Source organism: Centroberyx gerrardi, chromosome 8, assembly GCF_048128805.1.
Source record: "Centroberyx gerrardi isolate f3 chromosome 8, fCenGer3.hap1.cur.20231027, whole genome shotgun sequence".
Taxonomy (NCBI): Eukaryota; Metazoa; Chordata; class Actinopteri; order Beryciformes; family Berycidae; genus Centroberyx; species Centroberyx gerrardi.
Genome location: NC_136004.1, coordinates 14597661 through 14661443, shown reverse-complemented (window position 1 = coordinate 14661443; position 63783 = coordinate 14597661). Strand labels below are relative to the sequence as shown.

General features: G+C 41.3%; 6 protein-coding genes across 9 annotated transcripts in view; 3 read left to right on the top strand and 3 right to left on the bottom strand.

Moving 5' to 3' along the window:
- The window catches only part of wdr54 (WD repeat domain 54), a 6716-nt gene extending 4962 nt beyond the window's left edge, over nt 1-1754 (bottom strand). For all 3 annotated transcript variants that reach the window (XM_078285247.1, XM_078285248.1, XM_071900405.2), the window contains exons 1-4: nt 1723-1754; nt 1084-1389; nt 552-614; nt 395-461 (exon numbers count right to left, since the gene is read on the bottom strand). In XM_078285247.1, the coding sequence (XP_078141373.1) occupies nt 395-461; nt 552-614; nt 1084-1308 (355 nt within the window). In that variant the 5' untranslated portion in view covers nt 1309-1389; nt 1723-1754. The remainder of the gene's footprint in view (nt 1-394; nt 462-551; nt 615-1083; nt 1390-1722) is intronic.
- Nucleotides 1755-3101: 1347 nt separating this feature from the next.
- On the top strand, nt 3102-5410 carry c20h2orf81 (chromosome 20 C2orf81 homolog). The gene is made up of 4 exons (XM_071900402.2): nt 3102-3356; nt 3565-3771; nt 4559-4702; nt 4892-5410. The coding sequence occupies exons 1-4, from the start codon at nt 3102-3104 to the stop codon at nt 5408-5410; spliced, it is 1125 nt and encodes a 374-aa protein (XP_071756503.2).
- Nucleotides 5411-6139: 729 nt separating this feature from the next.
- Nucleotides 6140-21642, top strand: nol6 (nucleolar protein 6 (RNA-associated)). The gene is made up of 26 exons (XM_071900398.2): nt 6140-6261; nt 6784-6996; nt 7155-7271; nt 7402-7581; nt 7734-7902; nt 8005-8139; nt 8428-8591; nt 9404-9524; nt 9658-9716; nt 9843-9944; nt 10047-10162; nt 10482-10659; nt 11299-11421; nt 11949-12097; nt 14975-15050; nt 15198-15338; nt 15584-15701; nt 16313-16467; nt 16657-16820; nt 17073-17225; nt 17371-17468; nt 17644-17768; nt 19953-20042; nt 20203-20403; nt 20919-21020; nt 21241-21642. The coding sequence occupies exons 1-26, from the start codon at nt 6223-6225 to the stop codon at nt 21388-21390; spliced, it is 3438 nt and encodes a 1145-aa protein (XP_071756499.2). The 5' UTR covers nt 6140-6222; the 3' UTR covers nt 21391-21642.
- LOC139912565 (E3 SUMO-protein ligase ZBED1-like) lies at nt 12121-14964 on the bottom strand. Its single transcript, XM_071900399.2, has 2 exons — nt 13260-14964; nt 12121-13098 (listed from the first exon to the last, which is right to left on the bottom strand). The coding sequence occupies exons 1-2, from the start codon at nt 14742-14744 to the stop codon at nt 12550-12552; spliced, it is 2034 nt and encodes a 677-aa protein (XP_071756500.2). The 5' UTR covers nt 14745-14964; the 3' UTR covers nt 12121-12549.
- Nucleotides 21643-30129: 8487 nt separating the features above from the next.
- Nucleotides 30130-36917, top strand: aqp3a (aquaporin 3a). Its single transcript, XM_071900397.2, has 6 exons — nt 30130-30304; nt 34065-34191; nt 34483-34620; nt 34773-34888; nt 35067-35284; nt 35533-36917. The coding sequence occupies exons 1-6, from the start codon at nt 30197-30199 to the stop codon at nt 35738-35740; spliced, it is 915 nt and encodes a 304-aa protein (XP_071756498.1). The 5' UTR covers nt 30130-30196; the 3' UTR covers nt 35741-36917.
- A 6938-nt stretch (nt 36918-43855) lies between these two features.
- On the bottom strand, nt 43856-49630 carry LOC139912567 (uncharacterized). 2 transcript variants are annotated; one of them, XM_078285337.1, is made up of 6 exons: nt 49567-49630; nt 47830-48236; nt 47419-47581; nt 46420-46539; nt 45952-46042; nt 43856-45258 (listed from the first exon to the last, which is right to left on the bottom strand). In XM_078285337.1, exons 1-6 carry the CDS (start codon nt 49616-49618, stop codon nt 45060-45062), a joined length of 1032 nt encoding a protein of 343 aa, XP_078141463.1. In that variant the 5' UTR covers nt 49619-49630; the 3' UTR covers nt 43856-45059. The 2 variants fall into 2 exon arrangements, with proteins under 2 accessions (XP_078141463.1, XP_071756502.1); XM_071900401.2 differs by having other exon boundaries at nt 47419-47578.
- Between the last annotated feature and the right edge of the window lie 14153 nt (nt 49631-63783).

The window sequence follows — 63783 nt, the reverse complement described above, 5'->3', positions numbered from 1 at the left end:
ACACACATAAACTCTGTCAGTACAGTACATGTGGTATCAAACTGTACACATACACCAACAACAGGCACTGGCATGGGTATGGCCAAATGGGGGCAATCACATGAACACATTTCTCTCACACGCAAATGCAAACGACTGCACACAGATGTACGTGCAGGCAATGGTGAACACATATGCACATAAGAACACATGCATGCAGGTGCACGCATACACTGAGCTAATAGGATTTGTGAGTGAACCTGACGAAGCAGCAATGCGAAAAAAAATGTTCATTCCAATGCTTTCAGTTAAATTATTGAGACAAGTCAGTCTTTGAGTGATTAACTATGCGGCAAATCTACAGTTTATATGGGATTTATGTCAGGGTTTGACAAGTTTAAGCTTAAGGGTTTACCTGTAGGGGTTTCCGGGGTATCCAATGCATGCCAGTACACCATGATGGAGCCGTCAGACTCATACATCTGAAGCAAGAGTGTTACATGAAGAAGAGGCTGCACACACACACACACACACACACACACACACACACACACACACACAAACAAACTCACCTGGATGCCCTTCTGAGAGGTCAGCACCAAGAGATCACGAGAGGGCAGAACACACCAGGCTGCCTGTTAGAAGAAACCAAAGGATTTCTTGATGCTTATGATTTAGCCAACTGCATACATGTCAGAGCATTAGACACACTAAAATAATGAAACAACCAAGAAATCACCCTTTCTATCAGAGAATAACCTATTGAAAACTCTAGTTCCCAAACTTTTTCAAAAAGATATGCATTAGACATATTTTGTAGATTTGTGTTGTTCGATTTGACTGATTTGACATAATTGTAAACTCATCTATACTGTAGGTGGGGAGGTAATAATGGGAATAGTATACATTTTCTAATTGTGTTAACTTCTATTGATTTAATAAATATGAAATTAAACTGTAATTTTGTAGCAACCCCAGGTCCCTTGGTGGGCCACACTTGGGAGCCACAGCTCTAGTGATCTTGTTCCATCTGCTCTCCAGGTAATACAGCTAAAACACATACAAACACATCGCAAATAGCATGAAGTTGCACTGTGGTCTGACCTGCATGATGAGTGAGGTGCTAGTGGCGACGTTAGGCTCCTTGGACTGCAGCTGGCGGTGGGAGTAGTTGAGGCCGTCCCAGGACGCGCTGACCATGTTGACTACATTAGCATGGACCACCGTGAAGTAGGTGAGGCTTCGCGGGGCGATGCGCAGCACGCTGAGGTTGTTGTACAGGGCCGACGCGCTGTTTTTGATCTGGATGCTCTTTTCTTTGTGATACATCGTGCAATCCTCTCTTATCACTTCAGTTTATTGAAAATGGGAAGGGTGACCTGATGTCAGTCTGGAGGGGAAGTAAAGACACTGAGACAGACAGACAACAACCATAGCGGTGAGACAGTGCCACAATTTATGGCGTTACGTTAGCATTTTCACTGAAAACACAATTCAAGACCTATTTGGCAGCAACTGGTGGCAAGCACATAGCTACATTAGCGTTAAGCTAACCTAAAGATAACGCTGCCTAACGGAAGACAACAGCATTGTTGTTTAACACATTTTATATAATCTTTCTTCAGATTAACAAGTTACTATGTACGCATTAATTATATTAGCGTTATCATGTTCAGTCATGACAGAGAACGTTAACATTAACTAACTTCTTTTCTAGATATCATTAGCAAGGAGATTAGCTACCTCCGCGTCCTCCGCAGCCATAGAGACAGCTCCACCTCTGCGTACTACGTCACGGATTCTTGCGTGCCCTAAAGGTTTGCGTATTCAGTTGCTTAGCAACCCCTCTACAGACAGAGGATGCAGAAAAGCGACAGCGATAAATATTGCTTAGGGCTCCTTTTCAGGTCTTATTCGTAAAAGGTAAGTCATAAACGGAAGAGTTGTTGTCGCATTGTGATATATTTAATCACTTTAGCCGTGTATATTTGGTTGGACCTTTAGCAATTATAAGATTGGTCTGCTCTCGTTGGGCGTTTTTCCTGGTTTTGCCTTACTTGGAGACTTAACGTAAAGTAACTTAGCGTGTTGCTGCCTGAACGTTAGTCATGTAGAATTATGCAGTAAGTTTCATTCTTTGTAGAGGGTGAAGCAGAAGTTGTCAGGTTGTAACGTAACGTTACATTATAAGTTACAACAAATTTCTCTGGTCATTTCATGAGTTCATTCCTCAGAAAATTCCCAACTGCATGAACCACCAGCACACTCGTTTTAGAATAGACGTGTACCAGTAACGTTACACGGGATCTGATGTTACCATGCCTTGTTTAACTAGGGTGGGCGCCTAAAGCGGGGTTATCAAGTAGACACCTTGCACCACAGATGTCTCATTGCATTATTTTTTACAGTTCATGCATTAGGTCCATGACAGCTCCACAAGGCTCAACAGTGAATTTTGTCATCCCAGAACCACCTCTCACTAAATCTCAGCACTGATCAGACCTACACTCACCTACTACACTGACACTAAACCTACATGTAGGCTTACACTTAGCCTGTAGTCATTTGCTCAATAATTTCAAACCTCATCATCAATCTCAACAACATATTAATTGCAGCTGCGGGACAGCTGACCACCAGGCTTGAAGTGGCCCTCATAGCAGTTGAGACACCGACCAGTGTACCAATAATCAGAGAATACACAACAGTAAACAATCATGAGCTAAAGGGACAGCTTGAAAAAGCCCAGTCAGGAGTTCAGTTCAGATCAGTTTTTGGCCCCTTTGCCTAGATGCCTTACCTTGTCCCTACTTAGTAATAATGAAGTTGTGAACTCTAATATGGAACTCTAACATGGAAATGGAATTCCTGTCATATTTAATTCAAAGTGCTATAATTTTATAGAAGATTTCCCATTAGGAGAAATGATAACTTTCTCCCTCAGCTTTGAACGCAACCACCAGAGTGTGCCATGTTGACCTTCACTCCCCATAGCAACAAGCCACAAGGGTAATGTCAGTAGAGTGGTGAACGATATATATAGTTCAGTGATAGGGACGGATAAAATGCTGTTTTTCTGTTCGAGCTCAGTTTCATATTTCACCACCAGCCTCTGAACCAAGATGTCCCGCTCTGCAGCCAAGTCCCGTGCTGACAAGGGTGGGCGCAGGCCATCTGCTCAAGCAATCACTCCTCAAGCAATCACTCCTCGACCTCAGGACCTGGATGTGGAGGAGATTATCCCCGGTCGCCTCACTCAGGCCCAGTGGATGGACATGTTGAGGGAGGAGGATGCAGAGGAGACAGTGGGAGAGATCATGGAGGAGCTGCTGAGCCAGGTCATGGAGGGATGTTTCAAGGCGTACATTCAGAGACAGGTGAAACTGAGAAGGAAAACACACTCTTCATTTTAATTTTACTGTTCACATTACTGATTGACACTCATTGTGTATTACAATCATTTAGAGGGCAAATGGAGAGAACATTATCATTTATGTTGCACTGTTTTCACTTGAGAAGAGTTTAAGTTCTACCACAGATGACATGTATATGACATCCCAGTTGTTGCCCATCTCTCTCCTGTAGCTGGTACCCTTCTCCACATCCTGGGCCAAGGACTGCCTGGTTCAGGTTCTGGAGTGGCAATTCCTCCACCGAGATGAAGGAGAAGGACCAGAGGAGGCCTCCAGAACAGAAGACTCAGAGCCTCTGCCAGCAACTGCAGACTCCTGGGCTCAAGGATGTGTGCCTGTTATAAACACTACACCTCCACCTCACCCCACTCCTCAACAGGTCCTTTTGTTATGTCTCTACTGCAACATGCAGAAAATACCACAACATGACCTACCAGTATTGGCTTGTACTAGAAGGAAAGCACCGGAGATTTTCATATACCGGTACACACATTCTAAACCTTTGATCTTTATGGGTTCTGCTCCCATTATAATAATCAGTCCTGCTTGGGAGTTAAAATTCTTCATTGCAAAAAACAGGCAGAGGATGAATGTACTAAATATTGCTTTAGAATGATAATATTAGCATGGCATATGGGGACTATTTTCAGCAACACATTGTTTTTTATGGTGGTATAAAACACCATAATAATGAGTAATGATTAATATATTCACCATTGTTTTTTTTTGTTTTTTTTACAATGATGGAATATGCCTTTCAACCAAGCAGTGTGTTGTTCCACGTTGTTGATCCCATTAGGAATGTAATAGAATCAAAGCAAGAAAATAGTGCCATAAACTATAAGTGTGTATATGAATGTCACTTGTGTTTTTTCTAGTAGTGCAAACTGATGTTGGCTAAGAGACAAAAATGAAATCATACCAGTGTTATGCTTTAAATCAAAATTTCAGAAATTCCAGTAGTACTCTGATCCCTGACTAGTACATTTCTGGACTGGGAAAACATTCCACTTGAGAAGCACTAGAAAATGTTTTTTTTTTAATCAAAAGTGTCTTCATTAGCCAGACTTTGAATGTGGTCTCAAGGTGGCATGATAGCAGCCAAATAGAATAGCCTTCTTGGGCTAATGGTGAAAAATCCTTCAACTCTCTTTTGTTTCTTACAGGGGGCTGCAGATGGCCAAGTAGCTGGACGAATGGAGCCAAGAGCCAACCAGCAGTGCCATGTGATGGCCCAAACAAGCAGCTCCACAAAGCAATCTGAAAAGGACAGAAGTCCCAGCGAGCCTGAAGATTACAGGAGCCACAGGGTACTAACCCCTCTCCCCCCACCCAAAAGTGATCGAAAGAAAAGAAGGCAGATTCGCTCACCTCCCAACACTGTGGCAGACAAATTACTGTGGTCGCTGTCCAGTTCAGCAGAAAAAAAGGACAAGGAGAAAGAAGGTGAAAATAGGGTACATTCTATTTGTACTCACAGGTTTGAACCATTATATCAGCATAAGGACTACCGACGCATACCCAGGCTCGATCATTCCTGCCTGCCTCGGCACGGCGTCTCACCTCAGTATGAGATCTTGGATACCAACCACACAAAACCCCACCCCAAGAGACCAAGTAGACTGTCCATACCAGAGCGGAGACTGGACAAACAGCAAACCGAATGGACGGGAAGCTCACTGAAGCCATTAACCAGCTGCGTGGATCAGCCAGCCAAGCTTCAAGGGAGAAATGGGGCTGATGTCTGGCTGTCCCTCAGGAAGAAGTCTACTCCCACTGGGCATAAAAGGGAAGGGATTATCCCTTTCTCTGGAAGTCTGAGGCTAGACACAATGGATTTGGTCCAGGGTGTTTCTCTTGTGGATCCCCAGGTTGTCCAACTTAACCCACTCAAATTGAACCGTCCGGCCCAGTCTACCAAGCTGAGGCCAATGCGAAGCGGTCCAGCTGTGCCGCTGTTCTCTGTGGAACAGCTTACTGCAGGTCCACCACCTCAGGTCACCCCACTAGAACTGTGACCACTGACTATACAATACTGTGATAAATACACTCCATCACTGTATTTAGAGTAGAATGAGCAATAAACTGAAGATGCTTGTACAAGGCTACATGAGATGGCGTACATTGTAAGATGTGAAAGAAGACCATACACATTTTATCATTCCTTTTGAAAGAGAATATTGTATATATACTGTATATGTATATAAATATATGTGATTTTCATTTTCTGTTCATTCGTTAGTCCATGCATTTGAAACGCAAAGCTGAGTTACACTGTACATCTATTAAATAAATTGTTAAACAATGCATTGCTATTTATTTGATCTTAGCGCTTTCAATACTATCCAGTGCTAATACAAAAAGGGAACCTGTGTTTCAATGCCTCCCACACAACTTAAGGTTGATGTTATATGTTTAGTGTGATTTTATACAGTTGTCTGATCAACTCCGGTTGTTTTTAAATGTATATTATGAATAAATTTGACTTCACTTTGACTTGACTTAGTTTACTGCATGGACTGAGTTGATGACATTGATTTAAAAAGCAAAACCACCAATGAAAAACCTCCTTGAGCACAACCATTCAAGTATTATACTATGGCCACGACTGGCAGACTGCTCATGCAACCTACCTTGCTAAAGTGGACAGGAAGCTCGAGGAGAAGAGAGCCAATCACCATTCATCGGCGCCGCGTCTACACCAATCAGAGAAATGTTTTGCACGGTAGTTTGTCTGACCCTTTGCACATGTGAGAACGCAATGATCGGGAATCAGAATTGATCAAAGTGACAAAATATCGACAAAAACCATCTAACGAACAGATTATATATGAAAATGAAAACGACACTTGCCGAGGACGCAGAGGAGGTAAGGACGGCAACATATAATATGACATTTGTGTCAGATTAACTGTTGCTTGCTAGCTAGCTAGCTAGCTGCTTAACACACGGACCAGTTTTTACTCCCTCCGAATAACCACATTTATGGGAGACTGATTGCTTGCTTTGCTCACAAGTTGCAATTTAAGTCGGTAACACTTTACGTGAAATGCATTGTGATTATTACAAGCAGATTATAAGATCATTAGAAGCATAGATACTTTTGTTACAATCATCAGACAAACATCAGAAAGTCATTTAATTTCACATGCCATTAGCTATGTAGTTAACCCCATAAAGTGTTCATCCCCCTAATTGTTTGCACATTGTGTTCATTCTATCCTGCTCTCATTATATTAACTGTCATGCACTCACACTGCATACAGTATAATGGGCTCATGATGCCTTATAATGCCTCATGAGCACAACTTCAAGTTAAATGTTAGAGTTAAATCTAACTAAGCTGTTGTTGCCAGTAGTTTTTACATGTGTTGGTGTTGTCATTGCACAGATGATGCCGTCAGACTCACCTCAGTATGAGGCGGAAAATGGGGCTCCTGTTAAAGGCAAAAGGAGCAAACCTGAGGAGGCTGGAGGGGAGGAGGAGGTGTTTCGCCCCGTGAAGCTGTCCCGCAGTGATCTGTACAGACCCCCTACAGCAGAGGAGCTCAACCAGCTGAAAGAGGCAGAGAACCTGTTCCACTGCAGCCTGCTCAAAATGCAGGTGAGACATCTGACTTATTAACACAAAACATACTAAATCTATTTTTGTATTCTCTCTCTTTGACTTATGGAATGGGAAGGTAAAGGAATGGGGTGAAGGAGTAACAATAACCACACAAACATTACTGTAACTGTCCCGTAATCCATCTCCAATAACAGATGGAAGAGTTGCTGAAAGAAGTTGCCCTGAGTGAACGTCGGAAAAAGCAAGTAGATTCCTTCATCCAGACAGTCACCAACCTGCTCCAGACTGTGCCACAATCCCCAGAAGTTGAGGTATGTAATACTTGGAGTGTCAAAAGTGCTCTAGGGACTATCTAGGACTATCCATTATGTGTTTAGTGAGTTACAAATAAAGCTCTAACCACTTGTTGATGTTATTTTTTCCATCTCTCCATGTTTCCAGCTAAGTGACTTGTCCTGGCTATCCGGTGCAGTCAAAGTTCCTTTCCTCCTGGTTCCCAAGGCATCCAAGGGCAAGTTCCACATGGCACCTCCCGCCTCTGTTAATCTGATCGGCAGCTTCCCTCTGGGCACCTGCACCAAGCCACGCATCACGGTGGACCTGGCTGTCACAATCCCTGCTGTAAGTCATCCATCCTTTTTCCTCATTTCTCTAATGTAATGTAAACAGCCCTTCAACAGCCTTGAAAGATAGGTGTTATTCTCATGTACGTTATTCATACAGAGTTCATATGAGACACTGATAATCTGTGTCTGCTCATGTTTCCCCATCAGGACGTCCTCCACCCTAAGGATGTTCTGAACCAGAGGTATCCCAGGAAAAGGGCTCTCTACCTGGCAGGCCTGGCTCAGCATCTCACTTCCTCCTCTGAAATTGGAGCCATGCGTTATTCCTGTCTCCATGGCAACCGACTCAGGCCCCTTCTGCTGCTGACCCCTCCAGGTATTTATCTGTTCTTTTACAGCGTTATTGTGAAATAACATTTAGTATTTTGCGTGGTTATGGGAGTGTTTACGAGATGAGTTGGCATATCCCCTCCTTCAGGTAAAGACTCCTCCAGCTTTACCGTACGTGTTCATGCCTGTCCCCCTCCTGGGTTCTTCAAGCCCAGCCGCTTCCACCCCCAGAGGAATAACATCCGGACAGAGTGGTACACGGGCCTGCAGGCCTCTCAGCCCGGTAAGAGCCGTAATTTGGCAAAGTTCAAAAGACTTCAAAAGGCTAGTTCTAATAAGGTATTATCTTATTTAGCAGTAGCAATTGTTTTAGCATCTATGAACAATCAGAAACCAGTTCACCCTTACTTTTCTCAGAAGGTGGGTGCTTGTATATTCAGGGCCACACTGTTGCTTTCTTGTCGGCAGTTGAATTGAAGTATCACTCATGATTGTCCCTTTGCTCAACATTTGTTTTGCAGGGGAATCAGTTTCTAACCAGACAGATTTGTGTCCCTGTTTGTTTTTGTAGAGAGCAGTGAACCTCCCACTCCCCACTACAACAGCTCTGTTCTTGGGGATCTGCTGCCCAGGGCTCACCTCCAGTTTCTATCTGCTGTCAGCTCCCAGTGCTCAGCCTTCGCTGACGGAGTGGCCTTGCTCAAAGTCTGGCTCCGACAAAGAGAGCTCGACCAGGTAAGACCATGTAATGGATCTCTCTCTTATCAATAATCTCCCTTTTCAACTGACAGAATGTAACATTATGGGTACATTCATTTCATTTGTTTGTTTCTTATGAAGTGAATGCAATTTGTGTTGTTTTTTGTTTGTTTTTTATCTTTTGTTTTTGATCTTCTATTTTGTATAAATTGTTTCATGCTTTAGTAACCTACATCATGTGATTGTGACTCCCCCTGCTGGGATAGACCTGTTGTGCCAGTTGTGGACATCTATAATTAACCTCACCTGTGTCTATGGATTGTGAAATTGCCAATACACACGCTGAAGAAGGGCGTCTTGCCCGAAACGTCCGTGTGGCAAATAAAAAGTCAATTTGGAGTGCTGTCCTAGTTTTCCTTTCTCATTATCAACATTATGGGTACAACATGGAGGCATGCATGGTGCCAAGCGTGTTACATGTTCTATGAACACTCCCAATAGGGTAGCACACCCTGAAAACAAAGATTGCTCTTCAAGTTAATTCATGTTTTTATAGAGCCAGCACAAAAACCTGTACAGACCTGACGTTTCAACCAAAGTCTTCCTCAGGGTTTTGTTCCCCAGCACATCGTGTGTGTACATGAAAGTATTATATTATTATCATTGGGTGTGGATTATCGGGTATTATTATCGGGTTATTATCTATTGGGAGTGTTCATTGCTACTGTTTGGTTTGTTTTTTCAAAAGGTTTTCTCTTGATTGCAAGGATCCTCTACATTATGTTATAGGTGTACTCTGGATAGTTTTTACAGTGTATTCAGTGTAACCCTTTCTCAATTTCCCGTAGGGCACTGGTTGTTTTAATGGCTTCCTGGCTTCAATGCTGTTGGCCTATCTCCTGACCACTCACAGAGTCAGTAACAGCATGACAGCCTATCAGTTGCTTCGAAACAGCCTGAACTTCCTGGGTGAGAAAACTGTCTTGTCGGTCCACAAAAGCATATAAAGGATTGATGCCATAGTTGTACTTAGCTTTGCTCATTGGCTTACAGTTGTTATCACTGTTTTGTGTTCTTATCCATCCCTCACTCAAACCCTCAGCCTCCACGGACCTGACAGTGAATGGGATTACCCTCGCCAAAGATCCTGACTCTACAGCTGTGAGTGCTATAGGTCCAGTCCAAAACAATAAACCTTTTGATATAGTTTGTCCACACCACCTCTTCCCTCCCAGAAACAAATGCATTGTTCTTGTCCCTCTTTCTCTAATCTTTTTCCCCCTGCAGCCCGCTCTTGCCGAGTTCCAGGGTGCTTTCCAGGTCGTGTTTGTTGACCCCTCTGGACACCTCAACATGTGTGCCGATATGACAGCTTGCACCTACAAACAGGTACACGCTGTAAAATGGTGTTCAAACGAGATCGATTTTCATTGGGGGTTGTTTCAGCGACAGGTCTTCTGATTGGTTGACAGTATTCAAATGGGTTCTCAGGTGCAGCATGAGGCGTCTCTGTCGATGCAGTTCTGGGACAACCCTACGGTGGATGGGTTCCACGCTCTCCTCATGACCCCCAAACCCATGATAAGGACAAGCGACCACGTCTTCCAGTATGGCTCTGTTTGATTATGTCTAATAGCTAACACCCCAAGTCACAATTAACTTCCATTGTTCTATTGTCACACTCAGCCTCAGCCCATGGCAGAGTTACCTTCTCCTTTCTGTGTCCAGTCCTAAAGATACACCAGTTCCATTCAAGACACCTTCTCATACATATTAGTCACACTCCTTCCATGTCAGTTGATGAAGAAGGAACAAGGAAATGTGTGTTGCTGCTGCGTTAGTTTTCCTTTCACGGTCTCTGCTTCCCTTTCCTGTCCTCTTGTGCTTTCCATCAATTCTGTTTTGCGCTCTTCGTCTCCCGCTCAGGCTATGCGAGCTGGTCAAGCTTCAGTCCAGCTGTAAGAAACTCAACCTCCTCAGTGAGCTGATGGACCACAGTGGAAACTACGTCCACACCGCGCTCCCTTTCATTCTGTCACTCCTTCAGCGAGGGCTCGGCGAAAGGATCCGCCTTCTCACCCACTCCCTCTCTCCTGACCCGGAGGTGAGTAACATTCTCCGTTCAGGTATTATTCTGACCCGTGTCTGACTTATTTAACCGGCAGGAAAAGTGCACTGCTTTTTGAGTGCTTCAGTTCGTAATTTATAGATTTCTATTTTTACTAGGTTCTGATTTGGAAAAAGCACTAATACTACTACTAATAATGATAATCTTTATTCGTATATCCAGGAGGAGTAAAAAGGAGTAAAAAACAACAGTAAAAAAAGCAATGAAAGCAAGGCACAAAACATAAAAGTGAGGACAAAAATACACAATTATTACATAAAAACAGGTCTATAAAGATTATTTCCAAGTAGTGTTTTAAAAGATGATAGATTTAGCCAGCCTAAGCTCCTCAGGTGTAGAGCTTCCAGTGTGCCAACCTAATTATTATAGACTAGTTCGGCTAATTATTATTGATTAGTAGAAACATAAAAAAAATTATAAAGTGATGAATGCATTTCACAATGAAATGATGCAATTTAAAAACTTTTTTAATGTATCTATTAATCATAATTAAACACTGAACTAGTCTATAATAATGAAGTTGGCACACGAGAAGCTCTACACTCATATAAATATTAATTACAGTCTCTATAAACGATTGAATTTGGTGAACTTGCATGTTTTGTGTCGTCACAGTGGTCGGTGGAGAGCGAAGCCCCAAAGCACAAAGCCCAACCTCCCCTCTCCTTCGGTCTGATCTTAAGGCCGGAGCTGGCAGCCTCTGTCCTGGAGAGAGGCCCACCTGCAGACAGCCCCAAGGTACCATCACCTGTCTCTCTCTCCTCCTGTGTGGGTGTGTGGGTGTGGGGATTCTTCTTTTTCCTATGGTGTCGTAGCCGCTGTCAGTGAGGTCAGTCAAGTGTCAAGACACTTCACTCTACTATACCAGTGCACTATCAAAGGACTAGAAAGCACTAGCACATTTGCTTTAGTATCTACTTAATAAAAGGACGTTTAAGTTTTGTTATTGTAAAAAGTAAACTCGAATATGAACCTTGAATTTTCATACATCTCACAGTCCTTTTCTTGCATTCAGAAAGAACTGCTCTGTGTACTCTGTTTTTGACTAGGCATATCAAGATATAAGGAAAAGTCTCCTTTTTCTGAATACTATTGAGAAAGCATTTCTACTTATACATTTTTTTTTCAAAAGTGCCATGGGACTATAGAATTTGTACTTGATTTTTAAACTGGTTTCTTTTTGTGTTGTTTCCTTATCAGTTACACGTATATTACCATGTGTAGACAGTGTGGCATTAATAATGATGGTATTATGCTTCTGCTAGGCAGCTGAGTTTCGCCAGCTGTGGGGCTCTCGCTCTGAGCTGCGTCGCTTCCAGGACGGGGCCATTACTGAGGCTGTGCTGTGGAACGGGGAGAGTACCTGCGAAAAACGCCTGGTGCCCAGAGAGATCATTACTCACCTGCTACAGCTGTATGTATTTTATCTGGGTGCACTATATTGAGAGAAGAAACAGGCATAATATGGATACTGGTATTTATATAATGGTTAGTTTTAGCCAAGCAATCTGATTGGTCAGTTGATTGATTCTATCCGTGTTGATAATACCCATATGTGAACTACAGTGGTAACAAAGGAGCAAGCCGGTGATCTTTCCTTTAGTTTTCTTTTTGTTTCCTCCTGGTTTTTATTCTCAGAAGTAGACTATTGTGAAGACATTTTTTCAGAAAGTGTTGGTAACAGCCATCAGCCATCCAATTAACCTATTTTTAATTAGACCATAGCTGAGGTTAGAAGTTACTGGGTGTAATGTTGTGAACTAGGTTTAGGTACTGTGTAGTAGTGTATACAAGTATAGCTCTGATCAGTACTGACAGCAGCTATAGGAAGGCTATTTACATCTGCCTCATGTAGGGCTGGGCAAGCTACACATTTTTGTTCAGAAAGATCATCATATCAGCATGCTCTGGGCTCAGTCTTGTACGCATTCTTGCAAATGTTTGTCCAGCTGCTGAGAATAAAGACGGCACTGATACCCCAGGTATGCATAGATAGTGCCTTGCCAAAGGTGCCAGACAGGGGAATCTCGGGCCGTTGACCCTCCACCAGTCAAGAGGGTTTATGTCCAATGAGGGAGAAATGTCTCTCAAATAGTAATCTACCTGAGCCTCAGAGTCAGTAGCATAGGAGGAACTGTAGTTGTCTCCGAGGAGTAACATCATGGTGTTTTTGGTGTCGCCTCCCTTTTGCGGTGGCATAGCCACCTGGCTAACAGCAGGCGTCACCAGTGTCTCCTCCTTTTCAACCTTAGCGCCCACAATAGTAGTAATCACATCTGTTTTTGAAACCATTTCATGCAGTTTCACTTTTGCAGCCAGTCTCCCCATTGGCGTCAGGAAGCTGAGATGTTTGTGACGAGGATCCAGCATAGAGGCAATCAGAGCCGGTTTGGAGGCTAGGTCATTTGAGTCGACCTGTGGACAGTAAATGAAATGACAGTTTAAGAGTTGAGCCTGTAGGTAGGATGCAGGATCATCAGCATGGATCCTCTTGTTTATCAACAGATACTCTACTAATATCATAGCCAAATATATTTCAGAGCCCAAATTGAAAGTCATCGTTAGTTTATACCTACCTCCATGCATTTCCGCAATGACTCCCGGACTTTGAACTTGAACTCGGAGACTTGTTCGACGTCATGCTCTTTTGCCACTAGGTGAGTCTGAAGAAGGCTGAATGTGATGGGGTAGATGTTTGAGATGGACACTTCTGTTTCAGCAGACATGACTGTTGTTGCCCATTTCAGAGTTGCCAGTACAGGTGTGAAGTTTTCTATTATTTGCCAATAATCATCTTCAATCTCAAGGGTCAGAGCTTCTTGTCGGTTGGTGACCATGCGGTCAGACAGTACAGCTTTAATTGCCCACCGTTGTTCCAGTAGCCGTTCAAACATGTCGCAGATAGTGTCCCATCTGGCTTTGCTCGACTGGATCAGCTTGTGCTGTGGCAGTAGCATTTGAGCTTGCTTGAGCTCCAGGGCCTTGCTCGCTAGTGAGTTGTGGTTGAAGTGCTTGACTAGTTTCCCAGCCGCAACGACAACACTGAGCAGATCATCACTCAGTCCATCATTGACAGCCAACTGCAGAGTACTGGCAAAGCAGTTAACAGAGTTCCAGGTGACACGGGAACATGCATGGACCGGCAAGATGCTCTGTGTGTTATTATGAACGCATGCAGTCACTTTCCCGGCGATTCCCCAGGTCTCCACTGTGTCCAGCAGTCTTTCTGTGAAGCTGTCTGTAGTAGTGTGACCATCGGATATCCTGTGTGTCTGCAGTACAGCTGACTCCCCCTGCCAGTCCTCGGTTATGAAGGAACAGGACACTGTAAGGTACCTCTCAGCAGGGAGTGCGGTCCAGCAGTCAGTGGTGAGAGCCACCATCTCCACTGAGCCCAGCCGCGCTCTGAGCGCATCCACCTTGTCTTGAAAATGGGCTTCAATACTGTGTGTAATATCGGCCGCTGATGGCGTTTTATAATTACGCACAATGTAACTTAGTAGTTCACGGAAGCCATCACCATCAACCATGCTGATGGGAAGCAAATCCTTCTCTATCATCCTACAGATAAGTCCGGTCACCTCTGTATGTGATATCTCATCAACTTGTGTTTTGTCATCATCCGGCGCAGCGTTTAGATGCTTGTTTTTGATGTGATATATCATGTTGGTGGTGCTGCTCATGTATTTCAACTTCGTATTGCATATTGTGCAGTGGACCTCGTTGTCCACTTTGACGAAAACGTCCCACACAGAGCTGCGCCTCGGTCGCTTCTTCTCCCTGCTTTCAGCGCCTGGTTCAGTGGTGCTGGAAGCTGCCAGTGAGCTCTCTGGGGCTTCTGGCTGAGCTGCACTCTCCTCCAGGATACTCTGAACTTGAGAGGCCGGCGGTTTTTCATCCCGCGGCGGTGTCGTGGACGCTTGGTGCTTGGCAACGTGGTGAATCATTGTGGTGGTGCCCCCGCAGTATTTCAACTTAGCGTCACACTTAATGCAGCGGACAAAGTCCCCCATTTGTTCAAAGGAGTCCCACACAGAGCTCCGTCTCCTACCCCGCTTCATGTTTTCTGTAGCGGGTCTCGTTTCTCAGTCAGACCAGGGAATGTTTTTAACGTTAGCAAGCTAGCTAACGCTAGCACAGAGCGATGACAACAGAAGACTCTTTGGGGCAATAAAAACCGAATTGCAGCCTGTTTCACGGCGGCCCGTGCCTGGACAGAAAACGGCAGTGAATTAAGTCAATTTGTTTACAGTCTTGCGTTATTTTTAATATGTTTATTCTTTTCTACCAGGCATGCAGATATCCCCGAATCTTCTGTGAGATACGTTGGGGCGATGGTGGATGACGTCGTCAAAATGGGACGTGAGGTACTGTAAAATATTTGTCAGTTGCGGGTGTTGACCAAAAGGGGGTGTCAGTGTTATGTTTCACTGGCCTATAAAAAGTTGGATTTTACACATGTAAAAAGTATAAGTGTGTGTATACATGTGTTTAATGAGTGTTATGCACTTCAGGTGCCTAGCACTGGAGAGGAGGAGAGTCTGAAGGTGGTTCAGTCTTATGATGACCTGAGCAGGAAGCTGTGGAGGCTGGAGGGTCTGCCTCTCTCCATCACCTCAGTGCAAGGAGCCCACCCGGCACTCAGATACACACAGGTAAAACCCCCTGTTCTTTTTTTCAGATAATTCTTTTGGCCATTTTTTACCTTTTTATTAGAGAATTGAAAGCGGAGAGAGATAGGAAAAACTGGGGTGGAGAGAGAGGGGGATGACATGTGACAAAGGTCCTGGGCCAGATTCGAACCCAGGACATTGCAGTTGCTATATGATGTTGGACCATAATTTCAGTTTAATGCATTTTCTGACATTGACATTCTGACATTCAACTTTGCCCTGTGTAGGTGTTTCCCCCTGTACCACTGAAGCTGGACTACTCATTCTTCGACAGAGAAAAGACTGCCCGGTCACTGGTGCCAAAGGAAGGCAAACCCTGCCCTGCCTACATCACCCCTATCACCGGTAAGTGCTTCATCCTTTGGCAACATATGTAATATGCACTTGTGTGTTTTCTATCCTTGGGACTAATAAGGAAGTTGTTCAGGCTTGTTTTTACCAGTTGGAAAAATATATCTAAAATTAAGTCATTTCAGCCTTGGAGTCATTTCAGCCTTGGAGAAAATTATTCATGCCTCTATTTAATCTAATATCGACTCTTGTATCTCTCTGTATTCTGGCCTCAGCCATTAATCTCTTTGTCGTCTGCAACTAGATTTGTATACAGCAACAAGGCTTTTTAACTACTAATGCAGTTGTTTACTGCTGATTCCCACTCCATGAGAGAATATTTACCTCAGCTTTTTTCCTCTCCTTCGGCTAGTCCCCAAAACTATCAAAAGTATCCCAAGTATGTGTGTGGCCAGTTGTGCTCGCTATCTCTGCATAAGCTTGTCTCATTCTCTGATGCCCTCTGGCTAATGCAACCACAACGGGGGGGAAACTGATGGGGGGGAAACTGATGTCTTCAAGCAGGAAACTACACCCGCTTTAAAAGAAGCTCACCTAGCCAAAGACATTTAACTTTACAAACTCTCATGCTGTATACCAATATACTTGTAACCGTCCTGTTGTAGTGATCTGTCACATGGAGGGCAGTGGGAAGTGGCCCCACGACCGCGTCGCCATCCGCCACATCCGAGCTGCCTTCCACATCAGCCTGGGACAGCTGCTCAGTAAGCACCACCACTACACCTGCAGGCCCTGCCCCACACACCTGGACGTCTGGAAGGTATATTTCTGCATGTGTGTGTGTAAATGTAAATGTAAATGATTGTGATGGAGATAAAATGAAACAAGTTTTTGGCATCTCAGTAGAAGCTTGTAGCATGTCAGCACAAGTTCTTGGCACAGCATTATTTTTTTCATTGAAGTTGATATATATTCACGTTTATTTATGTGCCCCTGTGTGTGTATCCAGGACGGCTTGGCGTTCCGTATCCAGGTAGCGTACCATCGTGAGCCCCAGGTGCTGAGGGAGAGTGTGAATGCTGAGGGGCTGCTGGTCGTCAGGGACAACGAGGAGGCTCAGGCTCTGGAGATGGCCACCATACACAGGCCTCTACTGACCAGCACGTTGCATGGGTACGGTTAACACAGCAACACAAAATCATATCTGTGTGTGTGTGTGAGCTCGCACAGTTCCCACTGGTTATGTAATTTCTGGAATATTCACTTTCATCTCGTTAACCTTTTGTCCTACTTTCCCCTTGTCCACCACTTTATTTATTTGTCACTTTCTTCTTTATTTTACTTACCACTTTTCCTGCATCGTTCACTTCCGCGCTCTTTTTGCTTCTTCGTTCTTACGTTTCGTCTCTGTGTTGTGCTCGACAGGCTCCAGCAGCAGCACCCGTGTTTCGGGGCAGTGTGTCGCCTGGCCAAGCGTTGGCTGGGGGCCCAGCTCTTTAGCGAAGACATTCCAGAGGACACAGCAGACCTGCTGGTGGCGTCGCTCTTCCTGCAGCCTGCACCCTTCACTCCTCCTGGGTAACTATCTATCAGTCCCACTTTCTAGTAATCTCTCCACCCCATCTGTCTCATCGGTCCATATGAATTTCTTTCACCTCCCTTTGTTCTTTCAGTAGGTCATGCGAATGAGTTTTTACTAGTGCTCTTCCTCTGTCTTCCTCAGTTCTCCTCAGGTGGGCTTCCTTCGCTTCCTCCATCTGCTCTCTTCCTTTGACTGGAGGAACAACCCCCTGGTAGTCAACCTCAACAACCAGCTCACAGGCGAGTACACGCACACGCACGTACACACACGCACATTTTCTCTCTGTGTCACACAAACAAACGTAGACCCCATTCTGTATACACTCCAGAAATGCTTTAACATCCTGCTGCTATGTATCGCAGTTTCAGTGGCAAGTTTAATTGTTGTTACCCCCTTCCTGTCTGTCACGTGTAGCTGCGGACTACACCGAGATCAAGAATGACTTCATGGCCTCCAGGGAGTCCCTGCCTGTCATGTTCGTAGCCACACCGAAAGACAAGACGCTGTCTCTGTGGACCAAGCAAGCACCTAGCGTACAGGTCAGGGGGCACAGACACAGACACACACCCAGCATTGATATTCCTGAGAAATGAGGCAAAACACATTTAATTGTGTAGCAGCCAGCACTAGATTCAAAACATGGTGACTATTACAGTTGGTTGTCAGATAGAAAAGATAAATAAAAAAGGGGGCACAATGGAATACTTCATAACAGTGCAATCAAAGTACGTCACAAGCATTATCAAAGATATTTTCACTGTTACACTGTTGTTGTTTTTTTTGTTTGTTAGACATGACTATGTACACAGAGTAGAGAGAGAGAGGAAGAGAGAGAGAGAGCATCACAAACAACGGTGTAGAAAAGAGTTGCATGTTCTTGGAAGGGAGCAGTCACACAGTTTTCCGATCCTGGAGCCTTTCCTCAGTGCACACTGGTCTCCTGGGTCACACTGCAGGGACAGGCAACCATGTTATGGTCTGTTATTGGACAACGATGAATGATGGCCTAGCCTTAGACTTGCCTTTTTACAGCAAATAGTTTATTATTGTTGACAGAGTAAACACAAGCTGCCACGTCTCTTTTGAAAGATATTAACTCAATGAGGTTAACTGGTTTTATGTAGCTGTTAGTTGATTTAAAAAAAATGCATCACTTACCATAGGCAGATAACTATGCTTTTTCCCAAGGGCTGGAAACTGGTTGTTCTTCAGCCTTTCCAAAACCCCATGTAAATCACTGATCTGGAAATATTAAATGCTCTGTATTATCCAAATAATTATAAAATTACCACCAGCATACCAGATTATAATTAGCAGATCATTAACTGGGAATATTACATGTCATTTATTATATAAACAATTATAAAATCACCACCGGAAAATTATTATACCATCAACACTGATCCTATCAATTTGACTTTTATTTTGTGTAGAGAAATTATTGAAATCTGACCAGTGTTTACATCAATAATTATTGCAACAACCTTCAAAGCAGTATTTATGTTTTTGCAGCCCAAACTCACCAGTTGCTTTTCATTGCTGTCCTCTGTCGAAGTAAAATAAGTTAAATATCTTGTTTTGAAGTCCTCTGGTTGCATGACGCCAAAGCTGTGAAAGAGTCCAGCAGCACACAGTAGTGTATGAAAAAGGTAGACGTGCCAGCTTCCCATGGTGCTTAGCTGACCCAGATAAGCTTCCTGTCCTGTGCTCTCCCACCTCAGTCCCCCCTCAGTAACACTGAGCCTCTCTCTTGACCCAGCATCTCCCTTTATAATGATCATGGAGGGCTGGAACTCAGTACTTTGTGACGTCCTGACAGAGGCGTCATCATGGGCTAAGGTCATCATGTCTGACAAGAATGTTTGTCATGACTTTCACTGTACTTGCACTACTTATAGCGTATATAAATGTTCTATCTGCGAAGAAGGAAAGCACCTTTCAAAGCAACAAGGGCACATTTTAAGAAAAGACTACTTCAAGGCCTTAGAGGTCCTAAAGAGACAGATGTTTTGATTCATAACTGAATGAGAAAGAGATTCCAAGGGCTTGTTTAAGAAAGTATGTTTAGTCTATAGGTTATAGTCTAGTTCATCTGTCTAGCTATTGCACTAGCAAGAAAGAGTATGTGTCATTGGGTCAAAACATTCAATAAAATAGGTTCAAGGAACAGTCATTTTTGAAAGACAAGAGAGCAGTTCAGTGGGAAGAGTGTGACTTATAACATTTAAGTGCTGTTTTGTCAAAAAGGTAACCGAAGACTTTCAATAATTCTCACTCATTCTAACTCTTTTTCATTCTCAAAACGCTGAAGAAGCAAGGTTCTTCCATGACACCACTGTTATGTAATGCAGTGAATCATGCTTTTCAAACAGCTTGTCCTTGTCCTCATGTCCATGTAATTCAAGGTCACACAAAAGGAGAGGCCAGATAGTGCAAAAAGAATGAATGTAGAGAAGATGCAGCGGACAGTTGTCATAGTGATAGGTTTACTCCAGAACACTGCATCCACCCAACACACTCCACAAACAGGCTGATGCAGCTGCCTCATATTTAGGAAATTCTTGATCCGTTTCCATTCAGCTTTTCTAATTCAGTGCATCATAATTCAGCTACAATTACTTGGATGTTAACCCAGCTGCTGTTATTGTTAAGAGAGTATTTAAGAACAGAACAGGAAACCTACATTTTTCAACTATCAAATGTCATATTGTGTGTGTGTTCAGATGCTGCAGCGCGTGGTGATGTTGGCTGCAGAGAGCCTTAAGGCTCTGGAGCCTCAGCTGATGGACGCCGACCAGACACAAGACATCAGGGTCTGTAAAACACACACACACACACACACTTGCATGCTCAAGCACTCATTTACTCACCACTCCACTCTGCTCATGATAACACTATCTGAATAAATGACTGTTAGATTTAGCATGTATTGTTTCATCATTGTAATTCAGATGTCTGTGTGTGTGTGTGCAGGTGGCCATGCGTCCTCCACTGGACGCCTACGATGTGTTGATTCACCTGAACCCCAAGCAGGTTCCCCTGCTCAGCCAGGCGGTGGACCCTCCTGCTGCCACCTTCAGCAGGGGCGTCATGTCTGGCAGCGTGGCCCAGTCTGGAGGGGCGCTGCCCGTCATAGACTACAGCCCTGTGTCCCACTACCTGGCAGAGCTCAGGGTGAGTCTTGCTAAACTCTGTCTGTGCGTGTTAACTTGTCTTTATTGGCTTAATGGCGAGGAACAAGGCAGTTTCACTTCATGGTGAAAGGACGGGTTGGTGTTTATTTGACCTAGCCATGCCAGTCAAATTGATTATTTTGTTTATGCCCCCCCAAAAAATGTGAATAATCTTGCTTTTGAAGTTCAACACCCTTGTAACTATACTATCACTATCCTACCCTACATCCAAGAGTCAAAAACTGTCCCAATTTTCAAGAGCAAACTCTAAACTGATCTTAACAGCTTGTCCTTCCCACCCCTTGTTATGTGTTTTAAAAGGAAATAAACTTAAATAGCCAACTCCATATGGCTTTCTGATGTAATTGTGGGGAAGATGTTTTATGATGCTTTGGAAAAGACGCCACAGATGCCACTTCCAACTTAGAGGCGTGGCTCCTGGCTATGCAACATTACTACAAAATGGATTATGTCATCTTGTGTGATCCACTTCTACACCACTCCTACTATTTTCAGGAGGCGTTCGGAGACCTGGCCCTCTTCTTCTGTGATCCTTATGGCGGCACAGTGATCGCAGTTTTATGGAAACCAAAGGCCTTCAGCCCAGTGCCATTCAAGGTGAGGGCTTAAGTCACAGATGTCTTGATTATAAAAACATCAGTATAGGAGAGAAGCTTTTTGGACTGTTGGATGAAATGGACAGCTAACATTTTGCCCTCTGTTAAACCTTCTATCCTTTCTCTCTAACTCATAATTTCTTTTGCCTCATTTCATATGTTAATTTTTTTGCCACACCCACCACACTCACCGCTCTTCCCTCTCTTTCCTCGGCACACAGACGTCGCAGATGTTTGCTCGGCATGTGCAGGTGACTGGAGAAGAAGCTCATACTGTTCCCAATGTAGAGGCTATGCTGGAGGACTTCCGGGTCATGGGGAAGGGATTGGTCAAATCAGTGGAGGCCAGGACAGAGAAATGGGCATTTTAGACAACACAAACACACACATACACCACTTTCAATGGATGTATTATAGATAGTCTGTGTTTCAGCATTTGACATTTCCACCACCACCAAACTACTGTTTTTCTATGATAAATCAAAACAACAAGTACAATGGAAACATGAGCTTTGTATGTCTTGTTAACAATATTATGAAATGGTCATTTATAGAAGACTAGCCATATGTTTGCTTTTGGTGGAGCCGTACCATGTCTAATAAAGGCATATCAACTCTTTTAATTTTTCTTTGGTTCCTCTGTCTGTCCAACAATCCATCCATCCATCTATCCATCAGTGGTGTTTGATGTAATTGTGAAAGGATGATGATCACTGGATACATATACAACATGACTAGTGCTAAGTGCTATGTGATAACAGCATGCCATTTAGCTATTTAAGTCACACCGAAATATAAATATATCTTTTTTTTTTTAGCTCATTCAAACTATCATACCAAACCAATGTACCATGTACCTATTTGACAATTTATGACAAACAATTTTTTATTGTATTTATATATCAAAATCTCATTACTTCCTGGAAAATGGAAAATCTTTAGTGGTGACTTCATCGTGTACCAGGCGGCGTACATAAAAACTCCAACCAACAAAACCATCACAGACAGCCCCTCTCATCAAATATGACTGCCTTTCTCTCCCTAACTGACATCCCATTAGTTTACATTTTTGAATGATCCTTCCGATGTTTTTCTGCAAGAAGAGGGAGGTAGTCGTCCTCATCAGGTCTAGACATGCCAGTCAATTGGCTTTGGCAAAATCAGACCAAAGCGTTGAGGGACAAAAGGTTTCCTTGGAAAAGGGGAAGGTTTTCTCTGCTATCTTTTCAGTTCAGAGGGAAATTGTGAAAGGAGATAGAGGCTTGGCATTGAGTTATCTGATCAAGTTTCATTAAGATCATTTCTTATCACCAAAACCTTTGACGATATAGCCTGTGATACTACAGACAGAATAAGACTAACTACACTAGATGTGACATTGTTTCAAGGGATAAAAGCCTAAACTATATAATGCAGTCGGCAATGGATATAAAGACTGCAGAACAATGGCTGGAAGCATCATATTCCTCTTAGCTGTTGTGTTGAGCCTTACTTGACACCATCATATCTCCTTTACTCAGTGTCATTCTCATCACTAGTCACTACAAGGCTAGGTTTGATCAGAATTGTGTCCTGTAAGCATCTCTCTCTTAATCAGTTCAATACGGGAACTGTAGAGAAACACAAGGCCTGGGCAGTTTTATACTCCATTAAATCACAAACATCAGTCAGGCTCTCTGTTTTACAGACATAACAAAACCACATTCAACCATAATTTCCAGTGAGGCATTGAAGAAACTGATCACATTAGGTGAATACAGAGGGCAGTAAACCTGGGAAGGGAATGAAATTTGTCCCAGGGCTGCCTGAAGCTGTTGCCACTGTCTGACCAATGTATGCCAAACTTGCATGAAATATCAGTGCAGCACATTTTGTCCGACCTTTGTCAATGTAAATCTGATCAAATTGATTTCACTGTACCAAGTTCAGTTCAAGGCCTGAAAACATGACTCACAGAATCAGAATAAGCAGTAAGTATTATCTAATGTGTTAACACATACTGTACATTAAGCCTACAACTTATATTTTCAGAACACAATTTCAACTACTATAGTTGTTTAACATCTAGTTTAGCATCATGAGTAGTTGAAATTAGTTTCTATCCTACTGCTGTCTGAATAGTGTGTTGTCCCCATTTATTTAATCAGACGCAAGCAATATCATCCTTGAAAAATGGCATAATATCCTGGAATGATGTATAAAATACTGAATAAAAATTTGCCTCCTAAATCATGTATTGGCCCACTGAACGCCTTCTGAACAGGACGTGCTACACTGTGTTGTAAGTAACAGTGTCTTCTATTTCTTGGTCTGTCATTTGCATCTCCGGACATGCCAAAACACTGTTCACATAGTTATCTGGAACTGGAGCTCTTTTGAATTTTGATTTGATAGATTGATTGTTTGGCTTCACTTTAGTCATCTCGTTATGTTTGCACAATACAGGAATAAAACACAATTAAGAGAAAACAAATAAAAGGCCTTTCAAAAGAAAAATGTTTTAAGAAGCTGTTTGGATGGAGAAGGAGCGTAGTGTGTGAGATTTATGTGTTGCGTGACAGTCTGTGGTTTGGTTGGGTGCAACTCTCTATAAGATTCGTCTAAGATTTCACTCTGAGCAGCTTCCACAGGTTACGGAGGGGGCAATAACATTTGAGATGCAGGATGAGGATTGAGTTTGGTCAAGGTACAAAATATGGTTGAAGAGTAATACATGTCACTGGGATATCCGATTACAAACGTGCTCACTGTAATGTATTACTAGAAGAAGAAAAAAAGTACCTCTGAAAAAAAGGGAAAGGTTTTCTCTGCCATCTTTTCAGTTTAGAGGAAAATTGTGAAAGGAGACTTAGAGGCTTGGCGTTGAGTTATCTGATCAAGTTTCATTAACATCATTTCTTATCACCAAAACCTTTGATGAAACCGGGAAAGGTGGGCAAGGGATCATTGATTCTTTCCATAGCCTGTGATACTACAGACAGAATAAGACTAACTACACTAGATGTGACATTGTTTCAAGGGATAAAAGCCTAAACTATATAATGCAGTCGGCAATGGATATAAAGACTGCAGAACAATGGCTGGAAGCATCATATTCCTCTTAGCTGTTGTGTTGAGCCTTACTTGACACCATCATATCTCCTTTACTCAGTGTCATTCTCATCACTAGTCACTACAAGGCTAGGTTTGATCAGAATTGTGTCCTGTAAGCATCTCTCTCTTAATCAGTTCAATACGGGAACTGTAGAGAAACACAAGGCCTGGGCAGTTTTATACTCCATTAAATCACAAACATCAGTCAGGCTCTCTGTTTTACAGACATAACAAAACCACATTCAACCATAATTTCCAGTGAGGCATTGAAGAAAATTGATTATCTGTTGGATTACACAGAAAACACATGAGATTATGAATACAACTTTAGACAATTCAAAATGAAGGTTGATGATTGTTGATAACACAATTAATTTCTAGTCTATACATTAGGAAATAAATATAGAATTTGTTTAAATATACAGTATATCTTATAAAATTTAGATCTAAAAATAATTATGTGGGGGGTCATTCTTGTTCTTGTGTGATATCAATTCTTGTGTGATGGTTTCTCAAAGCAGGTCTTTTTACATGTGCATCAATTAGATGATGATTCATGTGATGATCAGTAGAACATTGACCTACAGTTATTTTGTCATATCATCATTGTTCCTCTACACCAGTGATTCTCAAACTTTATCAAGGACCCCTAATTTAGTCCACATTAGGGCCACGGACCAGATTTGATGAGATTTTGTCTCTCAGACCCAAATCTGAGAATATTTTTATTGTTAGATATGATTTTGTCCAGAATTCCATGACTATCTGTATTGTAGGTAGAGAGATAACAGTGAAACTATGATCAAAACAGTCATTCTTCTACATTCTCTCTCTTGTGTTAACTTCTTGTTAATGAAGTAATGGTGAAGTTTAACAATTCAATTTGCTGGGGACCCCCCGGAACCCCCTCAAGGACCGCTGGTGGTCCCCGGACCCCACGTTGAGAACCACTGCTCTACACTATTATAATGTGTTGGTTGATGATGAATTGCTCAATATTTGTGAACAATACATAAACAAATTCTTTCAGAATGTCACATTTCAGATATGTGTCATAAGTGTGTTTTTGAGTGTCTGCAGTTGTTGACGAAGAAAGCATTCTCTTTAATTACAGCCCAGTGTAATTATAGAGAAAGTGGAGAAAGTGGAAATGTACTGGAGAAAGGCTTCATACGCCACCCACAGGACTCCAGTGTATCATGGAGAAAGCATTCTATCACAAATTATATTAACCTGACTTGGGTGTATATATTTGGCTTATGAATGTGCATCAACAGCAATTGTTTGCATTGCTCAACAGAATATCCCAAGGGTGATTTTTGCAATGAACCCATCTTGACAAATAGCGATCATCAATATTTAGTTGACATTTGAGATTTAGATGCTAGTGACACATCTCACACGTCCATTTGTCACAAGCTCCTGTCTGGACAAAGACAATGTAGGCGGTTGTGTCTGCATCAACCTGGATAACCCACAAACTTCATGTACTGAGAGAGATAAAGGCAAACAGATCTTACTCAAACTGCCTGGATACTGATTCACTGAGACAATCGTGAGAAATTTTTGCCAGGAACCTGATTTTGCAAGGAGATAAAATACTAGCACATATGCAAAGCACCGCAGTCTGGTGGTAGTGCATGAGTCATGGGTATCATGAATTGACATGACTTTAATTTTTCTTTTTCACAGTGCGAGTTGAAACAGAGCCAAGCTTTCGTCATTTGGCCCTACTGCCAGGCCACAATGGTTTGCACATACTCAGTTATTATATCTCTCATTATTTGATTGCAAACCGCAGTATGCCATGAACAGAACAAATCCCCTAGAATCGCATTGCAGTGGATTTACTTTTTTTCTACTCTTTATCATTTTCCAAGATAATATATTTATGATACAGAACAAACCAATGCAGTGATTGCGCAGTGGCTAAATAATTCCTGATAATTGTTTGATCAAAAAGCTTTGCTGAAGTAACAGTCATATTTGCACATTGACCCATGCACTTTTACATAGCCTACTTTTACCTTCAATTTTATGTATGTTTTTAACCCTTATGTCTGTTTATTTGTTTTTATGGGGTATGTCTTTTTATGTCTTTTTTTCCTCTTTTATGAGCCACGTCAAAGACAATTTTCTGTCATGCTTTGTGATAGACAATAAAGTTTCTGAATCTGAATCTGAAGTAGAAAGAGATCTGAAACCATGAGTTGGAGAGTTTCCTGCCCCACTTTCAGGACTCTCAACCAGCTGTCATAAACATATTATAACAATCCTTTAACTTGAGTAGTAGTTGTCACTAACATCTCTCTCTTTGGGCTGAGGCTGTCTGCCAAAGTGTGCTGTCTGTTTGAGAGCTATCAATCAGTCTTCACTTATCCACACCTGTCCTGTCTTCCAGCTCCTTGTGGAAAACAACTGTTGGGCTGGCACTCCTACTGGGGGCAAGCACATCTGGTAGACACATGGTGCATACATCACAAACATAATAAAAAAGTGGTCAGTGCCATTTGATAAAGAACTTAGCATTCTCTCCAGTGGTTCTAACCTCTTCTTTAAAAAAAAACACTGGATCTTACGGCAGTATCTTGATTTTTCAGCCTTGTTACTTCAAAACGTAGACAGAAATTCCTCTTGTTGGTTTTTATAGCTTTCCCTCATGTTTGTGGGTACCACCATTCGTTTTTTTCCCCCTCCTTTTCACTGTCCTGTTCCTGAGCCAGACTATTCCAGGAAAAGCTGTTTAAAACCATGTGGCCCAAAAATGCAGCTCTTTTGGCCTACTTCAGCCATGGGATTCCTACTGGAAGTTTGAATGTGGAAAACTAGAGCAGAAAAGCCAAAAGAAAGTAAAAGATATATATATACATATATATATATATGTATATACATATATATGTATATATACATATACATATATATGTGTATATATATACATATATATGTATATATATATATACATATATATGTGTGCACCAACACAGCAGGATCTCAATATTTATGATAAGAAAAAGACATTAAGCGAAATTAATCAGTCAAGACTAAAGGGGCTTTTTGCAATCAGGACCCAAAGGCTTTGGAGCAGAAAGAATCAGAATCAGAATCAATATCTTTTAAATCAAATGTTAAAACTTCTTTTTATAGACTGCTTTTATGTGATGTCGTATCTCTTTATCTTGTGTTTCCTTCTTACTTTTACTTGTTTTATGAATATGATAGGCCTATTTGATTTTATTTTATTGTTAAAGCACTTTGTAAACTTTGTAAAGATACAAACAAAATATATATATATATATATATATATATATATATATTTTTTTTTTTTACCTGCTTATTCCTCTTCAGGGTCACAGGGAGCTGAAGCCTATCCCATCATGCATTGGGCAGAAAGCAGGAAGACACTGTGGACAGGTTGCCAGACAGGGCTAACACCAATACACAGACAATCACTCACACATGGGATATTTAGAGTGTCCAGTCCACCTGACTTGCATGTCTGGACTGTGGGAGGAAACCCATGCAAACACAGGGAGAGCATGCAAACTCCACACAGAGAGGGCCAGGGATCGAGCCGGATCCCTCATGCTGTGAGGCAACAGTGCTAACCACTGAGCCACCTATTATTTATTATTATTCCCCATTAACAGTTAAAAAGCTCTTGGGTTCAAATGTTATGAGCCACAGTGAAAACCTGGAGTATTTTTGAGTCCAATTCTTTCACAAAATGCTCCATATCTGCATCACTTGAGTTGAATTTGGATCCCAAAGACACCTTTCACCCAAATTCTGTTGATATAAATCCTCACAGATGGCACTACCGTATTTTTTATGAGCTTGTCATCTTCTTCCGTCCCTCCCTTCTTTGAGCTTGCGTTGAGTTCACAGTTGCGCAACACGCATGACGCAGGAATGGGTGACGCCTGCTCCTTGATTGACATGACTCAGACGGCCTCGGGGTGCACGGGTGATGAGACCTATCACCAATCTGTAATTTGCTAAACCATTGTTTAGACCATGTTCTACCAGAGAAATACAGCAGAAATACTGCATGCCGGTGCAATGGAATATTTTCACAGAAGGCATTAAATTATGCTGGCTCAACAAATATCGGTTTGTTTTTTACCTGGGATAGGGGTGATATATTTTGAAATGTGAATGTGTTCAAATGAACCCTTCAGACTAAAAATGCTGTAATCAGAAATATTCCGTTTAAAGGAATAGTTCACCCCAAAATGAAAATTCACTCACTATCTATTCACCCTCATGTCAGTCGAAACACTGGTGAAGCTTGTATGTCAATATAACACACAGCGTGTTAACTAGTGCAGCTCCAGGTCAAGGCTTCTCCAAAACCACTAAAGTGGCCGGGACTTCTTTAGATTTCCAAAAAGGGTGAAAAATGCAGCATAATCCAAGAGGAGAATGTTTGCATCAGTTACGTAATTGATATTTATTTAAGCTTATTGGCTAAAAGTTGTTGTGTATGTGCGACACCGAAAAGTTAAATAAAGAGTGAGAATGCCACATCATGGCATGTTGGGTATCCCATTTGTACCACTTTATACTTGTAATTACAATATTTCCAGCAGCATTTGAAGGCAGCATCTGCTTGCTACTGTAGGGTGACTGTAGGTGACTGTCAGTGAGGAAAACCTAAGAGATAGTGAGGTAAATATTGGACTTTTGGACCCGCAGTGCAATTGTTTGGCTTCCGAACACTTGGATCATGCTGCACGAGCTGTTTGGAGTAATTTTATGGTTATTTTCTAGTTCCAAAAAGTTTCCTGGCCACTTAAGTTCTTTTGGAGAAGGTTTGACATGGAGCTGCGCTAGCTAACTTGCCGTGGGTTAAGTAGACATACAAACTTCACCAGTGTTTCAACTGACATGAGGGTGAGAAGATAATGAGTGAATTTTCATTTTGGGGTGAGCTGTTGCTTTAACCATTGTTCGCATTGCACAGAGCCAGCTGAAGTCCTCCATGCCAAAGTAATCTACACAGATAAAGCCACAATATTGTTTTGAGGTTTAATGTCCAGGTGATCGAAGGTGATAACGTACTCCACTGTCATAACAAAATAGGCATAGACCAAACTGAACAAAAGTACTCCAGAGTAAATAGTACACTGATTCCTACTGATAGAGGCATGGCTGTGGGCTTTTATAAATGGAAATGTTCTCACACCTCTATTGAAACTAGACAAAGCAGGAATAATATGCGGTGATGAAGTTTCAGACAGAGGACAAAAGACCTGGTCAGAGAAAAGGAGCAGAGAGACAGAGAGGGAGGGAAAGACAGAGATGTGCGTGTAGGGGGGTGAACCAGAAAGGGCTGTGAAAGGGTGTGTATTACAGTTATGTGAGACAGTGTGTGTGTGTGTGTGTGTGTGTCTGTGTTTGTATTTCTACACTTAACAGGACCACATGTCCTCACAAGGATATAAAGATGAGGAAAGAGTGAGGACATTTTTTCTAAGGGGCTATTTTAGGGTTGAGGCTTGGGATTAGGGTTAAAGTTAGAATAAGGATTAGGTTTAGTTTTGGGTAAGGGTTAAGGTTAAGGTTAATCCATGGTTAGGGCCTGGGTTTAGCGTTAAGGGTAGAAGTAGGATTAGGATTAGATTAGGGTACGGGTTAAAGTGAAGGTTAGGCATGTAGTGGAGGGGGTTACATTTTGGGTTAGGGGTTAGGGAATGAATGTAGTCAATGAAGGTCCTCACAAGTATCGTAATACAAACATGTGTATGTGTGTGCGTGTGTGTGTGTGTGTGTGTGAGAGAGAGAGAGAGAGAGAGAGAGAGAGAAAGAGAGACAGACAGAGAGAGAGAGAGAGAGAGAGAGAGAAAGAGAGACAGAGGGAGAGAGAGAGAGAGAGAGTGAGAAAAAGAGAGTGAGGCATAGGGTGACAGGGAGGGAGGCGTGGTGCAGAGGGTGGGGTTGGACTCTGTTTGGCACCAGCCCAAGCCCATCTTTGGCTTTATAAGAGGAGGAGGCCAGTGCTCCCAACATCACAGCCACTCAGGAGGACATAACTACCCACAGTGCCTTTCTTCTCGCAGTCTCCTCAGCCTCTAGCAAGACAACATGGGCAGACAGAAGATGTACTTGGACAAGCTGGCACGGTTCTTCCAGATCCGCAACCTGCTGCTTCGCCAGGCCTTGGCGGAGTGTCTCGGCACCCTAATCCTAGTGGTAAGTGTGTGTGTGTGTGTGTGTGTGTGTGCATGAGTGTGTGCGTGCGTGAGTGTGTGTATACATGCAACTTACATCACATTATTTTATCTTGAAATAGAGGTTTAATGATAAAAAAAAAAACAGCAAAGAAATGCCAAGTGCTAAGTGAAAAGTTAGAAAGTCTATACTTTCTAACATAAAGGAGTTTTTGAATGTGAACTGAACTTCTGCACTTTTCAAAGAGAACTTTCTTTTCATTAAGTACCCTCACCATGACATTTTTCTCTATTTTTTGTCAAGGTTTATTGATTTTTCAATTGCTGTCAACTGTTCTCTGTGTGACAGCTTTTGTTTTGTACCTTTTTTCTGCTGCCATGGTTGAAGGGTGATGAATGATCTGGGCAAGAAAATGCATGTAATTTATAAACTGTGCATAGACTTCATAGAGTTCAAAGGGAGTGAAGTGACATTCTATGTATTACACTGAGCCATTGATTACTCTCTAAGTGTATGAGGGTATGATTACTTATATTGGCAAACTGAGTTGAGAGCAAACAGGTTAGTAACAGATTGTTCTGGGCAGCATTCACTGTGAGCATAATAATATTTACAACTGCACCACTGTGAACACAATATTTGCTAGGAGGTAGGATCCAGGATCCAGGACTCACAATCTCCCATGACTTCATTCTGTCATCTTAAGTGAGTTAGGTGTGGGTGGGTGTGTGTGTGTGTGTGTGTGTGTGTGTGTGTGTGTGAACATACTGTATGTGCATGCGGCATTGAGTGTCTGTTCACAAAAATGTTTTTTTGGACAAACTATTATTATTGCACTTGCCGTTATGTTTGATTGACAATGTAATCATTCTGTATCTAAGAGTTTAGTTTCATATTACTCTATGAACATTTGCAGCAACACACACCATCTCTGCCACAGACTCATGCACTTATTTGCAGCTGTTTAGGTTTAACACCAGTATTAGAATATGGGATACTGTTTGGCAGCAGAGATAGAAACTTCATTTGGCCATTGAATACAATTAATCCAGACTCCTGGCTATCTGCCCTATTAAACAAACATAACAAAATAAATAGCCTTACAGCTTTCAAATTAGTTCTCAGAGGCTACTTTTATATTTGAACTTACTCCAGCCTTGGCAGTCGGCACTTAGGTAAACGGAGTTTCAAACCTAATACTTTAAATTCTAGTGTACAACCCAGAGGCTCCTGTAGTGGTTTAACTTTCACTGTGCGGCTCAGAGAGTTTAGTGACTCACTGGCTTACTTAGTGATTAATAAAGTATTTTATGAATTAATTTAATAGCACCTTTCATGCTGAGACATAATCCAAGTCTAAGTATTATTATTTTAATTCATAGTTCCCATCAACAGGATAACTTACACCAGTCTAGTCATAATTTACGGTAGCTTAGTTTTAATATATAAATAAGTTAATGGGACATTACTCCTCATCACATAAACAAAGATATGCAATGGGAAACGACTAGATAAAGGATCAAGGAGTGAAATCTCCAGTATTTTTCCTCACTAGTCATTGTCACATTCCTCACACCTCAGCAGCTGATTTTGCATGTGAAATGACAATTGATGGGACAGGCAGGTGTGGCACGTCCATTCAATAGGTGACACATGTGGATGGCAGCACTGGGAGGGACAGTGGCAGAACAATAGGTAACACATGATGAGCATGCCTGAGATATTTTGACTTCCTCTATTAGAGATATAACTCTGTTCCTCTCCTTCTCTCTCATCAAATATAAGCCTGTCAATACATTATTGTACTACAGCGACAGATCAAGCAAACTGTTAATGAGTGATCAATGGTTAGTTAGTGTAGGATGATTTGGGGAGAGGTCAAGTGTGTGTGTGTGTGTGTGTGTGTGTGTGTGTGTGTGTGTGTGTGTGGGTGTGTGTGGGTGTGTTTGGGTGTGTCATCAGTTTTTCTGTTCACACCCATATAGAGGACTGTGTAGTCAGGGGGGCATGTGGCCTAAAGGGTCTTCGTTGTTCTTGAAGGTCACCATAGGGTGATGATGTCTCTTTTAGTGTCACGCTGGAACTTTATTTTCTAACAGTGTTAAAATTTAAAGGACGGACTGCACATCGTAGAAACAATGAAGTCTTAAAATAGCCACTCACTCCACAATTACACCCTCATCACATTCACAAAATGTGTGTTTTCCACTCAAGTTACTGTTCGCCTGCCATGACCTGAATAGTAGCTCTCAGGGAGCTTCTGAGCTTCTTTACCCCGAATTTGAACAGAGAATACAGGTAGTGATTTAGGGACTGGTTCCAGGCCAGCAGCTTTTTTTGCTTTCAGCCCCAGAGCTCCTAAATAAACGGCAAAGGCATTTCAATAGGTTGGCTGCTGTGAGGCTTCTATGACTCAGTCTAACCTCTCCCACTGTGCTAATGGCTGAGTAGCTGGAGGGGTGACCAGCTGAATCAGCCAATTGAATAGTTGTAAGAACACAGTCTAAACTTGTTTAACACACTGTACACACATTCACTGCTGGCTTTGAACATTTTAGAGTAAGAAATAATAACAATTGCACACAGATTCACAGTAGGATTTAAGAATATCCTTTCTGGTGGAATCTGATCTTACTAAGTCAGCTGGCGCTTGCAGGCTAATGGCCCATCATTTGCAATCAGATGCCTCTGACATTCAGAAACCCTCAGTGAAGAAGTTCTGAGTTAAAGTGATACATCTCTGTTTATGCATGAACATCAGCATGCAACACCAACACACTCCAAATACTAGCGAAGTACATTGCTAACATGGGGCTAATGTACTTAGTACTTTTCCACTGATGGCTGGTCTCATCAGGAGCAGAACAGAGTTTAGACTGGGCCCAGTGGTGGTGAACGTCCCTTAGGCGCCAGCCCCTCTGAGTGTGGTTCCCTAAAGCTAACCTCAACATCTGAGTCCTGCGGTCTTACTGAAATGCTTCCTCTTCGGGGGGCTTCCAGACCAGCAGCCTCAGCAAGGGCCACACACACTTCCTTTATCAAGCAGATACAAAGAGGACACTCAGAAACACACACACACACACACACACACACACACACACATACTTACACATGCACAGTACCCAGTGGATATGTGTGACCCACTTGGCAATTCTATCGCTACTCCTAATGACAAAACATACTGCAAAACCTACTTCCTTTGACTGAATCGATCATGTTTCTGCCCAGTAGCACATACTTTTTTCCCCCTTTTCCCTCTTGCAATGTGGAAACCCCTTTCATGATTGAAGTGAAGTGTTTTTTTTTCCCCAGATAACGCAGCAGCAATTCTTGCTGAGTCAATGTCAACACATTGACATTTCTCTACATGTCCTCTCATGTCCCATTATAAACACAATGGAGCCCATTTAATCAGAATGGGTCTCAGTTTCACTGGTTTCACTGATAATGATCACATCCCCTCTCGTCACCCCTTGGCCTGACCTTCATTGGTGACAAAGCAGTAAATGTACAGTATTCATGGTTTGTTCCTTTTAGAGGGGCATGTGCAGCACTGAGATTGGTGTTGACGTGTTGTCTCTATACCTTTGTGCTTGAATATGCTAAAGCCCTCCTACTGCAGAGTGAACACCTTAGGGCCCCTTCATGTCAAAAAAAGATAAATTAATGCTTTTGCTGTCTTGTATTAGAATACACAGCACGAGTACCTATTGTAGAACGTGTGAAGCTGTTCTCTCTGTTTAGGACACAATGTAAACCTGTTTTTCTCCTCTCCTCCCAGATGTTTGGCTGTGGTGCTGTAGCCCAGCTGGTGCTGAGCAGTGGCTCCCATGGCATGTTCCTCACTGTCAACTTTGCTTTCGGCTTCGCTGCCACCTTAGGCATCCTGGTCTGTGGCCAAGTGTCAGGTAAGCAAATACTTGTACACAAACCCAGTAGAGTCTTCCAATGAATCATTTGATAGGCTTTTATTATGAGGGTGTAGACATCATTGCATTTTGAGCAATACATATCTCAGGCAAATTCATTGTGCATGAGTTGCATCACATTTTAACCTGTTTAGGTAACTGGCTGTGGAATGAAATTGCTATTCTGCATTTGAAATTATTTTTGTCTGTATTTAGGCAATGCTATAGCACTGTAATGCGTTGGGTTATAAAAATGCGTTAACATGCTGTCTTCATGTGCCTTATTTGCAGGTGGCCATCTGAACCCTGCTGTGACCTTTGCCCTGTGCCTGCTTGGGAGAGAGCGCTGGAGAAAGTTCCCCATGTACTTTGCCTTCCAGACACTCGGTGCTTTCCTGGGCTCTGCCATAATCTTTGGCATGTACTATGGTGAGGGATGTTTCCAGACATGAATTTCAAGAAACAATCTCTTTACAACCAATATGAATGGACGTATGTCATAGATTTTGCACAAATGTGCCATTTACTGGTCTAAACAAAGAAGAGTTTCATGCTTTATTTTGTTCTCTGTCTCCCATTAGATGCCCTGTGGGACCATCCTGGGAATTTTAATGTGACTGGGCCAAATGCCACAGCTGGCATCTTTGCTACCTATCCTGGAAAACATCTCACCATTGTCAACGGCTTCTTTGATCAGGTAGATTTTCTAGATATGGAGAAAACCTGGGAACAGTGCTCAAACAGGCACTCAGCCCATTCTCCAGTCTAGTCATAGACAACTTCCAGATGCTAAAGTTTGATTTTCCAAAAGAAGCCGCTACAACCCAGGTATCCACCTCACTATTTCTTCTAATATCCACCACTCTCCACTATAGATCATTGGCACAGCAGCGCTGATCGTGTGTATCCTGGCTATTGTGGATCCATACAACAACCCCATCCCCCAGGGACTGGAGGCCTTCACTGTGGGCTTTGTGGTTCTGGTCATTGGACTGGCTATGGGCTTCAACTCTGGCTATGCTGTCAACCCTGCCAGGGACCTGGGACCACGTATTTTCACCGCTATGGCTGGCTGGGGCATGGACGTTTTCACGTGAGTCCTCCTTGCAAAAATGTTATGCATTTCTTTTTCCATTCTCTTAATCTCTATCTCCTCTACACCACTTTCACCATCACAGCTTGTCCTGTGGTGTAGTACATTATTCACCATCTCTTGACCCTCTTTTATGACCCTTGTGTGTGTTGTTTATCTCGTATAATGCCTTCATATACATTAAATTAGATTTCCCTGTGGGTAAAGTAAGACTCATTCAAAGACTTATCTCTTTTCTCCCTCCTCAGTGCTAGGAACTGCTGGTTCCTGGTGCCCATCTTTGCCCCATTCCTCGGCACCATCATTGGTGTGATGGTCTACCAGCTCATGGTTGGCTTCCACGTGGAGGGAGAGGTGCGCGACCGGGAGGAGAAAGCGCAGGAGAGCGAGAGAGTCCGACTCACCAACGTCACCACCAACGACAACCCCAAAGAATGCACCAAGGAGATGCCATGAGTGCGCTACAGAAATAGCTACACACACTAATACATGCACATTCTGTAAATACACACACACACACCAGCATTTTGCCCTTCCAGCCTCTATTGGCCTTTCCAAACCACCTTTACAGCTACTGGGACACGTCCCAAGACAGCTGTGTGTTTGAGAGAACAGTCATAGGTGAAATGGTCCTCAATCTGTTCAATCCACTTCCTTTATATCGTCCTGTGATTGTATTATATTGTAGAGGAATGATTGTGTATGAGCGTAGAGGGGAGAAACACAACTTCAAGAACACAGAATTACATTAATTCTTTGAAGAAATTAAAATTTGGATCTTAGTGTCTTTAGCACTCCTGTTTGGACAGTATTGTATGCTTTATACCAATGTAGTTTTACATAGTTTTTTTTTATAGTTTGACATATTTATATAGATGTATTTAGGCGGATGTACATGTGTACAATTTCTATGTGTTTTTCTCAGTCCAGAACCTTTCAATGTTAACGTTCTCAATTCAGGGAAATTGTCTTTTCATTTTCAAAATTTAACCTAGAGGTCCATGTCTGTAAATGAGGATGTGGTTGAGAAGAATGCTGTACAGTTCAAGTGCAGTACAGGTAATTGCTGGCAAGGTAACAAGATCCTATCTAGATAACTATCAGGTGTCTGTCTGCTCTATTGTTTAGAGCTGACAAATGGTGGTGAAGCTATGCATCCAACAATTTTTAATTGTTTAACTTCACCACTGCGGTCTTAAAGCAGCTATCTTAAAGCTGCTATCTTCCCCGATGCACTTTCCTGGCACTGTAAATGAACTATCCAGTAATTGTTAAAAGAGCTGACAGCCACTGTGATACGTCCTCAGCTGGGAACTTATCATTTCCCCATGTGTCAACTAAACCTTATCAGAAGCTATTTTAGCTTCCCAATTTCATGCTTGTAAATATCAGTGTAAATGGCAATAACTACTGCTTTGACTCTGACCTATGCAGGGATGTACCAAATCAGTCTGTCTTAATTTCACCATGATTTTTGGTTCTTTTCTGTCTTCTGACATGTCTGTACCTTGTGTATCACTCCATGGTAGGGTGCTAAACTGGGCTGTGAGATCTTTTGTATTTTGTTTGTCGGTCGAGGGGAGATGCTTTTGTACTGATATAATAAAGTTCCTTTTTTTATTGTTGCCTAAAATGTGGGTCATGGGATGATGTTACACCCTTTTTTCTGTTCTCTCTTCTTTCTCACAACTGGTCCTTAGTTATGGCAGTGACTGTTCCAAAAACTATGAAAAGGTAGCACATCTTTATGGCAGTGACTATAAGCAGATAACAGATACGTTTCTCATCTGTCTAGCCACCTGGCATCCTGTACTTCATTATACTTAAAGTTAAGAATAAAGAATTTTGAATGTTATATGTAGATAGATATGTAGATAAACGTATTTGGCCAGTGCTGTTTTAAGAGTAGACAGTCAAAACATGAGTCACAGATAAATTTGCAGCTATTGCATATTCAAAAAATCCATTCATTTTTACAGGCAGTTTCAGATTATCTCCAGTTAAACTTTAAGTCTTTATGTCTTTATCTGTTAAAGACATCACAACTGGAAATGGTATTGACTCACACAGGTTTTGGGTCAGGGTGGGGTGTGGGGTTTCCTGGAGTCCTCTACTCAGCAGGTTTCAGTTATTTGAATGGGGGAAGGGAGGGGATTTATTCTTTTGATTCAGTCTTCAGATTTGTTTATTAGGTAAACCAGATTTATTTGAAAAACAACATGAATCACATCAGTCTTATCCAGAGGCATAGTACATTTGAAAGTGAATTCATGCTAAGACTAATTAATACAAAGCTTCTACATTACATTAATATTACATAACTTAAGTACTTTATTTACAAGTCATTTAACCGGATCAAGGTCAAGAAAGACCTATGGTAGTGGAGAACGCAGTATCATAACAAACATGTTTCAGACAAAGCAAGAGTCTGTTGTCAGCCCGTGATCAAAATACCACAGTAACTGCATACTACATCAGTCAATAATAATCAGTAATTTTATATGATAATTCACAGTCAAGAGTCCATCAGCAGTGTACAAATCTACAGGCAGAGCAAGAGAACTGGGTTAAACATAGAGATCTCTCCATTCACTGAGCTGTGCTCTTTAATAATGATTTTATGTTCCCACAGGAAGACCTGCTCCATCATTATGCAGCGCACAGCAGCATTTTACACTGCTATTTCAAGGCTACACTTTATTTCCAAGCATACCTCAGTCTCCACACACCAGAAGAACTGGGCCACTGTTCTTACTTCAGTGCATAAATCAAATCAGCCTTCTTTCTCCATGCTAAGGGCTCATTTTGATAGAAACTTTTGTCTACTTGCCATTCATCCACAAAGTAAGGAGACATGTAAAACACTCGCACTATTTATCCATGTCCCTCCTGGTGCATGTACTTAGATGATCTAAACGCTGCTTCATAATCCTGCAGTCTACTGCCAAATTACGTTTCAACTTAATGATCCCCCTTTTTCAGTTTCCAATAGTGAAATTGTTCATGTAATAGAATCACACAGAAGGCGAGGCCTTGGATTTTGGCAAGCCAATAGGTCTGAACAGTTTTGTCTAATTAATTCCAACAGGTTTTAGCAGGTCACCTTGCATGTGTGGGAGAGGTTCCCTAGAATGTTTGATTCACCACAAAAGACTTGGTATTGTTGTCAAAACAGGACAAGTTCATACAAACTTTTTCACAAAAGGAGACTCAAGTCCTATGGCAAATTGACAACGTGTCAAGAGTTGTAAATGTGATGAAAACATGAACGTATGCATGATTTTAAGAAATGATCGAACAGACAAAAAAGACATTTGTAAACTATTGTACCAGATAAACAGCAAATGGGGAAACTATCTCCACTTCTTACAGTGCAGTCAGGCCGCAAACAGAAGCATAATGTGAACATGTTCATGATGAAGAGAAGAGACATTACTCATATTATTTCAGGCTAAATACTGACTATAATGTATACATATATAAAGCTACTATCTCTGATGCTATTGGTGACACAAATTCAAGCGGTACTAGTCTGTCGTACTGGTTGATATTTGAAATGCAATGAATCAGGGTCACAGACAGGTTTTAGACATACACAAACAACGGAGACGCACTTCAGTATTGCTGGAAGTGGTCAAAGCCATTAAATCTTAAGGCGCTGAGACATTCAAAAACTCACCATCCTGACTCTTGTGGACATGTGTTTTCTATCATTAGCTGTACTGCCAGGAATGCATGCCTGAGACTCCATAGGACTTCTATCATTAGATCAGGTTTTATCTATTATGGTTGTGTAAGCTATTGTTTTCAGCAATTTTTTGCCCTTTACGTTCTTGAATGATTACTTTGGAGTCAGTAGGATTCACTTGGCTCTAAAGGTAGCAGCTGGTCCCTGGCACGTTTATCCAACGTTATTTAAGTTACATAATATGGAATTTTTGGTGGATATTGATCGTGGGTATGTACACTAAAGTATATTGCTGCTGTGTAGACCTTGCTGGTGGAAAGAATCTCTGGACAAAAAAATACATGTCTATTCTGCACCGTATATAATACAATAAAGACATGCAAACCATTTACAGCTTCACAGTACATTGTGAATTCTTGTTCAGCCGTATAATTCTATGCTGTCAGTCCCTGGATGAAAAGCTCTGTCAATCAATTCGAAAGTGAAAAACTTATTCCAAACCAGTGAAGTGAACATAAACTGTGCTCTGATTTTGCATTGGCCTTTTAAGTTTTATACCAGGGTGGGGACCAACTTTGAGAGTGGTTAAGACTCCAGAGTTCAATTGAGCCCAAAAAAAAACAACAACTTGCTTCAACAAGCCCTTAGCCAAGAGGAAATAAAAGACGTGAAAGTTTATATTGATCACAGAGGCAGAGCAGACAGGCTTCTAACATTACATCTTATGGCAGATGGCATATCTAGCTAGCTCCAACGCAAGCTTGGCAATATAATAGTGTCAACAACATCTCACATACCAAGTATATTCCTTTTCGCAGATCCTACACCTGTAAAATCCCTGTTAGATCCCCTAGGCCAGGATGTTCAAGCCAGAGTCTGATCAAAGTATTTGCATCTGGCCACATTTCAACATTGTATAACACGTTTTCACAGGGAAAACAAGCTGATGGAGGTGTGGGAAACACATTACAATGCTTTTATTGATGCGCTTGAAATGATGGATGATTTGAAGTCACTCCTGTAAAATAAATTTATAAACAAGTTGACAGACAGATAGATAGATAGATAGATAGATAGATAGATAGATAGATAGATAGATAGATAGATAGATAGATAGATAGAACAACAACTTCCATTGTTTGCATTAAAATGTTTTACTATCCAATAATAAGTCATATGCACAAGTTGTAACAAATGGGTGAAATTACATGTATTATCTCTTCTTGCTGGACTTTGACATAGGGAGATTTAGCTTCCTGGGCTAATGCATTCCCTTTTGCTTCAGTAATTTAAATCCATGTGATGTCACAGTACCCGTGTTTCTATTGTTTTTCCGTCGTAGGACAATAAAGTACAGCATATACAGGATTCTGTTTATCGTCCACTGAGAGGGAATCGATCAAATCATGTAACTCATATAGCTTCAGACTCTAAGTATAAGGTGAATTCCACTGGCAAGTTCAGCCAAATTTCAGCCAAATTTCAGCCAAAGTTTTACAAAGCCATAAAATGTATCCCAGCTAGCTGTATGGAGTGTCTGGTTCAGACTTGGGCTCTCATGGCCTGTTGTTTTAATACTCAGAGTATGAAACACCTGGAGGGAAGAGTCGCTACCATGTGCCGTCCATGTGTGCTAACCTAAAACAGCACACAACAGCATTTACTGCAACGTTTTGAAGCCATAATCCGGGCTTAGTGAAACCAATTTTTCCGGCATCTCCTACTGAAAAGTAGCACATCTGCAAATCAACAAGTCTTCATAACTTTATCAGAGTTGACAAAGTTATTACACCATATTATAGCAATTGCCTCTCTAAAAATGTTGAAGGAAACAGGATGTTGACAGACTGAACCTGTGCACACAAATTCAACAGATGGCATTGTCACACACGTCATCAATAGGGTGTATCCAGCTCACTGCTTCAGTCAGTGTCTAGTCAACAAGGAAGCATCAAACTATTTCACCTTGTGAGGGATATTTTAATGTTTTGCAATAGGTTTGCAACTCATTTTTCCTGCAAGTGTGAGTCAATCAACGTGATGCAGGTAAAATCTAATGCAAACAATAGACATGTGCCCACAAGATGGGCAGTGTGTGACACTTTCTCTGGAATGTGGAAGTAAATTGAATAGCGAGTATCGTGTATGGCTGAGAAGGAAATGGAGGATGCTCATAGATCTAGAGTCCTTAGAACACATCTGTTTATAGTTCCTTCTTTTTCCCTCTTCACTTTAATTCAAGTCCCAACGCTGAAAAGTAGAGTCCGCATCATTTCACAACACAAAGACATTTGGTCATTTGGTTTATTGTTCCTTAGTGACAGATTGGTATTTAAATGGAAAACATAGGAGCTAGTTTTCTCCAGTCATGTGAAGGTCAGTGCGACCTCGTGAATTCTGCCTCATCTGAGAAGTTTCATGTGGTTTAACTGTGATGCTTAGGGATGAGCAGGATGTGGCTGTGGTTACTTGCCCAGCTTTCAGTCTCGTCCCTGGGAGACGACTGTCCTCACAACAGAACTGCACCCTGGCTATTGTGCACCTCTCTCAGATGCGACATCTTCCCAAAACGTTTTTGTGGTATCATGTTGTCTGTAACTGCAGGGGCCACGTGAATATAAAGTTCATCCTTTTTTAACATTTCTGAACAACTGAGTGGGCGTTGTCTGCAGTGACTAAAAATATAATTATTTTCTCATTTAGCTTGACCTAAAACCACTTACCAATTACATTTCCAGAAAAGCATTAATTTATAGTTGTTTTTGCTATCATTAAACCAAATCAGTTTCATACTACACACTATGATGTTTATTATTAATTTATGTAATATCTATGTCAGAATAAAATGGTGGGTAAATTCTATTTCACAAATAGTGAGTATATAATCCTTACCATACTTTATATCGCCTCACAGCAAGAAGGTCCTGGGTTTGATTCCCGCCTGGGTCGCTGTTGGCACTGGGGGTATGTTGCCCAGGTGGGTTATCTCGTAAAAAGGGCCTTTCTGTGTGGAGTTTGCATGTTCTCCTCGTGCTCACTTGGGGTTTTCTCCATATAACAATAAGAACCCCTACTAAAAACATGCAAGAAGATCGTCGCCTGACCAGCGATGAACATTAAGAAGTCGGTCCCCTCGCCTGCCCCACAGAGGAAGGACGGGCCAATTTCACGGCGCCATTTGAATGCGTGTGTGTGTGCATATGTTGCAGATGGTTGCATGTGACCAATAAAGACAGGGTTTGTCAGTCCTGTTTCTGTTAATGGTATTACTATAGGATTTTCTGCTGATAGCAGATGTATATTTTTTAAAACTTTTAAGAATTTATTACAGGATTACTATACTTACTGTTTGAATTTAGAACATGGAGTAGTGATCACAAAAACAAACTAAACTTATTGTAGTTGATGTGAGGTGTGTCAACACCTCGGGATTTGGCCTAAAGAGAAACCCTGCATAACTGGCGAGACTACTTTATCAAAACATTGCAAATGTTTGTGGCTTATTGGTTTGGCCTGCAGAATCACTTCATCAATGCTACTGGAAAAACAAACGAGCAGAAACTTTTTAAAAAAATTTAATTTTAATGCTGAAGTCAGGGAAAAAGATGTCATGTAGCTAATAATAATAATAAAGCCAATTTTTGCAAATGACCAGTGTGAAGAGTTCATTGTTAAGAGACTGCGTGAAACAAGATATATGATCTGCCCAGTATTGAATGCTGAGTCAGTCTCCTCACACACACCTCTTATTCATATTGGTGTCACTCCCACACTCTTCTGCCTCACCTGCAAAGACGTGTTTGAGTGAGCAACCTCTGGCAACCCTACAACAGTTATAAACAAAAAAAAAGTTTCATACATTGATTTTATTCATCAGATCCTACATCAAAATCAATAAAACACAAATGAAGACTGTGACTGAAGAGTGAAAAATCATTGTGAAAGCTACATGAAAATTGAACTTGCCAACTCTTGCAAGTCCTTTGCAGAAAAAAGTCCTTTATTCATTTAGGGTGAAGCAGCAGCACATTGTAAAAAGCAGCAGGCATGTGGATGCGGTCTAGAAGGGTGTGGGTTGGGATGCCATATCATTTTCAGGGTGCTGTTTGGTGTTCATTAAACCTATAGTGCCCTCTCATTAGTGTAAACATTAGCAGTAGGGGAGACAGGGTGATAGCTGTAGCTTTAGGTGTTACTTTCATCATAAACAAGCAAAAATGTCCATGACAAGCATGCATAAGAGTCTTGAAATGGATGCTTGGCTGCAAATTTACTTGCGACAAAGCAGAAGAGGTTTCACATGTAGAACAATTGTGTAAATGTTGTCGCACACTTTTACATTCCTTCCTTCTAGCATTGTTTGCCCAAACACAGATCCGCTCATTACTGTTAGAATGAAAGAGAGATTAAATTAACCTGCCCGACAACACCCAGGCCTCTCCCAAAAACACTAAAACTGCCTTTGGTTTTCTGCTGTAAACAGACTCCTCCTGCTGGGAAGTTTCCGTGCCACAGGGAAATGCCAGGCTCTCTTGAAACCTCATCATCATCATCATCATCATCATCAACTTTAACATATCTGTGATTACTGCATCCCTACAGACTTTCTAATGTAATTACAGTAAATGGTGTTTTTGTCAGCGATCATTCCTTCCTGCCCTCTCTCAAGCCAACACTAAACCATGGGAAAGGGGTCACGATGTTGTTGTACCATTACTACTATATACAGGAAGTGTTGAACACACTGAAGAACAGAAGCTTCACCTAACACATCACGTTACTGCTCTGCTTATCCACAAAAACAAACCAACACAAGTCTATATCTTAGATTTTATTGTACAGTTAGAAAGCTGCCTAACATTATTTTTTCATAACATGGTCTAACAAGGTTATCAAACATACAAATGTAACAAGGCAATGGAAACTGACGAGCATGCTCAACAACTTAAATTAGTAATGTAAAAAGCTTGTCAGTAGCAAAACAAAGTGCATTACATTGAACAGTTTTGAACAAAGTACTGTATCAGCACTGACTATCAACATTTCCTATGTAAACTGGTCAGTGGATTAAGCTTTATTTCTATCTCAAGTATTCTATATCATGTTGGATATACAGGCTAAATAATACTGAATAATAGCATGTAAAAATAACCTATATTTAACCAGTGCTTCTCAACCTTTTATTGCTGTGGCACACCTATGCAAGACACAAAATTGCAAGGCACTCCTAATTATATTTTAATTGTATTTTTCTGAAATGCTGCATCACTCCTAATATAATCATATGATCTTACAGCAGAAGGTGGCAAACTGGGAATAATTGCTGGTCATACTGCATTCATTTTTAATGAAATAAGTATGAAAGCTTTAGCACAACTTCACTTTGACTAAGCAAACAATAAGTCATTTCTTTAACGTTGAGCAAAACATCAAGGGACTCCTGAACTCACTCCACAGCACACCAGTGTGCCACATCACACATGAGGAGTAGGTGATCAAATATTCATATAGTTTAGATCTTGGCAAACAAAGATTAGGTTTCTATGTGTTTTTCTCAACTAAAGGCCTAGGCTATTGCTTGCTTTGTTGAGCTCTTAAAATGTGTTATTCATTAGAAGTCTACAAACACAAGAGGTATGCTTAAACATTCATTCTACAGTACTTTCACTCAACAAGCACAATCCCTCAAATCTAAAACATCTGAAGGCAGGCTTCAATATCTTACAGTTGAAACCTGCTAGTCCAGCTCATACTGTTTGCAATTTGCACTCAGCGTGTTCCATCTTCTGGCAGGACCACAATATCTTTCATCTTAGTCAGGCCGGCTATGCCTCTCTGAAGTAGCCTGCTAATCCATGAGCTTTTCAGACATGATGAAATGCTCTACAGAGTATGGCATATGCAGGCCGTTCAATATAACACTTTTGTTTTTCTTATCCTTTTCCTTCACAGCAGACTTCTCTTCAGACACATTCAGTAGCTCCGCACACACACAAGTAACATGCATGCGCACGCACATGAAACCACACGTGCCTGCACACACACACACACACACACCCATGCCCAAACCGACAGACAGTACAACGCTCATCCCTCATACAGAGGTGTAACAGTGCCATCCTTCCACTCGATCAGGATTTCTCCTCGTTGTAAAGAGGGAGAGGAGTGTGGGAGGCGCATGGCATGCTTTGTCAGTGGGGCTCTTTCATTGGGCACTGGCGACCCTGGAAGACTCACCTCTTGCCTAGGAGTGTACGACTTCAACACACACACCACCTTCTTCCTTCTGGCACAGCAAGACAGAAAGAGAGAGAACGTTACATCCTTTTCACTGTGTGCCAGAGCTGAGCAGTGGTTGATGCAGAACCACAATGTGTTAGCCACCATTAAATGTTTGGAAACAGAATTGTGAGGCCCAATCCAGGACTGCTACATGTCTGGCTGAACTCCACTGTCAAATCCACTTGACAAACAGTCAATAACTCGCCACTGGACATTTGTGTAGCTCATGCTACACAAATGTACAGTTTTACATCACTTCTCATTTGAACCTCAGTTTCTAAATAAACATCAACATAGCAAGTGGTGGCACCTATTGCACTCTCAGCCATCCTGGTAGGGGATCCCTCTTTGAATTGACCCACCCAAGGTTTCTGCTACTTTTATTTTTCCTTGTCTTCACTGAGGGTCCAAGGTTGGTGCCGGTTAGGCCTGGCTGGGCTAGGGAGGTTAGGTAGGCTTGTTATGTCTTTGCAACATGCTATTTTGTGTCTTGTGCTTTGTTCTGTTTCCTTGTGTTTTATTTTGTTTGCATACTGTATTGCATCATTTGTGACTGATTGTGATTAGTTAGATCTTGGCAGACTTGTTCTCTGTAAAGTCATTTAAGATATACCTACTGTGATGAAAGGCTATATATTGTAAATGAACTTGACTTGACTACTCTATTGTGTGTGGTTGTGTGTGTTTAGGCTCTCACCTATTGGAGTAAACATTGAGGATAAGAATCACAGTTCCCAGGACCAGAGCCAAGGAGCTTAGTACCAACATGGTTATCTTCCAGCCCATACCTACACACATGTACACATGGATACACAGAGCAACAGCACATCGTCATTTTCATGAAGGCATTTCAACACACTTTGCTGTCTCTAAGCTATGAACTGAGGACAAATGCATTTGCTCAATCTCTTTCAAGACTATTGAAACTCCTTTGCACAACCACTACAATACACCCACCATGAAAATTCCTACACTTATATTTGTTTACATCCATCTCCACCTAGTGGTGGAAATGTGACTACATTTATGTAAAGCAAATAACAGTTCTTCTCAGTTTGCATTTTAGGTTTCTAATCCAGGCTAGATATTGTGGAATCAAACTAATAGAGACTTATAGAGAAATCATCCAATTTCTTCCATTAATGAAACCATTTACAAAACTTACCATAGTCCATACTGAAGAATATCATGGTGGGGTCTGCAGGCGATTTAGTGCTTAGGGACGAAGGAGGTAGCTCTGTTACAGGGTCCGTTTCGGTGGCATCAAGGCCTTCACCACCTTCAACTGCAAGTGGAGGGGAAAAGGAAGATGTTTCAACTAGTAGTAATGTTTCCACACAAGCTAATGCCAAACTGAACATTAGGACTTAGAGAGTACATCAGTACCTAACCTTTACAGTATATAAATGTTACTGTTCGATGTCTGACAGCTTGTGTCTGATTGGTTGATGTCTACCACCCCTCCATATTTTATTCAATTGGCTACCATCTATATAACTAACTGAACCAGTCACCGGTGATTATTTTGTACCCTACTCATTGTCATGTTGTGTACATATGCTTGAATTGCTTCATTAACTGATAAAGGCGAAAATGGCCAAAATAGAACAATTTTTTAATGTCTGTAGCCAATACATATTTTTGATGGAGAGAGAGAGGGTGGTGTCTGTCTGTTTTCAGTACAGAAAAATAAATCAGTTCATGCAGGACCAGCCTGAAGACACAGTGACAAGGTACAGTGATGCTGATTCATGCCGTGGCTGGCTGCTTTCCCAGATGAGGGCAGTATTGATTGGTCAGAGGAGCACTTAACTGAATGAGATCCAGCCTATGTCAGCCTAAAAGCAGACATGTGGTAATCCAATCTGCAGTCCACTGGGGAATACAGTCCCCATGCAACTCATATCAGATACAGAACATGGATTGTTGAGCTACAAGAACAATCTTAAGAAAATATATGCCACTGCTATTATTCTGTGTCCAACACTGTAGGAAAGCAACAAGACAGTAAAAAGAAGAAAATGGAGTGGCCTAAAATTAGAGTAGTGAGAGAATATGAGAGTCGAACCTTTCATTGTAATAATGACCTGGGTTTTTAAAGATTAAACAGCCAACATGAAGCATGACAAAGTGAATGGTGTATTTGCTACTATTATACCCTTACATGGCTGAGCCTGTCTGTGTGTATTGGAGATGGCACTTGGTAAAACCACAGGTTGCACTGATTCCCCAAGATGGTGGTGAGGGTGATATTGGTGTTGATGGTGGTTGCTGTCTCTCTCGCTGCACAATGTCTGGTTCTCGATTGTCCGCCACCTGCTGCCCTGCTTTTTAAGAAGATGAGCCAAAATAATATCCAATTAGGATAACACATTACGTACAATACACTTGCTAATTAGAATATAAGTTAAACAGTATTAGATTTCTACAATATATGTTTACTTCCCAATTTTTTATTTATATCCTTTACAAAGGATGGTAATCAGATAAAAGTACTATTGAATGTTCTGCCCCATGGAGAGGGAATATGAATTCCTTCTCTAAAGTATTCTTACCTGCTTGTTTGTATTCTTACCTGCTTGTGTTCCTTCGAGAGGAAGACTAAAGTGGATTCCTGCGTGGCACTGAGGTGCAGCCCCTTCCCGAGCAAAGTCAGTTGGCCTTTCTTGGAGCAGGACCACGCTTGGCTGCCAGTCTCGCTGCCCATCTCCATTTCTCCCTCTCCAGGACCAGTCTCTTCACTTCCAGCTCTTCTGATGCAGGGTTGCAGGCGGACACCCTCATACTGCTCCCCCGATGCGGTCAGACACTCCCCTGTGTGTTGACTGCTGAGAGCCTGGCTCTCAGGGAGCCAGCGCCACTCCTGTAAGGGTGAATGCTGGCTGCATTCCCCCAGTGACGCTCTACCTCCTCCCGGTTGTCCGTCCTGCACCTGCAGACATTTGCCCAGCAACTTGTTCCGGATCATGAACCCAGACGCTTCTGTGGAGGGGACATGGCAAAAAAACAGCATGTGACAGACAAACCAAGCTTAGGGTGTCAAGCTTAAGTCTAAACTCATTGTCATATAGCCCCCCAGTAGTCATGCCATGGAAGCTAGCTAACTAGGGAAATTAATGAAATGGATTTGTCATATTTATTTAGTAGTTAGAAGGCAGTATCAATAGCCTTTCCACTTAGCTAATGTTGCCTTGCTGGCAGGAAAAAAAAGGGTGACGACAGCTTTCTACAAGCTTACTTTTAAAACATTTTGAATGACAATTTAATACAGTTGAAGACAAATTCACCCCAAGATCACCCCTGAAGAGTAAAATCTACAGTGGCAAAATCAGAGAACATGTCTGCACAACCAGGGAATTTCTACTGGAAAAGTAGCGCACCGAGAAATTGCAACATTTTAAAAATTTACATTTTAAACCATCTCAAACTGTATCTAAAATTCAAAGGTAATGTTTAACCGCATTTAAACCTTTTAAGGTAGTGAATTTAGATAGCCTAACTGAATTCGTTTAAAAGCATTTGAGTTTGAGGGCCTGTACAAAACTCTGGCATCTGTTGGAAAGCACCTGTTGAAGTCCGAAACTGGTGGGCCAAGTTTGCTGTCTAAACGATACCATAGAAAGCTAGTTTGTAACCCTGGTGTTTTTTGTACAGCTGCAAATGTTGTACAACTTTATAGCATGCACAAGAAAAATCAGAACGATCCGTAAGGTTCGCATAGGAGAGAAAGTCACGCCAGTCCATTAAAAAAATCGGGCAGTTTACTCTTGCTTTCCTTATCGGCAAGCCTACATGCCTCGTAGAACATTACTTAATACCTTTTACTAATCGTTAGTGTCTTGTGGTAAATTCGGCATTCAAGTGATCCACCGAGCAGAACTTAATTTCAATAAAATCTCAACTTTTACAATTATTTCACTCTACTCGCTACCGCTCTCCACAGTGTAAATTAACGCTAGCTACTAGGTTAGCTGTCATTTTGGTGGAAAGGGATTGTGGGAATAGCAGGCGAACCAATTATACAAGTTGATTATTTTTTAATAACTGCGTATTGAATGAATGCGGAATTGAAGAGTAGTTCCTTACGATTCCTAGTGGGTCTTTAGTCATATCATCCGTTGTAACGTTATGCAAGTGCCCAAGAAAGCACACATTAAATTGCAATATTTTAATACAGTTAGGTAAGTTAACGTTCTCTCCGTATAAAAGAGAACGTAACGAGTCGATGCTAGGAAAAACAGCGCTCCATGAAAATGTTTCGACATCGATATTTAACGTTAAATGACTTAACAGCTTTTACAAACTTTCTTACCATGGTAAATGAGGGCGACAAGGACGCAGAGACTCGACAGCCTTTTCCCCATGGCGATGACAGGCAGGACAGTTTGGGGTCTCCCGTGACAACAGCTTGCATCTACAGCACGCAAAAGTGGGTGGCAACAAAACTTTATGCAAATTTTATTGCAATCAGCGCTTGGATGGAAACGTTGTGACCTAATGCATGCATGGTTGGTCCTCAAAGCGAGGTCTTCCAGGGGTTCCCCAGCAAAATTCACTGTTATTTCACTCCCTGGTAATCCCTAGATTAGTACAATTTAGAAAATGTTAAGGGTCTGTTTTGATCACAAGTTCCACTGTTCCCCACTGCTATTGCCATCCCACTGTATATAAAATCTGTACCAAGTCAAATATAACAACAAAAATCTTCTCAGATGGGTGCCTTGGAATGCCATCTAACTAGATGTCTGTGCGCTTAATATAGGTCCTCAGGTCCAAATAGGTCCCTTGATATGAAAAAGTTTGGGAACCCCTATGTGTCTGCATAAAACATTAGGTTTTGGTGTTCCTGTCTCTGTATTACCCTTGGCTATATTGTGTTCATTTGTGTACTGATGTATGTATTCTGTTGTTCTGTGAATTTCCAATTTAAAAACAAAAATGTAATGAATATCCCGTTTTGATGTGTGCTTTACAGGCCGGAAAAGTTTTCTTGAATTGATTCACAGACCCTGAGTGTTTACCACTAAGATATGCAAGGAGGTCTGTTTACAGCCAACATGCTACAACTCCATGGACTACCAATGAGATCTGAAGAGCATAAATCTGTTATAAAGAGAAAACAGTGCTCCAAGCTGAATAGGATTGCCCACTCATTAAGGTGAGAAATGGGACAGCTTTGGGGGCCTGGCTGGTCATGTGATGTTTTTCTTGATCAGTTGATACAGTGCAAAGAATGTGAAAGTCTTATAGCCTAAATCAAAATTAAGAAATCTGGGTGGATTCATTTTGCTGTAAAACTATTCAAATCATATTCACAAACAAAATTGGAATCAGGCTTCATTTCAATCAGTTTAACATTTCATAGAAAACACAATCAGTTTATCGGCTATAAAGGCTATAAATCTGACCCTTCTTGGTTGTGCAGTGCAAAATATTTGTGTACTAGATGAGAATGTACTGGCTCACACTGAAGTAAACGGGTGGTTTTGTGTCCCTCCAACAAAACATTCTCTAGTGGTTACCTTAACACCTATGGCCAACCTTAGATGTTTATAAACACATAGAAAGTTGGCATCTTAGAAGCAAATTACCACTTGGTAAGGTGCCATGATGAATGAAATGTAAAGGTTTTGCTTTGGTCACATCTGACAAATAAGATGAAAAAGCTGTAGCCTGCTGTATCACACCTACATATCCAAGGAAGAGTCTATGGTAACAGGACAGAATGAGTGGGACAATGTGGGATTTAGCCCTGTGTCACTGGTGCTGATACACCACATACGGACAAAGCCAATATGCTACTTAGCCTGGTACAGGACATATGTATAGTTAACAGTGTTTGTATTTGGACCGCTGACTTCTCATAGATACACTGAAATGCAAAAACACTGTGAAAAGCACATGAAAATAAGATGCCAAGAGTCTGGTGATGATTATAGTTTGCTGCATATTAATGGGGCATTTCACCATAAAACAAAACTGATTTATTAAACACAGAATTTCACACAAATCTCAAATCCCAGTCTTGCATCAATTCATTTGGTGTTATTGACGATGAGCTTGAGTATGAAAAGTAAGGAGGGGCAAGTAAAAATATAAATAATACAAATCTTAATCCATTCCGATACATTAGTCCCCCTCAAAGGAGTTCACGTGTGAGCTCAGAAAGGTCTTGCTCCAAGTCACAATTCACTCTAGTGTAAAAAAAGGTGGCTGGTCACTAAATTTGCAGTGGAACTTAACAAATTGACCACCAACCGATAATGTTATTCAAAGTTCTTTTTACGAGAGGTGAGTGGTGCTTAGTAACCCAGGACAAGGGGAGTTGGAGCATAAACGTATGTTTATTACAAATAACAAATAAAAGCCAATGCCTTGGAATTGTTAAAACTCAAACAGGATAAAAGATAAAAGTCTGTAAAATGTTCAAAGAATGCAAAAGGCTAAAAGATTAAAACATAAAAGTTCTTAAAACGTTCCCAAATGTCTAAAAGCATGTAAGCGAGGCCAGCCTAGAGGAGTCGAGGGTCTTGCTGGCTCTGCGTGTGAGAACTCTGCCGAATACAGCCTCTCGACGCTGTCACCTGTCAGCCGCTTCTCGTGGCGCCCAATTCCGCCGCCGACTCCAGTGGGTCTGGGGCGCCAATGACTCCTTGGCTACATTTTATTCCAGAGGGCTAATCCCTACGCCCTACACCCTGTGAAGTCACTTCCCTTCGTAGTGAAAAGTCTGAAGGGCCGCAGGGAGTAGGGTTTCCAAGTAACGGTTGTCAGGGCCGTCGCATATGTGTCAACAAGGCAGACGCTCATCAGTGTTGTGAGACTGTCCACTGTCCACGGGATAAACTGCTTTCACCATTCATCAGTAAGTTATAAACCTACTGGGTATGTCGAGTCAAGAAGATATGTTGTTGATATTAAGTTAGTTACTTACACTTGTACGTGAATTGTCCACTGCCGGTCGCCGCCATTGTTGTCGTCGTTTTCTTGATTAGGCTTGTGACGTCGCAAAGAATTGTGGGAGCAAAGTGACCATCGCCTGCTCACTTCGAAAACGACCGTTACATAGGGCCCTTTGAAGGGGCGAGTTTTTCACACTTTGGATTGGAATGCCCTTCAATATGGCGGCGGTGGGCGTGGCCCTCATTATGTTCACTTTAAAGTGAAGAGCCCTACATTTTGAAATACAGCCCTTGTGTGTCGGTCTCAGCCCTCTCGTTGTGGACGTCGGCGGTCTTTCTTTTCGGGCTCGTCTCGCTCTCCGTCACCCTCGTTGTGAATGTCAGTGTCTCCTCGCCTTCCTTCTCGGTCACCCTCGTTGTGTACGTCGGCGGTGGAGTTTCCTGCTGCTTTCAAATGGGGTCGTGTTTACCGTGTTCACGAGAAGAGTCCATATGAACGCCCCCCTCCTGTGGTATTCACGACTTCGGAAGTGGAAATTTTCTGAAAGCTCAGAGTTCACGAGTCGTGTACATGACTTCCCATGTCGTAACCACGAGCTCACGAGTTCCATTTGAAGGCAGCATCCGTCTGCCCTCACGCTGGTCCTGGCTCTCCTGCTCCTTGAACTGAAAATGCATGGTAAATTACAATTCAATTCCTGGAGTTGGAATTGGAATTGCACCTAGCTCTAAGGAAATTGGTATTGAATTGGAATGACAGGAAACAGAATTGAATTCCATTAAATGTTATGTTAATGTTATATGTGGAAATTCCACTTGGTTGACTTGCTAAACAATTATAAATCAAACATGATGAATCAAATAAAAGACAAATCAAATATATGAAATCATAATATATGTATTACGATTACATGTTATGCATCAAATACCAACTGAAAGGTACCTTTAACATTTTATGATATTCAGTATTGATAATATACAACACTACATGTAATCTCAGATATATGGTAAGAAAATAAACAAAACATGAGATTTCACAGAATTTCATTGAATTAAATTCAATTTCCTGAAATTCCAATTCAATTCCAAATCTGTTTCCTGCAGGGTTTTTAAAATTCCAGTTCATTCATGACTTGACCCCAACCCTGCTCTACACCACTATAGCTGTTTTCTAGACTTGCACCACCACTACTACTACTACTACTACTACTACTACTCCTACTCCTATGTACTACTACATCTGCTACCACTACTACTACTACTCTTACTCTTTCAATCTTTCACTTGCTTTCACTATTTCTTTCATTCTTATATATATTCAATCTTTCACTCTTACTCTCACTTTTTTTTACTTTCTTTCACTTTAAATCTTTCACTTCCATTCACTATTTTTCTTTCACTCTTTTACTCATTCACTCTTTCACTTGCTTTCACTATTTTTTACTTTCTTTCACTCTTTCTTTCACACCATATCAGCTATCTATAGCAACCACCTTGTACACCCTAGCAACCAACTAATAACACTCTAGCAACCACCTTGTACTCTACACCGTAGCAGGCACCTAATACACCCTAGCAAACTCCTAGAAACATCCTAGCAACCACTTAGAAACACCCTAGTAACCACTTAGTACACCCTAGCAACCACCTAGAAACACTGTAGTAACACCTAGTACACCATAGCTACTACGACTACTACTTGTGCTAGTAATAATGGTATTATTACTGATAATACTGCTAATACTTTTACTACTGCTGATACTACTATTACTGTTTAAAATATTATTGCATACTGTTCAACTTTCATACTGCAGCAAGCACACACATTTTCATCAGAAAATGTAAGCTTTTCTACACTGTAAAAAAAATCCCGTTGTTTTTACGGAAAAAAACTGGCAGCTGTGGTTGCCAGAATAATTTTGTAAAAAATACAGTAAAAATGTAAACAACTTTACAGAACAACCTGTAAATTTTACAGTTTAAAACTGTTGTAATTTACCAAAAATTTACATTTTAAACCTGTAAATCCAACAGCCCTTTTCTGCTGAATTAGCATGACCACGCTGCTATTAAACTAATTCTTTCAGTAAGACTTACATACAGTTGTCGCTTATTGTACATTGAATCCCATTCAATTTCACTGAAAAATACCAAACAAACATTTTTTAACTGTAAAAGCCTCATTATAAGACTGTCATTTTACTGATTTTTTCTGCAAATTTTACTCAAAAGTTGTTTATAATGTAGTGTATTTTGCAGTATTAATGACAAGAGCTTTACAGTGAAAGCAACATCTAAATACTGTAATTTAATTTTCTGTAAAATTTATTCATTACAATTTAAAGGCATAAAATCCTGTTCTGACTCCTATCTAATATCAATCTCAAATATAAACTGTAAAACTGTCTAAAAGTATTTTTCATCGCCTGTTAGGATTATTGCTCAGTGAAAAATAGAAACTGTTTCTATACATTACAGGCAGATTGAACACTTATATCTTAGACTATTTCATTTAAACTGCACTGCCTTCTTATAGATGTTTGACTTTTAGCAGAAATGTGAAAAATGTAACCCAGTGTACACAGATTAAGCATCTAAAAATTGAAAAGCAAAGCTAGATATACCTTAAGAGTTACTGTACTGAAAGATTAAAAAAATTCCAATAATAACTTGCCTTTCCAAGAATTTATTAACCTCAAAGCAGTGAACAACATCTGTCATTTCTCAACATACATATTCATAATATGTACTTTACAAACATTAGAATAGCTTATTGTACATTTAATCCCATTCAATTTCACTGAAAAATACCAAACAAATATTGTTTAAAGGCATAAAATCCTGTTCTATGACTCAATCTCAAATATAAACTGTAAAACTGTCTAAAAGTATTTTCCATTGCCTCGGATTATTGCTCAGTGAAAAATAGAAACTGTTTCTATACATTACAGGCAGATTGAACACTTCTATCTTAGACGATTTCAGACTGCCTTCTTATAACAGTGCAATTTAGTAGAAAAATAGAGAAAGAGAGGGCATATTTTTTATGAATAAATGTAAGAATTTTTAACACCCTTTAGGGATTACTGCATTTCCTTATTAGAATAAATAGAACAAATGTACCAATATCTTCAAACAAGCTCTTCAAATTGAGGTACAGGCATGCAAATGAGGAAATACAAGAGCAATAAAACTCAGTAACAATTGCATACAAACTCTGTAACAATTTCGTCTGAAACTTTTACTTGCTTCTTAAGCTTAAAGAACTGAGCAGATAATAAGCTGAAACAAACCTTCAAACTGTGAGTGGGGCACATCATCACATGCCATAAATCTTACTGAGTTTAGTCCATATTCAGACATCACGCCACTCGTGATCCGAAAGTTCCTGAATCAAGGTAAGGACTCTGGGGTTCACGTGAAGACGGGATGTGTGTTTCTTCTCCACTTTAGTTCCCTTCTCTGGGTTGATGGAGAAAAAACACCTTGGGAAATAGAAGAAAAACAGATGACTGTATTAATAATAAAATAGCTCCATTAACAACAAAAGATTTCACATCAATCATCATTTTCTTATTCAAGCTATTATTTTAAAGCCACTTATAATAGTAAAAAGGTAAAACAGCGTTCTTGCACCATTTTCAAGTCAAATGAGTCCTACTTTGGAAAACAAAACGTAACTTTTCCGTTCTTTTGTTCAGTGTTGAGAATACTGTCAATTCAAACGTTTCCATTCAAACCATTAACCAATCAGAGAACAGTTCAAGCATATTAATAAGCTTAATAATAAAAGTCCTCAAAACAGAAGAGAGAGAGAGAGGAAAGAGAGAGAGAGGGAGGAGAGAGAGAGAGAGAGGAGAGAGAGGGAGGGAGGAGAGAGAGGGAGGAGAGAGTAGAGAGGGAGGGAGGAGAGAGAGAGGGAGGAGAGGAGAGAGAGGGAGGAGAGAGAGGGAGGAGGGAGGAGAGAGGGAGGGAGGAGAGAGAGGGGAGAGAGACAGAGGGAGGAGAGAGAGAGGAGAGAAAAGCAGAGATAGAGAGGGAGGAGAGAGGGAGAGAGGGGAGAGGAGGAGAGAGAGGGAGGAGAGAAAGGGAGGATAGAGAGGGAGAGAGAGGAGAGAGGAGAGAGAGATAGAGAGGGGGAGGAGAGAGGAGAGAGAGAGAGGGAGGAGAGAGAGGGGGGAGAGAGGGAGGGAGGAGAGAGGGGAGAGAGAGGAGAGGGAGAGAAAGGCAGAGAGAGAGAGGAGGAGAGAGGGAGGAGAGAGAGGAGAGGAGAGAGAGGGAGGATAGAGAGAGAGGAGGAGAGAGAGGAGAGAGATAGAGAGGGGGAGGAGAGAGAGAGAGAGGAGAAAGAGAGAGGAGAGAGAGAGGGGGAGGAGAGAGAGAGAGAGAGAGAGAGGAGAGAGAGGAGAAAGAGAAAGGAGAGAGAGAGAGGGAGGAGAGAGAGAGAGAGGAGAGAGAGAGGGAGGGAGGAGAGAGGGAGAGAGAGGAGATACAGTGAAAATGTTGGATAAAGCCAATCCAAAAAGACACACCTCTGCAGAAACTCCAGGGTTGAAGCCAGCTCTGATGGGTAATGGATGTTGAAGCAATAATAGCTCCCAAACATCATGCACAGGGCAGAAACGAAGGAGGGGATGTTGTCGTGTACAATGTTTCGATCCACACTCAGCATGAACCGTCTTGAAGAATAGCAGGATCGTCCTAAAAAGAAAAAAAAGAAGAAAAAAAAACACAACAAAAACATAATTCAAACAAGATTAAAACAAGACTTGTCTTCCTGAAACATTTCACAAAACAATTTGAGCCCAATTCCAGTGAGTTCCTTGAAGTGGACTGCCATGCCAAGTTCGTCGAACCAAAACGGCCACTCTTCCAGGAGGTATTTTATATTTTTCCCCTGGTTGACTTGTTTACGCTGTGTGTAGAAAGTCGACTTCATTAGAAGTTTGACCTCCTCTGGATTTGCATCAGTTTGCTGAGACATCATCTTCAGTTTTTCTGTCTTCTCCTGCTGGCTCTCTGGGGTCTCTCCAAGGGGCAGGAATTTTAAATCCCAATAAATGCACCCATAAGTGTCCTGGATTGCTGCTCTCTGTTCTGGAGGGACTTCGTCTGTGTCAGACTCCTCAGTGCGATGCTTTCGTTTTCTTATTTTTGGGGTCGTAGATCGCTTCACATTCTCTATCCTATTTTGCAATTGCTTGACTACAGAGTGATACCCTGGCCCAATCACGTCTCCCTCTATTATGTCTTGCAGAGATTTGGGATATTTTGCCACCATCTTTTTGGCAACTTCAGTAGAGATCCTTTTACTTATGCAAGAACTTTTTCGCATCATCTCACAAACCACAATCCGGACCATCTCCCTTCTCATTTGTGGACGTGGTCGTTTTCCTCTCTCCAATGACTGCATCAGTTCCTCTGGGAACTTCTCCCACGGTATCATAAAGGTATCCACCCAGTCTCTATCAGGGCTTTGGCAGCTGTTGGAAGAGGTTGAGGATGAACTTCTGGGTGAAAGAGACTGCAAGGATGCGGGAGGTCCTGGCGAGGCACCAACAGATGAGCTGCTGGTTTCAGGAGTCTGGCCTGCAAAAACACACACACACACACACAAAAAGAGATATCAGGAACACAATGTGAATGTTTTTATATTTCCGATTGATCTTTTATGCTGGCTACTTTGGGCACTGGTTGCATCCTGTACTGCAATACTTGACTTACATGTCAGCTTCCAAGCAGCAAGGACTTTTCGGGCTTGAATTGGCCTCAACGCTGACAGCAAATCGGCTTCCTCAATAAACCGAAAATCATCATATGTCTCCACCCCAAGGGATTGTAAGGTCTCTTCTAGAATATCTTTCGTCATCTCTGGAAGGTCAGGCAAGACCTCAGTGATGGCGGTGCGTAGAAATGTTTGCTCCAAGTCGGTCATTTCTGGAATCAAGGAAGAATGACACCAGTTTTCAAGATTACAAATGAAAGAAGACAAAAGTAATTAGACATTTAGTCAAGTAACACTGTACATACAGTGTATACAGATAAGAGGAACCTCTACTTTGAGTATATAATGTGAGTGAGGATTTACACTTTTTATTTCTGTACATCTAGAAGGAAAAACTGCTGTCACTTTCATATTTTTCAAATAGTATTTTTATCATTTTTACTAAGCATACATGTGCATTTTTAGTATGGTTTCTCCACCACAGTGGCCAAGATCATGTTTATTTTGACAACACACTGTGTTTCAGCGGAATGACTTGGTGCCCGTCAACAATGTATGATGGTAACGGATAAAAATCTACCAAGTCGTTAATGTTAAGACATTGCAACCTTGTACTCTGTTTTGTCACTGAGTACAGATGGTATTCAGAATGATAGTCAGCTTTATGTATATCCATGACAAAATACACAGCTGCATCATTTTGAATTAAAATAATGAGAAGTTCTCCAAACTCCATGGACTCATCATTTTTTGACACAAGGAAATGCCCTTTTTTATATGATGTACCTTTATACTGTATGTCTGTGGAAACACTAGTATTGTTTTCTGAAAAGCCAAACTCTCTCACTACATGTTTAATTGCGTCACTGTAAAGGTTTGGGTAAAAAGTACAACTGTCTTTGACTTGCAGAAGCTGACTGCATCCTGGCCCAGCTGAAAGATATGCCTGAAACATCTGATGTCTTTCGGATAAAGTTAGGCAGATGTTTTTAAAGTTTTTCAAATGCCTGGCACATCTCTTGAAGTAGCTGTGTTTACTTTCAAAACGCATTGTCCATACTCTGATCAAGGGGCCAAATTTCAAAATTAGTGCTGGATAGTGCCGCAAGAAATGGTGTTTTGGTTTTAGTGTACTCTCAGGAAATAAACACTTTCTTGATTCCAAATATTCTTGGATTATAATGTCAAGATAGGCTACCTGTGACAACGAAATCTTTTGCGCACAAATCAGATCAACAATATCGTTAAGCTGGAGAGTTAACTGCCACACATCATCTTCTGGATTTTGCACTTTGTCACCAATTAATACAGGCAGCAACCTTAACAAATTCCAGTTCTGAATGGCTTGACCCGAAAGCTTGGACAACTCAGAGTTGACAGCACATGGCTTTGTGAGAGCATCAGATCCTTTGTACTTGAACTGCTTGATGCGCCGGTTCAAAAGTGAATATGTAAGCCATTTATTTTTCTTAATGAAATACTTCAAGTACAGTGCAACATCATAGGATAAGACACCCTCAAATATGTCATGGCCTAAACAAGGTGGGAGACCAGGCTGGCAAACATGAAAAGATTTCAGAGCATTGAAAACAGAGTTTACCTTTATGCCTTTGCTGTGTTGACTGTCTTCAGCTTGTAGATCACCAACAGCAGAATCGTAACTTTCAGGGGTGCGCTGTGGACCACATACATTTGGATCATCACTCTGAAACTCACTTCGCGTGATTTCACAGTACCTGCAAAAGTACTGAGACCTACTAAAGTTTTCAGTAAACCCACCAATGCTGTGTGAACCCAAATTATCACCAGCAATACAATACAGGGCCCCTTTGACCGTTTCACCACCTACAGTTATTCCATTTTCCTCCAAATCTTTTAAATCCACTAACATCTCTGAGAAAACCTTAGCACTTCCAAATTGTTTTAGGTCATTCTCTCCACACAATAAGACAAGGGACATGTGATCAGTATTGGACCGCACATGAGAAGGTAAATTTGCCACAGAAAGATATACTCCAACAACTTTGTGTTTTTTCTTAGCAGAGCCGAGGGGATTGACAATTTCAAAAGCATCCTCGTACAGAATTAGCTTCAGGCATCCTGGATTTTCAATGAAGAACTGGTTGGACTTAAAGTTTTGTCCATCACTTATGTCACCTAAATCATCTGAGTCTGTTTCACAAGACTGTTGTGACACTGAATTCTTCCATAATTCTGATTCTAATAAGTTATTTACTGTTTGTTTCACAGGTATGTAGTAAGCAAACCTTTGTGTCATATTTTCATCATTTCCTAATGTTACTTTTTTAGGCTCTATGTATTTGAACATCTTTTTGAACGTCTGAGCTCTTGAATATGTTGTTCTCAGTGGTCCCTGATGACAGACAGAGAACAGATCTGAATCCTTCACACAATCACAGATTTTAGCAATAGCATCATCTGTTAGACACATGTCATTTTTTAAAAGGGAACGTAGTTTACTTAAAGTGTAATCCTGTCCCAACTCATGCACATTTTGCATCTCTTCGACAATCGTCTGTATTGTTGAAGCTGGAAGGAGCTGCCCTTGCAATTTTAGGTAGAATAAACATACATTCCTAAGAAAGGTCTCATTGAAATTCTGTGGCAATTCAATGCTTTCATTTGTTGTTGCATCATTTGAGCTCTGGGAAGCATCTTCACATGCAATGACAGCAGAAGACTGAGAAATAGTTTCCCTGTACATGTCACTTATGCTATCCACCGAACATGCTCTATGTTTCCTGGACATATGAGCAGTAAATGATGATTTCACAGTGAACGTATTTTTACAACCAGTTACTGGACATGCCACAGGTCGCCCCTCCACTATATGCTCTTTTAAGTGGGATATAAGTTCTTTCACTGTGTGAAATTGGCGCTCACACAGCGAAATGGCACATTTAAAATCTGTAACAACGGCTGTAGCAGTAACAGAGGGTGCAGGCACATTGTGAACCCGATAGAAATTAGCTTTAAAAGCTGCATAAGTAGAAAACGTCCGATTGCAGTCAGTGCCAACACATTTGAAAAAACAATGGGGTTCGTTCCTATGAACTCTACAATGCAGCACATAACCCCTCAACGTCTCTAGTGTTTTGCTGCAAAACGGCAGGTAATCATTTTTAGCAAACTAACAAAACCGCTGGTTTTTTAAGTTTTTACCCTCCTCGGATGACGCTGCAAAAACCACGGCTCCACAACAGCATGAAAAAAACAACTGAGAGTTCAGACATAGCATGAAACGCCAGACTAATTAAACTCCAGTCAGTCGGTGTTATTATTATGACTGCAAAATATACCCTCGGTCACAAACAGAAGCTAGTATTTTTCTGACAAGAAACGGTCATGTATTTCAAGTTTTAAGAAAATAAATTGTTAGCTTACCAGTGCTACACATCGTGATTCTCCATGTCATCGTGTACACACAGCTCCATGCGCTGGCAGGCTGGGCAATGGGCGCACGCGGCACACTCAGCCACGAGCCGTTAACTTCGCCAAGATGGCTGCTCCCGCGATAATTAAGCAGTCCAATGAAAGAACAGAAACAAACTCTACTGCTCAGTGAGTTGACGAGGCAGAGCTCATCTAGTTTGAAATTCAAACACAGGCGTTTATTTTCGCGGGAATGTAAAATTTACATTGAAAATCATTACTGTTACATTTAAACTGGCCTTAAGGCACTATAAATATTACCAAATGACATTATTCTGTAATGAAAAAAACAGAATAATGAACTGATGAACAGCTATGGAACAGATGAGCAGCTAAATGTCCATTTGGAAGACAAAGATAAAATTTAAAACCTCAGTTATCTGTAATAATACCACTCGTTTTTCAGTAAAAGAAATACAATTTACGTATTATTTTGACTATAGTTAAGACCAGAGGAAAATATATTGAGGGATTATCACAGACTGGCATCTGTTTAGCCAGGATGCTGTTTTGAAACCATCTAAAAATTTTTATTGGTAACATAGTCCCATTTGGTGGCTGCCATAAGCGACATCTGTTTCTGGTCAAAACTGACTGATGTGATTTTATTCAGAAAAAACAGTCATGACAACTTATTATATATTATTATTTTATAGATTCAACCTAAAAACAACATGAACATACCTTTATATGTGTGTGTGTGTGTGTGTGTGTGTTTGTGCGTGTGTGTGTGCGTGCGTGTTCATGAGCATGAGTGGCATCGTATGATCATTTTACAAACGTAGGCATGGCATTTGTGGCAGGTGAGGCTAGTTTTGATGTCTCTTGGGGCACAGAGCTGGCATCTCTTCCTTTTATGCCCTCTTTCTTGGGGGGTTAGGGGAGCTGCTGGGGCTGGGAGGTGAGCAAGGCCTCAAGAAAACTTTATTTATAAGATCTGCAAGAAAATGTATGTATCGTTTTGTCTGGAAGGTGTGGTTCCCGTGGGGGGGTGGGGACATAAGCACGAGAAAGAGATAAGTTCCCGTAACTAACATTATATTGTTTTGTCTGGAAGGTGTGGTTCCCGTGGCATGATGAGGCGGGTAAGGGGGTGCTCAAGAATGATAGGAGGTCAAGTCTGGGTCAGAATCACAGCTGAAGCTTTGCAGGTGTGTTTGTGTGTGAGAACAAAGGCCCCTCTCGTCTGTGTGTATGTATGTGCGTGTGTGTGTGTCTGTGTGTGTGTGGGATTGTTGGTGGTGGGATGGGTGGGGGGAGGGTTGGGTGTGGTGTGGGGATGTATGGGGAAGTCAGACTTGGGTCAGTCAGATGAAATATACCATATTTATCACAGAAGAAAGTTGTAATCGGCCAATTTTGCCCGGAACACAATAGGAGGGTTAAAATCCATTGGCTATTAGCTACACTTACTCATGAGTTCTTTTATCAGGGAGGCTATAAAAATAGTTCATATGTAATGCAATTTTGCAGCAGTGACCTACTACTATTATAGTTTTACTAGCCTACTGATATATTGTTAAATATAGGCCTACTCAATTCTAAACAGACACATCACCTGTTTTTTTAAACCCTTCATATTAACATAATTTTACTGTATTTGTACATATTCTTATCTGTAAAGTATAACATATGAATTTGTAAAATGTAATACGGTTTCTTTCTGTATAAAAAAAAAACTACCTGACAAAAAACATTATTTTAACACTGTCAAGTTGTAATTTTAACTGTATTGTATTGCTTTTTGTTTTACAGTTTTTCTGTGTTTGAACTACAGTAATCTGTAAATTCTACAAAGAAATATGATTATTTTAACATATTCTTACTTTAAAATTAACAGTTGTGTTTGGTTCAGTATTTTACAAAATATTACTGTAAATTAAACACTGCTTCATCGTTTTTCTATTTACACTTTTTTGATGTCATAATTTCACAGCACTTCACTGTTAATTTCACAGACATTTTTTACAGTGTAGTTATTATAATCTAGTTATCATATGCTGGGTACATGGCTGGCTGACCTGCGTACAAGGGTGGGTTAGCTGGGTATGTAGGTGGTTGAGATGGATACCCTGGGGCTGCTGGGTATCCATAAGCACTCGGACCTGAGGGTACAGCATGAGGTCCAAAAGAGACAGCAGGGGGAGGGAAGTCGCTGTTGCTTGCGCCCCCTACAGCCCCAGGTGGGTAGAGACCCACAGCTCCACCAGGCTGAGGCACAGAAGATAAGTCCGGAGGAATGATGACCAGCGGAAACTTGACCTCTGGATCTGAAGCAAAGCTGATGTCCAAATACACCTGGGAAACAGATGCACATTGAGATAATAACTTATGTCATTTTGTGAGTCAAGCATGTTTTGAGGTGACAGTTAAAATTGTTTACTTCATAAAATGGTATGAGAATGGTAAATGAGACTTGTCTGTGTCTGAATAGGTGTGGAAATATCAC

Bases quoted from the DNA above. Each gene is read 5' to 3' on its own strand.
- LOC139912567 (XM_078285337.1), bottom strand. From the start codon at position 49,618: ATGGGGAAAAGGCTGTCGAGTCTCTGCGTCCTTGTCGCCCTCATTTAC. The intron at 47,582-47,829 runs GTAAGAATACAA...CTTCTTAAAAAG, and splicing joins TCTCGAAGGAACACAAGCAG to CAGGGCAGCAGGTGGCGGAC. The intron at 46,043-46,419 runs GTAAGTTTTGTA...ACATGTGTGTAG, and splicing joins ATTCTTCAGTATGGACTATG to GTATGGGCTGGAAGATAACC.
- LOC139912565 (XM_071900399.2), bottom strand. From the start codon at position 14,744: ATGAAGCGGGGTAGGAGACGGAGCTCTGTGTGGGACTCCTTTGAACAA. The intron at 13,099-13,259 runs GTAGGTATAAAC...TACTGTCCACAG, and splicing joins CATTGCGGAAATGCATGGAG to GTCGACTCAAATGACCTAGC.
- aqp3a (XM_071900397.2), top strand. From the start codon at position 30,197: ATGGGCAGACAGAAGATGTACTTGGACAAGCTGGCACGGTTCTTCCAG. The intron at 30,305-34,064 runs GTAAGTGTGTGT...CTCTCCTCCCAG, and splicing joins TCGGCACCCTAATCCTAGTG to ATGTTTGGCTGTGGTGCTGT. The intron at 35,285-35,532 runs GTGAGTCCTCCT...CTCCCTCCTCAG, and splicing joins TGGGGCATGGACGTTTTCAC to TGCTAGGAACTGCTGGTTCC.
- nol6 (XM_071900398.2), top strand. From the start codon at position 6,223: ATGAAAATGAAAACGACACTTGCCGAGGACGCAGAGGAG. The intron at 17,226-17,370 runs GTAACTATCTAT...TGTCTTCCTCAG, and splicing joins GCACCCTTCACTCCTCCTGG to TTCTCCTCAGGTGGGCTTCC. The intron at 17,469-17,643 runs GCGAGTACACGC...TGTCACGTGTAG, and splicing joins CCTCAACAACCAGCTCACAG to CTGCGGACTACACCGAGATC.
- c20h2orf81 (XM_071900402.2), top strand. From the start codon at position 3,102: ATGTCCCGCTCTGCAGCCAAGTCCCGTGCTGACAAGGGTGGGCGCAGG. The intron at 3,772-4,558 runs GTCCTTTTGTTA...TGTTTCTTACAG, and splicing joins CTCACCCCACTCCTCAACAG to GGGGCTGCAGATGGCCAAGT. The intron at 4,703-4,891 runs GTACTAACCCCT...CCATTATATCAG, and splicing joins AAGATTACAGGAGCCACAGG to CATAAGGACTACCGACGCAT.